At 46.6% G+C, this 72,089-nt stretch overlaps 3 protein-coding genes across 3 annotated transcripts; 2 read left to right on the top strand and 1 right to left on the bottom strand.

Moving 5' to 3' along the window:
* The first annotated feature begins 2,238 nt into the window (after positions 1 to 2,238).
* On the top strand, positions 2,239 to 2,673 carry LOC147964432 (uncharacterized). Its single transcript, XM_087529971.1, has one exon. The coding sequence runs from the start codon at positions 2,239 to 2,241 to the stop codon at positions 2,671 to 2,673; it is 435 nt and encodes a 144-aa protein (XP_087386097.1).
* A 17,207-nt stretch (positions 2,674 to 19,880) lies between these two features.
* Positions 19,881 to 21,212, bottom strand: LOC147964431 (uncharacterized). The gene is made up of 3 exons (XM_087529970.1): positions 20,764 to 21,212; positions 20,121 to 20,643; positions 19,881 to 20,009 (listed from the first exon to the last, which is right to left on the bottom strand). The coding sequence occupies exons 1-3, from the start codon at positions 21,210 to 21,212 to the stop codon at positions 19,881 to 19,883; spliced, it is 1,101 nt and encodes a 366-aa protein (XP_087386096.1).
* Positions 21,213 to 24,659: 3,447 nt separating this feature from the next.
* Positions 24,660 to 25,223, top strand: LOC147964430 (uncharacterized). Its single transcript, XM_087529969.1, has one exon. The coding sequence runs from the start codon at positions 24,660 to 24,662 to the stop codon at positions 25,221 to 25,223; it is 564 nt and encodes a 187-aa protein (XP_087386095.1).
* The last annotated feature ends 46,866 nt before the right edge of the window (positions 25,224 to 72,089 follow it).

Genomic DNA, 72,089 nt, shown 5'->3' with positions numbered 1-72,089 from the left:
ATCGGGGTGCGTCGGGCGGGGGCGTCGCGCGGTGAGGAGGGAGGAGGTGGCGCGCCGGCGGGGAGGGGGCAGTGCACGGCAGGGGAGGAAGGACGCGGCGCACAGCGGGGGAGGGAGGGTGCGGCGCACCGGCGGGGGAGGGAGGGGGCGGCGCACCTGCGGGGAGGGAGGGGGCGGAGCACCGGCGGGGTGGGAGGGGGCGGCGCGCTGGAGGAGGAGTTGGGGATCGGGAAGGAGGTGGTGGGTTCGGTCGCCGTCGCTCCTATATAGGGCCGAAGGGTAACAGAATATTATTTTGTTACTAGTAACAGAATAGCCCTGTCCTATATATATATATATATATATATCCACCTATCTATCTCTCTATTTTGTCAAATTTCCAAAGCATGGAGCTTTTCTATTTCTTTTTTTCTTTCTTTCTTTCTTTGTGTATACTTCTTATATAGTTCTTATAATAAACACTTATTGCTAATATGCATATCATAATTAGATGCTTTTTGGCTGGTAGTATTATTAATGAACTTTTAAAACAAGGGGGTTTATATGCTCAATATAATGGTTTGCAATGGTTTGGTGCTCCGTATAATTGTCTGGTATTAAATAAATAAAATTACTTTACTTTCACCAATTTATCATCCTTTTAAAATATGTATTTATCAGCAATTCTGAAATAGGTCAAATCAGTTCATGAGCGATGACCAAAGTTTACAAAATGATCAATTGATAAACTGCCAATGAGATGTCAATGCAGTAAAATCAAGAACAAGTGTGACTTATGATGGACAAGAATAATGAGCAGCCATAAATTTTAAATAAGGAAAACCAAGATCAAACAGGTTGATGTGTGTGTTTCCGATTTCAGTGTCAAGGGAGGTATTTTAAGGCTAATTGTACAATGCTTTTAGAGCTGTATTTTTCCCATACTATATGATGTTGTAGCTAAAACTCCTAGCAGGCTAGAATCAGATTTTAGAGACCGGTCTTACAACTACAGTACACAGATTACACTACGTGCTCCCTTTTGCTAATCCAATATATTAAGTTCCTCATCATTAAATTCTAGGAAACTTATTTTGTATTTAACATCAATATTCCATGCCCTCATATATTTATCAAATTTCCTACCATTATACTGAAAAAGAGACAGGCACGGCAAACGCGCCATCGATGATCTAGTAATGTCTAAAAATAGACCACATTCTACGGAGGGTGTCCGGGTAGGCCAGAAGACTTCATGTGAGAGCACGTTGTTTCTCGACATCCTCGAAATTCCCCTTTTGTGACCTTGTATGACCAAGGTAAGATGCGAATTTGTTTGTGTTTTTGATAAGCTTTACATTTTCTAAAGTTTTCTTGATGAAAAAAGACCGATAAATGGTCAAACGTGTCGGAACATGTATATGGTTTCGGAAGTTGTTCAAACTTAGCATGGCTGCCTTCCATGGGGCATGCCCACCTGGGAGAGAAATTGGAGTCATTTCAAGGACGTCCACAAAAATATCATGGTCGATGGAAGGTGTATGGGTAGGCGAGAAGGCTTTGTCTGAGAGTTCGTTGTTTTTTGACATCTTTGAAATGGCCCCAATTTTTCCATGAAATTGTATGACCAATTCAAGGCATCATGCCAAGTTATTTGAGTTTTCTAGAAGTTTTGCATTTTTTAGAGTTTTCTCCATAAAAAAGGCCGATAAATGGCGAGACGTGTTGCAACTTGCGTAGGGTGTCAAAAGTTGTCCAAACCAAGCATGAATGCCTACCATGTGCTTGCCCACATGCTTGCAAAAGTTAGGGTCATTTTGTGAATGTATGAAAATAGAGCATGATGAATAGTGGATGTTCGGGGTGCAAGATGGCTCCGTCTGAGAAGATGTTGTTTCTTGACATCCATCAAATGGACCCACAATTTTTTCACCAGATTCTATGACCAATTCAAGGCATTGTGCCAAGTTGTTTGGATTTTTGACCATTTTTGTATTTTTTAGAGTTTTCTTGGTGAAAATGATCGATAAATGGTCGGCCGTGTCGCAACGTGACAATGGTGGCGGATGTTGTTCAAACCTGTCGTGAATGCCTCGTATGTCCAGTCCAGGTTGCTGCAAGAAGTTGTGCTCATTTATCCAAGTAAAAAAAACATCAATTGAGAGCAGCATGACAGACTAGGCCAGACGGGTGCATCCATGAGCATATAGTTTCCCTAATTTGACAATTTTGATTCAAGTAAGTAATTTCGACGAAGGGATGGCGATCCAGCAGACCCTTCTCCTCCTCATCTTCCTCGTCGCGTCTAGGGCATGCCTTGTCAACGGCGGCACCTCCTCCGTGATCAACTCCACGTGCTCTGCGGGGGCCAACGGCTACGCCAGTCTGTACGACTACTGTGTGCACACGCTCTCGGCCGACCCGGCGGCGGCGACCTCCCCTGACGCCACCCAACTCGCCGTTGCCGCCGCCAACCTCACCTCCGCCAACATCACGTTGATGTTGCGCTTCATCCAGGGCCTCATCGGCATCCTCGAGGAATGCGTCACCCTGTATAAGGACGTGAACCGATCAGCGGCCGTCGGCCGACGCCTTCGACGACCTCCGCACCAGGCGAATCGCCGCGACACTCCCCAACTTCCAGTACGCCACGGGCCAGCCCCGTTGGTGTACGCTGGCGTTGATGCAGGATAATCCTCCAGGACCAAGGGACCCGATTGACGACGAGAACACTGCTACTGAAAGTCTGTTAGACTTGGCGTCCCGCGTAACGAAGGTGGTGCTTAGCAGTCATAACCGCACCGCGCACCAAGTCTGAACCACTTCCTGATTTCTTTTGTTTGCTCTGTCGATCAGCAACGAGTAATTAAATCTCTTCTCTCCCTATAACCATTTTTGTTTATAGGGTTTCATTATCTCTATACGTACCTAAAAGAAACAATACTTAGTGGATTGTTCAATGACCAAGCTGCCGTTTGTTTATTTTGATTTTGATTATACTTCTCAAAATCGATGTGCTCGCAGCTCCATTGTAACTCATCAGTGACCAAGTAACTGTTTGGTATAAACTCAAAACTAAACCGATTTTCACAACTTTTCTGTTTTGACCCAACTAGGCGACGAAAAGTTGACCCTGACGGCAAGTTGACCATGGACATGTTTGACTTTTGATCGTTGACTTGCAAAATGGGTTCATCTTTTTGGAAAAGTCACAGATTTGTAAAATGTTGACAAATTGAAAAATACAATGAATTGAGAAATTTTCACGGATTTTGGAAAAAAATCAAGGAATTGGAAAAAGTTTATCGATTTTGAAAAAGTCCATTAGTTTGGGAAAAAAGTTCATCGACTTTGAAAAAATTCATTCATTTTGAAAAAAGCTCATTGATTTTGAAAAAAAAAGTTCATCAAATAAAACAAGTTTACGAAATTAAAAAAAATGAATTTGAAAAAGTTCACCAAGTTTGAGAGAAACATTCATTTTTTGTAAATGAAATTGAAAAAAGTTTGCACATTGCAATTGAAAAAAGTTCACCATGCCTGTACAACTACTATGTTGCCAGGTCCTTGCCTCATCGATGATGCGGCCATGAACCTGCTCGGCGGAGGAGGAGACGTGATTGAAAACTCTCGCGTTCCGCTCCTTCCAGATGCCCCATGACACAAGCAGGCAAGAGGCCTTCCAAATGGCCCGTCTCGGTCGTGGTAGCCCGGCAGTTTGTCGTTTGAATCGCAGCCGCAGCGAGCGGTCTGTGGGCATAGGCAGCGCAGTGAACGGCATGCCTAGCGAGGATGCGGTCCTCTCCCACACGTCCGCAGCGAAGGGGCAGGCCGCAATCATGTGGTGGGCTGTTTCCGGCGCGGCATGACATAGCGAGCAGATCGGGTGATGTTCGATCCTTCGCTTGGCCAAGTTATCCGCCGTCATAATCCTCCCTTGAAACAGTAGCCAGGCGAAGCATTTAGCCCCGGGAGATGCTTTTGCCTTCCAAATTATGGCCTTATCGTTGGTTTGAATGCTGCCCTTAAATTGCATCTTGTATGTAGAAGCCGCCGTGTATTCACCGGATGCTGTCCACTTCCAGGCAATCCGGTCTTCGACGCTGACATTGATGGTGATGCTCGTGGCAGCCTCCCAGAGATCACAGAGCTCGTGTAGAATCATCGGCGTTGGGTTGGGCTTGAGGAGCGTCAGCCAATGGTTGTCATCTTGGGGAACGTAGTAATTTCAAAATTTTCCTACGCACACACAGAATCATGGTGATGCATAGCAACGAGAGGGGAGAGTGTCGTCCACGTACCCGCGTAGACCGTTAAGTGGAAGCGTTATGACAACGCGGTTGATGTAGTCATACATCTTCCCGATCGACCGTTCCTCAATACCGAGCGTACGGCACCTCCGCGTTCAGCACACGTTCAGCTCGGTGATGTCCCATGAACTCACGATCCAGTAGAGCTCGGGGAAGAGTTTCGTCAGCACGACGGCGTGGTGACGATGTTGATGAAGCTACCGCAGCAGGGCTTCGCCTAAACACCGCTACAGTATGACCGAGGTGGATTATGGTGGAGGGGGGCACCGCACACGGCTGGGAGAGATTTTTGTGATCAACTTGTGTGTCTAGAGGTGCCCCCTGCCCCTGTATATAAAGGATCAAGGGGGAGGCCGGCCGGCCCTTGTTGGCGCGCCTAGAGGAGGAATCCTCCTCCTAGTAGGAGTAGGATTCCTCCCTTTCCTACTCCTATTAGGAGGGGGAAAGGTAGGGAGAGAAAGAGAAGGAAAGGGGGGCGCCGCCCCCCTTCTCCTAGTCCATTTTGGAAAGGGGGGAGGGGGCGCGCTGCCTGCCCAAGGCCGTCCCCTCTCTCTTTCCCTTATGGCCCAACAAGGCCCATTAGTCCTCGGGAGGTTCCGGTAACCCCTCCGGTACTCCGGTAAATTCCTGATTTCACCCGGAACTATTCCGATGTCCAAATGTAGGCTTCCAATATGTCAATCTTTATGTCTTGACCATTTCGAGACTCCTCGACATGTCCGTGATCAAATCCGGTACTCCGAACTACCTTCGGTACATCAAAACATATAAACTCATAAAACCGATCGCCACAGAACTTTAAGCGTGCGGACCCTACGGGTTCGAGAACTATGTAGACATGACCGAGACATGTCTCCAGTCAATAACCAATAGCGGAACCTAGATGCTCATATTGGTTCCTACATATTCTACGAAGATCTTTATCGGTCAAACCGCACAACACTATATGTTGTTCTCTTTGTCATCGGTATGTTACTTGCCCGAGATTCGATCATCGGTATCCAATACCCAGTTCAATCTCGTTACTGGCAAGTCTCTTTACTCGTTTCATAATACATCATCCCGTAACTAACTCATTAGTTATCATGCTTGCAAGGCTTATAGTGATGTGTATTACCGAGAGGGCCCAGAGATACCTCTTCGACAATCGGAGTGACAAATCCTAATCTTGATCTATGCCAACTCAACAAGTACCATTGGAGACACCTGTAGAGCACCTTTATAATCACCCAGTTACGTTGTGACGTTTGGTAGCACATAAAGTGTTCCTCCGGTATTCAGGAGTTGCATAATCGCATAGTCATAAGAACATGTATAAGTCATGAAGAAAGCAATAGCATTAAACAAACGATCAAGTGCTAAGCTAACGAAATGGGTCAAGTCAATCACATCATTCTCCTAATGATGCGATCCCATTGATCAAATAACAACTCATGTCTATGGTTAGGAAACATAACCATCTTTGATCACTACTGTGTATCACTACTGTCGAGATTCAACAAGAATAGACCACTCTTTAAGGGTGCATAACCATAAAAGATATTACTCATATAAATAGAACAACCATTATTCTCAGATTTAAATGAATAACCGTCTCACATCAAACAAGATCCAGATATAATGTTCATGCTTAACGCTGGCACCAAATAACAATTATTCAGATATAATGTTGAAGTCCCGATTCTAAGCCGTAAAGCATGGCACACTGAACTATCGAGTAGTCATCAGCTTTGCTCTGCCAGACGTTCATAACATCCGGCGTTGCTCCTGCAGCATGCCTGGCACCCAGCGGTGCATCCAGGACGTAATTCTTCTGTGCAGCAATGAGGATAATCCTCAAGTTACGGACCCAGTCCGTGTAATTGCTACCATCATCTTTCAACTTTGCTTTCTCAAGGAACGCATTAAAATTCAACGGAACAACAGCACGAGCTATCTATCTACAATCAAACATAAACAAGCAAGATACTAATCAGGTACTAAGTTTCATGATAAATTTAAGTTCAATTTAATCAAGTTAATTAAAGAACTCCCACTTAGATAGACATCCCTCTAATCCTCTAAGTGATTACGTGATCCAAATCAACTAAATCATAACCGATCATCACGTGAGATGGAGTAGTTTTCAATGGTGAACATCGTTATGTTGATCATATCTACTATATGATTCACGCTCGACCTTTCGGTCTCCGTGTTCCGAGGCCATATCTGTATATGCTTGGCTCGTCAAGTATAACCTGAGTATTCCGCGTGTGCAACTGTTTTGCACCCGTTGTATTTGAACGTGGAACCTATCACACCCGATCATCACGTGGTGTCTCAGCACGAAGAACTTTCGCAATGGTGCATACTCAGGGAGAACACTTCTTGATAATTTAGTGAGAGATCTTCTTATAATGCTACCGTCAATCAAAGCAAGATAAGATGCATAAAAAGGATAAACATCACATGCAATCAATATAGGTGATATGATATGGCCATCATCATCTTGTGCTTGTGATCTCCATCTCCGAAGCACCGTCGTGGCCACCATCGTCACCGGCGTGACACCTTGATCTCCATCGTAGCATCGTTGTCGTCTCGCCAAGCTTATGCTTCCACGACTATCACTACCGCTTAGTAATAAAGTAAAGCATTACATCGCGATTTGATTGCATACAATAAAATGACAACCATAAGGCTCCTGCCAGTTGCCGATAACTCGGTTACAAAACATGATCATCTCATACAACAAAATTCAGCATCATGTCTTGACCATATCACATCACAACATGCCCTGCAAAAACAAGTTAGACGTCCTCTACTTTGTTGTTGGAAGTTTTACATGGCTGCTACGGGCTTAAGCAAGAACCAATCTCACCTACGCATCAAAACCACAACGATAGTTTGTCAAATAGACTCCGTTTTAACCTTCGCAAGGACCGGGCGTAGCCATACTTGGTTCAACTAAAGTTGGAGAGACAGTCGCCCGCAAGCCACCTATGTGCAAAGCACGTCGGGGGAACCGGTCTCGCGTAAGCGTACGCGTAATGTTGGTCCGGGTCGTCTCGTCCAACAATGCCGCCAAACCAAAGTATGACATGCTGGTAGGCAGTATGACTTATATCGCCCACAACTCACTTGTGTTCTACTCGTGCATATAACATCAACATAAATAACCTAGGCTCGGATGCCACTGTTGGGTTTCGTAGTAATTTCAAAAAATTTCCTACGCACACGCAAGATCATGTGATGCATAGCAACGAGAGGGAAGAGTGTTGTCTACGTACCCAACGCAGACCGACTGCGGAAGCGCTGACACAACGTAGAGGAAGTAGTCGTACGTCTTCACGATCCAACCGATCAAGCACCGAAACTACGGCACCTCCGAGTTCGAGCACACGTTCAGCTCGATGACGATCCCCGGACTCCGATCCAGCAAAGTGTCGGGGAAGAGTTCCATCAGCACGACGGCGTGGTGACGATCTTGATGCACTACAGCAGCAGGGCTTCGCCTAAACTCCGCTACAGTATTATCAAGGACTATGGTGGCAGGGGGGCACCGCACACGGCTAAGGAATAGATCACGAGGATCAACTTGTGTGTCTCTGGGGTGCCTCTGCCTCAGTATATAAAGGACTAGAGGGGGGAGGCTGGCCGGCCATAGGAGGCGCACCAGGAGAGTCCTACTCCCTTTGGGAGTAGGATCCCCTCCCCAATCCTAGTTGGAATAGGACTCCTTGGGGGGGAAAGAGAGAGAGGGGGGCCGGCCACCTCTCCTAGTCCTAATAGGACTAGGGGAAGGGGGGAGGCGCGCGGCCACCTTGGGCTGCCCCTTTCTCCTTTCCACTAAGGCCCATCAAGGCCCATATGGTTCCCGGGGGGTTCCGGTAACCTCCCGGTACTCCGGCAAAATCCTGATTTCACCCGGAACACTTCCGATATCCAAACATAGGCTTCCAATATATCAATCTTTATGTCTCGACCATTTCGAGACTCCTCGTCATGTCCGTGATCACATCCGGGACTCCGAACAACCTTCGGTATATCAAAATGCATAAACTCATAATATAACTGTCATCGAAACCTTAAGCGTGCGGACCCTACGGGTTCGAGAACAATGTAGACATGACCGAGACACGTCTCCGGTCAATAACCAATAGCGGGACCTGGATGCCCATATTGGCTCCTACATATTCTACGAAGATCTTTATCGGTCAGACCACATAACAACATGCGTTGTTCCCTTTGTCATCGGTATGTTACTTGCCCGAGATTCGATCGTCGGTATTCCAATACCTAGTTCAATCTCGTTACCGGCAAGTCTCTTTACTCGTTCTGTAAAACATCATCCCGCAACTAACTCATCTAGTTGCCATGCTTGCAAGGCTTAAGTGATGTGCATTACCGAGAGGGCCCAGAGATACCTCTCCGACAATCGGAGTGGCAAATCCTAATCTCGAAATACGCCAACCCAACATCTACCTTTGGAGACACCTGTAATGCTCCTTTATAATCACCCAGTTACGTTGTGACGTTTGGTAGCACCCAAAGTGTTCCTCCGGAAAACGGGAGTTGCATAATCTCATAGTCATAGGAACATGTATAAGTCATGAAGAAAGCAATAGCAACACACTAAACGATCGGGTGCTAAGCTAATGGAATGGGTCATGTCAATCAGATCATTCAACTAATGATGTGACCTCGTTAATCAAATAACAACTCTTTGTTCATGGTTAGGAAACATAACCATCTTTGATTAACGAGCTAGTCAAGTAGAGGCATACTAGTGACACTCTATTTGTCTATGTATTCACACATGTATTATGTTTCCGGTTAATACAATTCTAGCATGAATAATAAACATTTATCATGATTATAAGGAAATAAATAATAACTTTATTATTGCCTCTAGGGCATATTTCCTTCAGTCTCCCACTTGCACTAGAGTCAATAATCTAGATTACACTGTAATGATTCTAACACCCATGGAGCCTTGGTGCTGATCATGTTTTGCTCGTGGAAGAGGCTTAGTTAATGGGTCTGCAACATTCAGATCCATATGTATCTTGCAAATCTCTATGTCTCCCACCTGGACTAGATCCCGGATGGAATTGAAGCGTCTCTTGATGTGCTTGGTCCTCTTGTGAAATCTGGATTCCTTTGCCAAGGCAATTGCACCAGTATTGTCACAAAAGATTTTCATTGGACCCGATGCACTAGGTATGACACCTAGATCGGATATGAACTCCTTCATCCAGACTCCTTCGTTTGCTGCTTCCGAAGCAGCTATGTACTCCGCTTCACATGTAGATCCTGCTACGACGCTTTGTTTAGAACTGCACCAACTGACAGCTCCACCGTTTAATGTAAACACGTATCTGGTTTGCGATTTAGAATCGTCCGGATCAATGTCAAAGCTTGCATCAACGTAACCTTTTACGATGAGCTCTTTGTCACCTCCATATACGAGAAGCATATCCTTAGTCCTTTTCAGGTATTTCAGGATGTTCTTGACCGTTGTCCAGTGATCCACTCCTGGATTACTTTGGTACCTCCCTGCTAGACTTATAGCAAGGCACACATCAGGTCTGGTACACAGCATTGCATACATGATAGATCCTATTGCTGATGCATAGGGAACAACTTTCATATTCTCTCTATCTTCTGCAGTGGTCGGGCATTGATTCTTACTCAATTTCACACCTTGTAACACAGGCAAGAATCCTTTCTTTGCTTGATCCATTTTGAACTTCTTCAAAATTTTGTCAAGGTATGTTGTTTGTGAAAGTCCAATTAAGCGTCTTGATCTATCTCTATAGATCTTAATGCCTAATATGTAAGCAGCTTCACCGAGGTCTTTCATTGAAAAACTCTTATTCAAGTACCTTTTATGCTATCCAGAAATTCTATATCATTTCCAATCAACAATATGTCATCCACATATAATATCAGAAATGCTATAGAGCTCCCACTCACTTTCTTGTAAATACAGGCTTCTCCAAAAGTCTGTATAAAACCAAATGCTTTGATCACACTATCAAAACGTTTATTCCAACTCCGAGAGGCTTGCACCAGTCCATAAATGGATCGCTGGAGCTTGCACACTTTGTTAGCTCCCTTTGGATCGATAAAACCTTCTGGTTGCATCATATACAACTCTTCTTCCAGAAATCCATTCAGGAATGCAATTTTGACATCCATCTGCCAAATTTCATAATCATAAAATGCGGCAATTGCTAACATGATTTGGACAGACTTAAGCATTGCTACGGGTGAGAAGGTCTCATCGTAGTCAATCCCTTGAACTTGCCGAAAAACTTTCGCGACAAGTCGAGCTTTGTAGACAGTAACATTACCGTCAGCGTCAGTCTTCTTCTTGAAGATCCATTTATTCTCAATTGCTTGCCGATCATCGGGCAAGTCAACCAAAGTCCATACTTTGTTCTCATACATGGATCCCATCTCAGATTTCATGGCTTCAAGCCACTTTGCGGAATCTGGGCTCACGATCGCTTCTTCATTGTTTCAAGGTTCATCATGATCTAGTAGCATGACTTCCAGAACGGGATTACCGTACCACTCTAGTGTGGATCTTACTCTGGTTGATCTACGAGGTTCAGTAGTATCTTGTTCTGAAGTTTCATGATCATCATCATTAGCTTCCTCACTAACTGGTGTAGGTGTCATAGAAACAGTTTTCTGTGATGCACTACTTTCCAATAAGGGAGCAGGTACAGTTACCTCATCAAGTTCTACTTTCCTCCCACTCACTTCTTTCGAGAGAAACTCCTTCTCCAGAAAGTTTCCGAATTTAGCAACAAAAGTCTTGCCTTCGGATCTGTGATAGAAGGTGTATCCAATAGTTTCCTTTGGATATCCTATGAAGACACATTTCTCCGATTTGGGTTCAAGCTTATCAGATTGAAGCTTTTTCACATAAGCATCGCAGCCCCAAACTTTTAGAAACGACAACTTTGGTTTCTTGCCAAACCACAGTTCATAAGGCGTCGTCTCAACGGATTTTGATGGTGCCCTATTTAACGTGAATGCAGCCGTCTCTAGAGCGTATCCCCAAAACGATAGCGGTAAATCAGTAAGAGACATCATAGATCGCACCATATCCAGTAAAGTACGATTATGACGTTCAGACACACCATTACGCTGAGGTGTTCCGGGTGGCGTGAGTTGCGAAACTATTCCACAATTTTTCAAATGTACACCAAACTCGTAACTCAAATATTCTCCTCCACGATCAGATCGTAGAAACTTTATTTTCTTGTTACGATGATTTTCAACTTCACTCTGAAATTCTTTGAACTTTTCAAATGTTTCAGACTTATGTTTCATTAAGTAGATATACCCATATCTGCTTAAATCATCTGTGAAGGTGAGAAAATAACGATATCCGCCACGAGCCTCAATATTCATCGGACCACATACATCTGTATGTATGATTTCCAACAAATCTGTTGCTCTCTCCATAGTACCGGAGAACGGCGTTTTGGTCATCTTGCCTATGAGGCACGGTTCGCAAGTACCAAGTGATTCATAATCAAGAGGTTCCAAAAGTCCATCAGAATGGAGTTTCTTCATGCGCTTTACACTGATATGACCTAAACGGCAGTGCCACAAATAAGTCGCACTATCATTATCAACTCTGCATCTTTTGGTTTCAACATTATGAATATGTGTGTTACTACTATCGAGATCCAACAAGAATATACCACTCTACAAGGGTGCATGACCATAAAAGATATTACTCATATAAATAGAACAACCATTATTCTCTGATTTAAATGAATAACCGTCTCGCATCAAACAAGATCCAGATATAATGTTCATGCTTAACGCTGGCACCAAATAACAATTATTTAGGTCTAATACTACTCCCGAAGGTAGATGTAGAGGTAGCGTGCCGACTGCGATCACATCGACTTTGGAACCGTTTCCCACGCGCATCGTCACCTCGTCCTTAACCAATCTTCGCTTGATCCGTAGTCCCTGTTTCGAGTTGCAAATATTAGCAACAGAGCCAGTATCAAATACCCAGGTGCTACTGCGAGTATTAGTAAGGTACACATCAATAACATGTATATCACATATACCTTTGTTCACCTTGCCATCCTTCTTATCCGCCAAATACTTGGGGCAGTTCCGCTTCCAGTGAACAGTCTGCTTGCAATAGAAGCACTCAGTTTCAGGCTTAGGTCTAGGTTTGGGTTTCTTCTCTTGAGTAGCAACTTGCTTGCTGCTCTTTTTGAAGTTCCCCTTCTTCTTCCCTTTGCCCTTTTTCTTGAAACTAGTGGTCTTGTTGACCATCAACATTTGAAGCTCCTTCTTGATTTCTACCTCCGCAGCTTTCAGCATCGCGAAGAGCTCGGGAATAGTCTTGTTCATCCCTTGCATATTATAGTTCATCATGAAGCTCTTGTAGCTTGGAGGCAGTGATTGAAGAATTCTGTCAATGACGCCATCATCTCGAAGATTAACTCCGAATTGAATCAAGTGATTATTATACCCAGACATTTTGAGTACATGCTCACTGACAGAACTGTTCTCCTCCATCTTGCAGCTATAGAACTTATTGGAGACTTCATATCTCTCAATCCGGGCATTTGCTTGAAATATTAACTTCAACTCCTGAAACATCTCATATGCTCCATGACGCTCAAAACGTCGTTGAAGTCCCGATTCTAAGCCGTAAAGCATGGCACACTGAACTATCGAGTAGTCATCAGCTTTGCTCTGCCAGACGTTCATAACATCCGGCGTTGCTCCTGCAGCAGGCCTGGCACCCAGCGGTGCTTCCAGGACGTAATTCTTCTGTGCAGCAATGAGGATAATCCTCAAGTTACGGACCCAGTCCGTGTAATTGCTACCATTATCTTTCAACTTTGCTTTCTCAAGGAACGCATTAAAATTCAACGGAACAACAGCACGAGCCATCTATCTACAATCAAACATAAACAAGCAAGATACTAATTAGGTACTAAGTTTCATGATAAATTTAAGTTCAATTTAATCAAGTTAATTAAAGAACTCCCACTTAGATAGACATCCCTCTAATCCTCTAAGTGATTACGTGATCCAAATCAACTAAATCATAACCGATCATCACGTGAGATGGAGTAGTTTTCAATGGTGAACATCGTTATGTTGATCATATCTACTATATGATTCACGCTCGACCTTTCGGTCTCCGTGTTCCGAGGCCATATCTGTATATGCTTGGCTCGTCAAGTATAACCTGAGTATTCCGCGTGTGCAACTATTTTGCACCCGTTGTATTTGAACGTGGAACCTATCACACCCGATCATCACGTGGTGTCTCAGCACGAAGAACTTTCGCAATGGTGCATACTCAGGGAGAACACTTCTTGATAATTTAGTGAGAGATCTTCTTATAATGCTACCGTCAATCAAAGCAAGATAAGATGCATAAAAAGGATAAACATCACATGCAATCAATATAAGTGATATGATATGGCCATCATCATCTTGTGCTTGTGATCTCCATCTCCGAAGCACCGTCGTGGCCACCATCGTCACCGGCATGACACCTTGATCTCCATCGTAGCATCGTTGTCGTCTCGCCAAGCTTATGCTTCCACGACTATCACTACCGCTTAGTAATAAAGTAAAGCATTACATCGCGATTTCATTGCATACAATAAAATGACAACCATAAGGCTCCTGCCAGTTGCCGATAACTCGGTTACAAAACATGATCATCTCATACAACAAAATTCAGCATCATGTCTTGACCATATCACATCACAACATGCCCTGCAAAAACAAGTTAGACGTCCTCTACTTTGTTGTTGCAAGTTTTACATGGCTGCTACGGGCTTAAGCAAGAACCAATCTCACCTACGCATCAAAACCACAACGATAGTTTGTCAAATAGACTCCGTTTTAACCTTCGCAAGGACCGGGCGTAGCCATACTTGGTTCAACTAAAGTTGGAGAGACAGTCGCCCGCAAGCCACCTATGTGCAAAGCACGTCGGGGGAACCGGTCTCGCGTAAGCGTACGCGTAATGTTGGTCCGGTTCGTCTCGTCCAACAATGCCGCCAAACCAAAGTATGACATGCTGGTAGGCAGTATGACTTATATCGCCCACAACTCACTTGTGTTCTACTCGTGCATATAACATCAACATAAATAACCTAGGCTCGGATGCCACTGTTGGGTTTCGTAGTAATTTCAAAAAATTTCCTATGCACACGCAAGATCATGTGATGCATAGCAACGAGAGGGGAGAGTGTTGTCTACGTACCCAACGCAGACCGACTGCGGAAGCGCTGACACAACGTAGAGGAAGTAGTCGTACGTCTTCACGATCCAACCGATCAAGCACCGAAACTACGGCACCTCCGAGTTCGAGCACACGTTCAGCTCGATGACGATCCCCGGACTCCGATCCAGCAAAGTGTCGGGGAAGAGTTCCGTCAGCACGACGGCGTGGTGACGATCTTGATGCACTACAACCATAAGGCTGGCCGGCCCCCCTCTCTCTCTTTCCCCCCCAAGGAGTCCTATTCCAACTAGGATTGGGGAGGGGATCCTACTCCCAAAGGGAGTAGGACTCTCCTGGCGCGCCTCCTATGGCCGGCCAGCCTCCCCCCTCTAGTCCTTTATATACTGAGACAGAGGCACCCCAGAGACACACAAGTTGATCCTCCTGATCTATTCCTTAGCCGTGTGCGGTGCCCCCCTGCCACCATAGTCCTCGATAATACTGTAGCGGAGTTTAGGCGAAGCCCTGCTGCCCCTTTCTCCTTTCCACTAAGGCCCATCAAGGCCCATATGGTTCCCGGGGGGTTCCGGTAACCTCCCGGTACTCCGGCAGAATCCCGCCCGGAACACTTCCGATATCCAAACATAGGCTTCCAATATATCAATCTTTATGTCTCAACCATTTCGAGACTCCTCGTCATGTCCGTGATCACATCCGGGACTCCGAACAACCTTCGGTATATCAAAATGCATAAACTCATAATATAACTGTCATCGAAACCTTAAGCATGCGGACCCTACGGGTTCGAGAACAATGTAGACATGACCGAGACACGTCTCCGGTTAATAACCAATAGCGGGACCTGGATGCCCATATTGGCTCCTACATATTCTACGAAGATCTTTATCGGTCAGACCGCATAACAACATACGTTGTTCCCTTTGTCATCGGTATGTTACTTGCCCGAGATTCGATCGTCGGTATTCTAATACCTAGTTCAATCTCGTTACCGGCAAGTCTCTTTACTCGTTCTGTAATACATCATCCCGCAACTAACTCATCTAGTTGCCATGCTTGCAAGGCTTAAGTGATGTGCATTACCGAGAGGGCCCAGAGATACCTCTCCGACAATCGGAGTGGCAAATCCTAATCTCGAAATACGCCAACCCAACATCTACCTTTGGAGACACCTGTAATGCTCCTTTATAATCACCCACTTACGTTGTGACGTTTGGTAGCACCCAAAGTGTTCCTCCGGCAAACGGGAGTTGCATAATCTCATAGTCATAGGAACATGTATAAGTCATGAAGAAAGCAATAGCAACACACTAAACGATCGGGTGCTAAGCTAATGGAATGGGTCATGTCAATCAGATCATTCAACTAATGATGTGACCTCGTTAATCAAATAACAACTCTTTGTTCATGGTTAGGAAACATAACCATCTTTGATTAACGAGCTAGTCAAGTAGAGGCATACTAGTGACACTCTGTTTGTCTATGTATTCACACATGTATTATGTTTCCGGTTAATACAATTCTAGCATAAATAATAAACATTTATCATGATTATAAGGAAATAAATAATAACTTTATTATTGCCTCTAGGGCATATTTCCTTCACAAACAAAGCAGAATAAGATGCATAAAGGATAAACATCACATGCAATCAATATAAGTGATATGATATGGCCATCATCATCTTGTGCTTGTGATCTCCATCTCTGAAGCACCGTCATGATCACCATTGTCACCGGCGCGACACCTTGATCTCCATCGTAGCATTGTTGTCGTCTCGCCAACTATTGCTTCTACGACTATCGCTACCGCTTAGTGATAAAGTAAAGCAATTACAGGGCGATTGCATTGCATACAATAAAGCGACAACCATATGGCTCCTGCCAGTTGTCGATAACTCCTTTACAAAACATGATCATCTCATACAATAAATATAGCATCATGTCTTGACCATATCACATCACAACATGCCCTGCAAAAACAAGTTAGGCGTCCTCTACTTTGTTGTTGCAAGTTTTACGTGGCTGCTACGGGCTGAGCAAGAACCGTTCTTACCTACGCATCAAAACCACAACGATAGTACGTCAAGTTGGTGTTGTTTTTAACCTTCTCAAGGACCGGGCGTAGCCACACTCGGTTCAACTAAAGTTGGAGAAACTGACACCCGCCAGCCACCTGTGTGCAAAGCACGTCAGTAGAACCAGTCTCGCATAAGCGTACGCGTAATGTCGGTCCGGGCCGCTGCATCCAACAAAACCGCCGAACCAAAGTATGACATGCTGGTAAGCAGTATGACTTGTATTGCCCACAACTCACTTGTGTTCTACTCGTGCATATAACATCTACGCATAAAACCAGGCTCGGATGCCACTGTTGGGGAACGTAGTAATTTCAAAATTTTCCTACGCACACACAGGATCATGGTGATGCATAGCAATGAAAGGGAGAGTGTCGTCCACGTACCCTCATAGACTGTTAAGTGGAAGCGTTATGACAACGCGGTTGATGTAGTCGTACGTCTTCACGATCGACCGATCCTCAGTACAGAACGTACGGCACCTCCGCGTTCAGCACACGTTCAGCTCGGTGACGTCCCGCGAACTCACAATCCAGTAGAGCTCGAGGAAGAGTTTCGTCAGCACGACGGCGTGGTGACGATGTTGATGAAGCTACCGCAGCAGGGCTTTGCCTAAACACAGCTACAATATGATCGAGGTGGATTATGGTGGAGGGGGCACCGCACACTGCTGGGAGAGATCTTTGTGATCAACTTGTGTGTCTAGAGGTGCCCCCTGCCCCTGTATATAAAGGAGCAAGGGGGAGGCCGGCCGACCCTTGTTGGCGCGCCTAAAGGAGGAATCCTCCTCCTAGTAGTAGTAGGATTCCTCCCATTCCTACTCCTACTAGGAGGGGGAAGGACAGGGAGAGAAAGAGAAGGAAAGGGGGGCGCCGCCCCCCCTTCTCCTAGTCCAATTCGGACAGGGAGAAGGGGGCGTGCTGCCTGCCCTAGGCTGGCCCCTCTCTCTTTCCCTTATGGCCCAACAAGGCCCATTAGTCCCCGGGAGGTTCCGGTAACCCCTCTGGTACTCCGGTAAATTCTCGATTTCACCCGGAACTATTCCGATGTCCAAATGTAGGCTTCCAATATATCAATCTTTATGTCTCGACCATTTCGAGACTCCTCGACATGTCCGTGATCAAATCCGGTACCCCGAACTACCTTCGGTACATCAAAACATATAAACTCATAAAATCGATTGCCACAGAACTTTAAGCGTGCGGACCCTACGGGTTCGAGAACTATGTAGACATGACCGAGACATGTCTCCGGTCAATAACCAATAGCGGAACCTGGATGCTCATATTGGTTCCTACATATTCTACGAAGATCTTTATCGGTCAAACCGCACAACACTATACGTTGTTCTCTTTGTCATCGGTATGTTACTTGCCCGAGATTCGATCGTCGGTATCCAATACCTAGTTCAATCTCGTTACTGGCAAGTCTCTTTACTCGTTCCGTAATACATCATTCCGTAACTAACTCATTAGTTATCATGCTTGCAAGGCATATAGTGATGTGTATTACCGAGAGGGCCCAGAGATACCTCTTCAACAATCGGAGTGACAAATCCTAATCTTGATCTATGCCAACTCAACAAGTACCATTGGAGACACCTGTAGAGCACCTTTATAATCACCCAGTTACGTTGTGATGTTTGGTAGCACACAAAGTGTTCCTCCGTTATTCGGGAGTTGCATAATCTCATAATCATAAGAACATGTATAAGTTATGAAGAAAGCAATAGCAGTAAACAAACGATCAAGTGCTAAGCTAACGGAATGGGTCAAGTCAATCACATCATTCTCCTAATGATGTGATCCCATTGATCAAATAACAACTTATGTCTATGGTTAGAAAACATAACCATCTTTGATCAATGAGCTAGTCAAGTAGAGGCATACTAGTGACACTATGTTTCTCTATGTATTCACACATGTATTATGTTTCCGGTTAATACAATTCTAGCATGAATAATAAACATTTATCATGAAATAAGGAAATAAATAATAACTTTATTATTGCCTATAGGGCATATTTCCTTCATGTCAAGCATCGCCGCTCTGAAGGATAACCGTTTCCCGTTGCAGTGCTTGTACAGGTTGGGCCAGCGATCGGCTGGTATGTTTCCCGCAGCCCAATGCGAGCGCCAGAACGACATCGTTCGCCCATCGCCAATGCAGATTGTTGACGAGGCACGGAATACAACCTCCACGTCGGGGTCACTCGGCAGGATCAGATTACCCCAAGGCCGGTCTCTATCAGTCCAGGTGAGCCAACAACCAGCGGGCCCGTAAGGCGCTTCCCTGTCTCTGCAGGTCATGGATGCCCAGCCCTCCGAGCTCTCGAGGCCGACAGACATTGCTCCATCTTACTAAGCATTTACCAATCGGGGAAACCTCGTCTGCCGCCCAAAGGAAGCCCCTACGCAGCATATCGACCATCTTGATGAACCACTTTGGCGGCGCAATCGCCATTATCCGATAAATTGCCATTGCGGAGAGGGTGGTTCCAACCAGTTCAATTCTTCCCGGCAGTGCAATCAGCTTGGCTTTCCACCCTCTCAATCTCTTGGACAGACTGTCAAGGGCCGACTGCAGGTCCTCCCGTCGCAGGCGCCCATCAGTCAGAGGCAAGCCAAGGTAGGTCACCGGGAACTTCCTAATTTCACAGTCAGATTCCTTGACCACACACTCGGCCTCTCCATGACTGCATTTGATGGGCGTGGCAGCGCTCTTGGACCAATTTACTCGAATGTCGGAGACCCGTTGGAAGCAGGAGAGCAGCTCGATAGCAGCATGGAGCTCGGTTTTGGATGGGTTGAGAAAGGCCACGACATCATCAGCGTATATGGATAGGCGGTAGGGCATTGTCGTTCTTCCAATGGGAGCCAACACCCCTCTTTGGCAGGCGGTATCGAACATGGCAGCGAGGGCGTCGATGGCTATGACATAGAGCAGCGGCGACACCGGATCGCCCTGCCGTAGCCCCTTGCGGTGAATGATTGTCTCGGTCAGGTCCCCATTGATGTTCAAGCGCGTGGAGGCAGTCGCCAACAGCCCGGATATCCAATTCGTCCACCGCAGCCCAAAGCCTCTAGCGCGCATCAGGTCCAGCAGAAATTCCCATGAAACACTATCGAAAGCTTTTGCAATGTCCACTTTCAACAGGATGGCAGGCGTTTTTCGAGCTTTCAGAGTCTTGATCATGGCCTGAACATACATGAAGTTGTCGAGTATTGACCGGTTCTTGATGAATGCGCTCTGACAGGGGGAGATGAGATTGTGCATCAGCGCCTGGCAAGGATTTTAGCAATCAGCTTTGCAAAGCTATGAATTAGGCAGATTGGTCTAAATTCTATCAGTTTTGTCGCTCCTTCCAACTTGGGGAGGAGGATCATGATGGCGGTGTTAAGAGCCTGCAGATTTGAAGCATTCAAGCTGCCAAACTTGTTGATCGCTGCCATGACATCTCGTCTGATGGTCTACCAGCAATGTTGATAGAACAGCCCCGTAAACCCATCTGGTACGGGCGCCTTGTCCGGACTGGTGTCATTAATTGCTTCTAGAACTTTCTCTTCAGAGAAATCTTCTTCGAGCTGGCTCATGGCATGTGTACTGAAAGTGTAGCCAATCTGGGAGAACAGTAGCTGATTGGAACGCTCGGCCGGGGAGCCAACCAGTCCATGGAAAAACTCCCAGGCCAGTCTCAACTTATCCTCTTGCCCGGCATATAGCTGCCCCTCGTGCTGAATTGTCTGGATGTAATTCTTGCCTCGTCTTGCCGAGGCCTTCAGATGAAAAATTTTGGTGCATGCGTCTCCTTCCTTGATACCGCGAACCCTAGACTTCTGGCGCCAAATTGATCTCTGTAGCGCACTGATCCCTAATAGCCGCACCTTGAGGTTGTTTCTGAACCGGTGATCCTCTGGTGTGAGGGCCCGGTTGTCTCTGGCTTTCTCAAGTCTGTATATTAGCTCATTGATCACATCCATTGTTTGGCCAAGGGAGGAAGTAACATTTCGAAACCATCTTCTAAGCTCCTTTGCCAATCTGCTCAATTTTGTGTGCAGAAACACGAAAGCATCAGGTGATTGAACCGGCTGGTTCCAAGTCGAGGCGACCACCTGCTGAAACCCCTCGAGCTGCACCTAGTAGTTCTCGAAGCAAAACTGCCTGCTGTGTCTGAACTCTGCGTCACAGGTGAGGAGGAGGGGACGGTGGTCACTGACGGCCGAGGACATTGCTTGCAGCAAGCAGACCGGGAACATATGATGCCAGGCTTCGTTGTAGAGCACCCAGTCGACCTTGACCATGGTAGGGGTCTGTTGCTCGTTGGACCATGTGTAGGTCCGGCCATGTAAGTATAGATCCTTGAGCTCCATGTCAGAGATGAACTTACAGAAAGCATTTAGCATTCGCCAGTTTATTCTGCTGTTTGATTTGTCGGACGCAGCGCAAATCAGGTTAAAGTCTCCTACGCAGATCAGTGATCCGGGGTTTGTGGTGATCACCTGGCGGAGGCCTGTCAGGAAGGCCAGCTTTTCATCGTCCTCCTGTGGCCCATACACACCAATCATGTTCCACGACTTGGCAGACTTGCGGTGCGTGCATGTGATCATGACGTAATTAGCAGTACAGATAGAGTAGGACACTTCAATGTGATCATCCTTCCAGGCAAACACAATTCCTACTCTAGTACCATCGGCCGGCTAGAAGCAGGATTTGGTGAACGCCAGGCCACAGCACTCAATAACATCCGCGCTAGCAACAAAGGAAAGCTTCGATTCTTGGAAACAAACTAGGGATACATTGGATTGATGCACCAGTCTTCTGACTACACCTCTTCTCGCAGACGAGTTGAGCCCACGAACATTCCAAACAAGCATAGGGCAACTATCCATAGGAAACTATGGCATCGGTGGCCGGCTGCGTCCACCTTAGGACACCACCCTCTCTCCAGTCGCAGTAGCGGTGCTCCTTGCTCCTCTCAGCGCCGTGGCCTTGACCCCTGGAGCCGCCGCAAGCGCTGTTAGCGCCTCGATCTGCAGCTGCGTGAGAGGCCGCTTGAAGGAGAGCTCGTAGCACTGCATGGCGTCGTCTTCATCGGCACCAATGCCAAGGCGTTGCATGATGAGCCGCTGGGCGTTGACCACCGCGTTGAGCGAGGATACCGTCCTGGAGGCCAGCCTTCCACTCCTGCGAGGGTTGGAGATGGGGGAGCGACGCCTACGTGGTGCCCTGGGCCTTGCCTCCGCTGGCCGCTGCAGGATCGGCGGGCTGATGGCGCTCGTGATCTCGGCAACGAGCTGGTCCACCGCGGATAGTGAACCCACGCCACCAAGAGCGGTGCTGGCCGCCTCTTCATTGCCCGTGGTAGGTGTCAGCTGGTGCGTGGTTGGGTCTCCTCCCATGTCAGGGGCAGCGCGCGTCCCGCCAACGGCCTCCTGTGACGCAGCACGCTGGCCAGACGAGCGGTCAGGCATGCCCGACACCGGCGCCTGGTCAACCTCGGCTGCCTCGTCTGCCTTGTCCCCATCGATCCCGTGGCCTGTCGCGACAGACGAATCACCGAAGCGGGTTCCATCTCTCTGCAGCTCCAGGAGAGGCATCTGCGGCATGCCCAAAGGGGCCTCAGCGGGCCCCGCCGCTGCGGGTGCAGGGGCCCCATCTGCGCTCGTGGCAGCCCCGGACGGGCCCCATGGCCCCAGGCCATGCACGTCGTCCGTGACGCTAGGGCTCTGCGCCTGCTCTTCCTCCACCGCTGGCGGGCTGGATGCCGGCGCGTGCAGTGGGAAGTTGTAGCCGATGACCTCGTTGTCTACGACGATGGCGACGTGGCGGCCGCCATAGTCACCGCCTGGCCTCGCCATGCGCGTGAAGACGGAGGGCCTCCCCGCCGCCGCCGCGGCGGAGCGCGAGCCATCGATGCATCCCCGCGCCCATGGACTTGGACGCAGCAGGAGCCTATCACCGTCCCGTCCCGCAGCTGGCCCTTGGCCCCCCGACGCCAACGGGAACTCCCCGAGCTCGTCGAGGTGGACCAGAACCAACCCCGCTAGCACTCTAGGGCAGAGTGGCAGCGGGCTGGCACTATCCACCGACTGGAAGAAGCCCACCGGCAGCCGTAGGTGGTCAACGGAGTCGACGTCCCGCCGTGGCTCGTGGGTGCCGAGGTCGATGAAGCGAGGCAGCTTGTCTGGCGTCTCTACCCATGCGTAAAGCACAAAGTAGGAAGTGTCATTCTCGTGGAGCGACTCCACCTCCACCGCGTCGATCCTCACCATTGGCAGCAGCTTTGCCACGTAGCTGAGAGACCATGACTGCAGGCGAACGCCCTCAAGGAAGAGGTGTACCCGGAAGCGCAGCGTCTTGAGCTGCGAGAGGGAGCGGCGCGACTAGTCCTTCACCAGGAAAGGCGCTCCCTGGTTGTCGTGGAAGACGCCGCGCTCGAAAACGATGTCCCTCCAGCGTCCGTCGGTGAACCTGGCGACGAACGAGTCGAAGTAGTGGGAGACGTAGAGCGCCGCTGGTGGTATCTCCGGGAACTCCGCCATGATGCCCGCCTTCACCTTGGCGGGGTACATGCCTTCCGCCGCCACCGAGACGACGAGCGCAGTTTCCCGCAGGCTCAGCTCTCGATCAGCCATCTCTTGGGAGAAGTCTAGCAGGATGGTGGATCCCAACGGGCGCCTCGCGGCCGCGCCGAGGGGGAGCCCCGTAGCAGCAGCCTCCATGTCAGGGATGGGTAGCACGAAAGGGTTCACAAGCGGTGGTGGGTAAGCTAGGCGATCGCGGAGCGGCTGCCGATTTGGCAGCGGCGGCGGAGGGGTGGTGCGATGGCGTGGATGTGCGGCAGTGGAGCAAGGAGGTGGCGGAGGGTTGCGGCGGCTGGTGGTGGCGTGCTGATTTGCGGGTCGGCGCGGCGGCAGCGACTGACGAGGGAGGTGCTTTAGCCCGTGGTCCTTGCGGAGGTGACCAAACTGGACGCAGTGGATGAAACGGATGGGGTTGCGGCAAGAACCTACCCTGTGGGACGCCTCAAGACAGCGAAAGCAACGGCCATCAACATATAAAATTTGGATGGGTAGGCTAGAAAAAACAAAAGATAGATGAGCAGGCTCAGCACACAGGTATACGATAGGCGAGGAGATTCATACAATATGACCATCATGCCCTTTTTTATGAAGAGCTATGGATTAATCTGAGTCGTTCTTATATTTAGACGAAGTGTACCGAAGCAGAAGTGAAAAGATAAATGCAAATGCATACTAGAAAGAATGCAGACCAAAGAATACATTGATAACTGGCACATGCAGCAATAGACATGGTACAATCTGGAGGATACAGAACTAAAATGCAACCCAGCATGCTGCAACTGCAACCAAGTACTAACGAACAAATGAAGGGAGCAGTACATCCTGATACATGAATCGAACGGCCTAGGATAAGTACCGACATCATGAAGTGAAGGTACAGGACCACAGAGACAGTCCTCACAACTGAAAACTTCTTAGGAAGCAAAGCAAAATTTGGGAAGCAACGATCCTGGTTCGTATCAAGCAAAATGTTTTCTTGGGAAGCAATGATGTTGATTAGGAAGCATTGGTCCTCACGATTGGAAAAAAATAAAATAGCTTAATTAATCGTCCCTGGATTTGGGAAGAAGTTGTAGGAAAAAATAGGAAATAAATTAATTGTAGTTATTAATTCCAAATCCTGCAGTTAATTGCAGTTAATTCCAGATCGCATGTGCAAGCATAAATGGAGGCGGCTGGTGCGATTCAAGTACTCCCTCCATTTTTATTTACTCCATATATTAGTTTTGGTCAAAATCAAACTTTATAAACTTTGACAAAGTTTTTAGACAAAAATATTAATATGTACAATAACAAATCAATCACATTATATTCATTGTTGAATACACTTTCACATCGTATAGATTTGCTATTGTAAATGTTCATACTTTTTTTTATAGAGTTGGTTAAAGTTTATGAAGTTTGACTTCAGTCAAACTTAATATGCAGAGTAAATAAAAACGAATGGAGTAACTAATTAGCGACGAAGGGATGGCGATCCAACAGAGCATGTCAACCCTTCTCCTCCTCCTCCTCGTCGTCGTCGCATCCGGGGCTTGCCTTGTCGACGGCAGCACCTCCTCCATGATTAACTCCACGTGCTCCGCGGGGGCCAACGGCTACGCCAGTCTGTACGACTACTGTGTGCGCACGCTCTCGGCCGACCCGGCGGCGGCGAGCTCCCCCGACGCCACCCGGCTCACCGTTGCCGCCGCCAACCTCACCTCCGCCAACGTCACGTTGACGTTGCACTTCATCCAGGGCCTCATCGGCACCCTCGGGGAATGCGTCACCCTGTATAAGGACGTGAACCGATCCGCGGCCGACGCCTTCGACGACCTCCGCGCCGGGCGAATCGCCGTGGCGCTCCCCAAGCTCCAGTACGCCGCGGGGCAGCCCTGCTGGTGTACGCTGGCGTTGATGCAGGATAATCCTCTAGGATCAAGGGACCCGATTGACGATGAGAACACTGCTGCCGAAAGTCTGTTAGACTTGGCGTCCCGCGTAACCAAGGTGGTGCTGAGCAGTCATAACCGCACCGCGCACCAAGTCTGAACCACTTCCTGATTTCTTTTGATTTCTTTTGTTTATAGGATTTCATTATCTCTACACGTACCTAAAAGAAACAATACTCGGTGGATTGTTCAATGACCAAGCTGCGGTTTGTTTATTTTGATTTTGATTATACTTCTCAACAAGATATATAGTCCCTCTGATCCAAATTAATTGATGCAGTTTTATGCATCAATTAATTTCGATCGGAGGAAGTGGTAATAATAATTACCGAAAATATTATGGTGTATTTTCTACGGAGGTCAAGCAGAGCTCCTGGATGTCTTGGAATTCAGTAGCTAATGAAGGGTACGTATGTGATAGTGAAGGAACCACGTGGAAGGATACCTCCACCTATTCTTCATTTCTACCTACGGATGTATCCATTACCTTACAAAAATAAAGGCAAATCCGGAGCATTTGTGGTTAAATTAGATATGGCTAAAGCCTATAACCTGGTAGAGTGGAGCTACCTTCGAGCTATCATGTTCAAGCTGAGATTAGTTGAAGGGTGGATCAATACCATTATGCGATATGTTCAGACTGTTTCTTTCTTTGTCTGGGGGAATGGTGTTTATTCTCAGTACGCATTCGACAAAGGTGGTCCCTTGTTCTTTGATTTGCGCAAATGGTCTCTTTTGTATGTTGAAAAGTCAGGCAGCTTATTGCGAAGGTTCTCACTCTAAGCCTTGGCCCTCACATGAGGGGCCTTGCTTGCCGGCTCCACAAGATCAGAATACCTGCGCTCCTCTTCAAGCTAGACATCCGCAAGGCTTTCGACTCGGTTAGATGGGAATACATTATCGACTTTCTTCAGCGGATGGGGTTTCCGCCGCGGTTTCGGGAATGGATCACCGCCTTGCTCCGCTCATCTTCTTCGAGGATCCTCCTCAACGGGGTGCCTGGACCTCTCATTAATCATAGCCGTGGTTTCTGGCAAGGAGACCCAATCTCTCTGTTGCTTTTCGTCATCGCCATTGACCCTTTGCAACAAATTCTTGATATTGCTACCCATCGTGGGCTGTTGCACAAGATCAGAGGGCGAAGGGCCATCTTTTGCACGTCTCTGTTTGCCGATGATGCGGCTGTTTTCATGGCTCCCATTAAACAAGATATTGACAACTTCGCTCAGATCCTGGAATACTTTGGCAAGGTGATAGGACTTTGTATGAATTTTCAAAAGAGCTCGGTCGTCCCAATTAGATGCGAGAACATCAACTTGGACGCAACCCTTGCTGCGATGCCGGCGGCCCGTGCCTCCTTTCCCGTCAAGTATTTGGGTCTTCCGCTATCAGTGTGGCGCTTGAGGGCGGTGGATCTCCAATTTCTTGTGGATAAGGTGGCAGCTAGGCTTGTTCCGTGGGATGGCCATAACATCACCGCCATCGGGCGAGGACGCTTGTCAAGTCTGTGCTCACCTCTCAGGTGCTCTACCACATCATTGCCCTGAACCCTCCCGCAAACACACTCCTTAGTATTAACAAGATTGAGAGGGCTTTTCTGTGGGCGGGTGATAACCCACAAGTATAGGGGTCGCAATAGTTTTAGAGGGTAGAGTATTCAACCCAAATTTATTGATTCAACACTAGAGGAACCAAAGAATATTCTCAAGTATTAGCAGCTGAGTAGTCAATTCAACCACACCTAAAAGGCTTAATATATGCAACAAAGTTGTATGGAAGTAACGGTAATGGTGGCAAAAGTAACAGTAGCAGTTTTGTAGTGATTGTAACAGTGACAATGACAAAGTAACTTAGCAAAGATCAATATGTGAAAAGCTCGTAGGAAATGGATCAATGATGGATACTTATGTTGGATGGAGTTCGTCATGCAACAGTTATAACCTAGGGTGACACAGAACTAGCTCCAATTCATCAATATAATATAGACATGTATTCCGTATATAGTCATACGTGCTTATGGAAAAGAACTTGCATGACATCTTTTGTCCTACCCACCCATGGCAGCGGGGTCCTAATGGAAACTAAGGGATATTAAGGTCTCCTTTTAATAGAGAACCGGAACAAAGCATTAGCACTTCATGAATACATGAACTCCTCAAACTACGGTAATCACTGGAAAGAATCCCAATTATTGTCACCTTGGGGTATGCGAATCATAACTCGTAATAAGTGTCTACAACTTGCAAGATCGGATCAAGAACACAAATACATTCATGAAAATATAATAGGTTCATATCTGAAATCATGGCGCTCGGGTCCTAGTGACAAGCATTAAACATAGCAAAGTCATAGCAACATCAATCTCGGAACATAGTGGATATTAGGGATCAAACCCTAACAAAACTAACTCGATTACATGATAAATCTCATCCAACCCATCACCGTCCGGCAAGCCTACGAGTAGATTGGTGATGGAGGAAGGTTGGTGATGATGATGGCGATGAATCCCCCTCCCCGGAGCCCAAAACACACTCTAGATCTACCCTTCCGACGAAGAACAGGAGGCGGCGGCGGCTCTGTATCATAAAATATGATGAATCCTTCTCTCTGGGGTTTTTCTCCCTGAATAGGGTTATATAGAGTTGGAGTTGAGGTCGGAGGAGATCCAGGGGGGCCACAACCCCTCTAGGCGTGCCGGGGGGCGGGGGGGCGCCCCAGGCTTGTGGCCTCTGGGTCACTACTAGGGAAAAGCCTAGCAGTAGTGCGGGTTAAATGCTTATCAGTAGCGCGGGTAGGCGCGCTACTAATACGACGCTACAAATAATGCTTATCAGTAGCGCGGTTTGACCCGCGCTACTGCTACCTAGGGATAGCAACAACGTTGGTCTACAACACGCGCTGTTGCTAATAGCTGCAACGCCCTTGAACAAAGAGCGCTACTGCTAAGAACACGCTGCTGCTAAAGCCATACCCTGTGCTACTGTTATTAGTTTTTGTTTTTTTTCTACTCCATATTTTGTGCTGCTGAATTTTGTTTAGGGCTTTATACAATAATCTCTAGCATATCATACACATACAAATGTAATCATAGCATATACATACAAATAGTATCATCAAATCATGTCATCATCATAATCACCATCCAACACAAAGTGGTCTCTCGTCATCATCTCGAAAATAGTGATACAAGTCTCGAATACTTGCAACTACATCATCATCCATCTAAACAATGATATACGTGAGAAGAGCTATCACTATGAGTGAGAGCGGAACTATGCAGTACATGAGGCGGCGGTTATGAGTCCTCTTTCACGCTAGCGTGAACCTCAAGTAACTAGCTTCAGCTTCTTGTCTACTTTTGAAGCCTTTATGGCTGGCGCCCGAGACCCCATCTACTTGCGCCTGACACTCAGGCCACTCGTCGTACACTCCCAGAACCTTGCCTTGTACATGACATAGCACTGCTTCTTCGCCATCAAGAATCTAGGTACCTATTAGAGATGCATCTTAATCAAGAGAATGTACAATCATATGCAACAAAATATACTAGAGCAACACGAAAAAAGAAAGGGTTAGCAACTAGATGCAACATATAGTACGAAAACTAATTAACTAGAGTTACACAGGTCATCGTACCCAAAATAACAAAGTAGCATTACGCAAGTTCGGCAAGGACCATGGACATCACAAAGTTTCATCACTACAGAAACTATACAAGTTCAACCGACGCATATCATCATCATCGGCATTGTAAATCACTAGGAATTCCATCCTTCCATATCATCGAGGATGGACCCTAGCTTCTTCAATGACGTGAGGTCATGACGTTGCATGCCTATGCGAGTTCGAACGTCAGCTCGCGATATAGGGCCATGGTGGAACATCCCCTTCTCATCGACGACTTCTTTCATGATGATCGTCGCAATGTCCCTCTGGATGCGAAAGAAGTCATCTCTAAGTTTATAATCTGCTTCTCCATGAGATTCTACCCACTTGCGGATATGATCATCGTCTCTGCTTGTCATGCAAAGCTTTTGGTGATTTGTGTTGAACTCAATCATGAGATGGAGGAGGTAGAATCCATCTTTCTTGTTTGGTTTTGGGACATGGATGCAGCAGAAGTTAGTTTTATGCGAGAAACTCGTCTTCTTGTTCCTTTGTTTCCTGATCCGCAGATGGCCACCCCTAATGCTGAAGCCTTGGAGAGCATCATCTAGAATATTCATTATGTGGGTGTAGTCCTTCTTCTCGTAGTTTCTGGTAGGGTCGAAATACACGGTGTGGGAGACTCGCGGGTAAAGAACGATAAGGACGGCGCGCCCGTTGCTGCGGGGAAAAAAGACACCTCAAATTATTCTCCATATGAGCGAGAAGGAATGATTGAAATGTACGAAAGGGTTGTCCAGAACTGACTTACTTTAGATGATAAGGCAGGAGGACAATTTCCTGGTCCTTATGCTGTACCATGAAGTTTTGGAGGTACTCCCTAGCAGTTTCACGCTCAAAGTCGCCGAGACTCAAGAAGGACTCGTGCATGTAGTACGGATCCACCACACAGATTTGCGAGACTTTTTCTCTCTTCATGACCGAGCTCATATGTAGTGCCAAAAGGCGGACGATTGTAAAATCGAGCCGCCTTGTCAGGAACATCTTGAAGATATGGTCAAACCGCAGGAAGAACACCTCCGCGGGTCGTGTGTCGACGTAGCTATTGGGATCTACGGTAGGGTGCGTCGACTGCAAATTAAAATTTCCTATGCGCAGAACAACCAAGAACATGCTACGGGAGATGGATCATAGTTCGTTACCACTAGACGCGTAGTGCCGTGCACCGGAAGAAGAGTTGGGGCAGCGTGTCCGCGTGGATCGTCTCCTCCTCGTCTGATCTCCCTCGTACAACCGGTGGTCGGTTCCCACGTACAGGTTCGCCGAGCGGCGCAAGTGCACTGCCTCTAACGGTATCCGCGCATGCAGGAGGAACGTCGTGCGGCGGACTGCTAGGTCCGATCACACAACCGGCGGCGAGTGGAGGTGTCTATTCGCAACACATGCAAACCCTAGTGATAGCGCCGAAGCGATCAACCACGTGAGTGTGCGGCACCTCCACTATATATATAGGCGTCCGTCGCGGGCTCAACACTTGGGCCTCGCACGGACCCTAAAGCCCATAAGTCTACTCGGCCACAATCCGAATACAGTTCGGATCACATCCGACTAGTGTCCTCGGATCCGACCTTGTAGTTTCCTTCCCTTATGCGCGCGACCCCTTAGGTTCAAGTCGGCTTGGTCGCAGTTCGGATCACCTCCGAACTGCACAGTTGGTAGCGGCCTCTAGCAAGGCATGCCGAACACCAAGCAGACTATGAAGCTGGTTAGCGAACCTGTACATCACACTTCCATTCCTTTTGCCACACGATATATGTTCTCGAGCTCAAGGCGAGTCTGTCATCCTTGTGCTAGCCCGACCTCTTTCTCGTTCCAGTGATGCCGACCACAAACCGGATTATCTCATAATCCTTGTCGCATGTCCATGCTTATCCTGGTCGGATCACACGATGGGCCCAGAGTATATCTCTCCTGATCGGAGGGGCAAATCCCATCTTGCTCGACCACGTCTTGCAGCATGGTTCTGGACAAACCCGAAACCTACCTTTATAACTATGCAGTTACGGAGTAGCATTTGGTCGGCCCAAAGCAAGTCTGTCAACATCCCGAGTACATGCGTCAGCTCAGGTCTTAGGACATAGAACATATGTTGTACTAGAGACTCATAGATGACATATCGCTGCATCTCATAGTTGGGTCTGTCCGACTTGGACCTTATCTCGACTCGGATCCGCCTACTTTGAATCCAACCAGATCCTTCCAAGTCCATATTATCCGGTTAGCATCCAATGCTCCATGGCTAGTGAGACCAAGCCATCGACCGTGTCATATGCTAGTCTAGTTGGCCGCGCGTCCACACAACCCTTTCGACTAGGGACCTTTTAGGACAGTCATCATACAATGCATAGTCCCACAAACAAGTCACGTACTTGCTGATACACATCATTGATAATGTCCAAGGACTATCTTTATTCATAAACACATAGGAAATATCATCATACATGATTGCCTCTAGGGCATATCTCCAACAGTAGCACTTCCCCTTAGGCACACGAGCCGCGTATGTCGGATATCCTGGATCCTTCAAGGCTAGTAGGCTTTTCTCAATCGACATCACATGGTCGTGCGGTCTCCTGAGATCCCCTGATAGTGCCTCCAACGGTTTTGCCGGTAGCATCGGCTCGCCCGTGACATGGAACATGGCCGCACCTTTGACGGGGACATGATACGTATCCAACGTATCTATAATTTTTGATTGTTCCATGTTGTTTTATTATCAATCTTGGATGTTTTATAATCATTTTATAGTCATTTTATATCATTTTTTGTACTAACCTATTGACATAGTGCCCAGTGCCAGTTCATGTTTTTCCATGTTTTTTACATCACAGGAAATCAATATCAAACGGAGTCCAAATGGCATGAAACCTTATGATGATTTTTTATGGGCCAAAAGGAAGCAGATGTGCCCTGGTTGCACCTGGGGGTGCCCCGAGGGGGGCACAACCCGCCAAGGTGCGCCAGGAGGCCCTGGCGCGCCCCGGTGGGTTGTGCCCACCTTGGGTGCACCCGGACCGCCTCTTTGCTCTATAAATACCCAAATATTCCCAAAACCCTAGGGGGTCGACGTAATATTCATCCAGCTGCCGCAGAGTCCAGAAACACCAGATCCAATCTAAACACCATCACGGAGGGGTTCACCACTTCCATTGGTGCCTCTCCGATGATGCGTGAGCAGTTCTTTGTAGACCTTCGGGTCCGTACTTAGTAGCTAGATGGCTTCATCTCTCTCTCTTGATTCTCAATACAATGGTCTCTTGGAGATCCATATGATGTAACTCTTTTGCGGTGTGTTTGTTGGGATCAATGAACTTCGAGTTTATGATCAGATCTATGTTTTTATATCTATGAAAGTATTTGAATTTCTTTGATCTCTTTTATGCATGATCTCTTATAGCCTCGTATTTATTCTCCGATATTTGGGTTTTGTCTGGCCAACTTGATCTATTTATCTTGCAATGGGAAGAGGTGCCCGGTAGTGGGTTCGATCTTATGGTGCTTGATCCCAGTGACAGAAAGGGAACTGACACGTATGTATCGTTGATACTAAGGATAAAAAGACGAGATCTATATCTACCGCCATATAGATAAACGGATCTTGTCTACATCATGTCATCGTTCTTATTGCATTACTCTGTTTTCCATGAACTTAATACACTAGATGCATGCTGGATAGCGGTCGATGTGTGGAGTAATAGTAGTAGATGCAGGCAGGAGTCAGTCTACTAATCTTGGACGTGATGCCTATGTAATGATCATTACCTGGATATCGTCATAATTATTTGAAGTTCTATCAATTTCCCAACAGTAATTTGTTTACCCACCGTTTGCTATTTTTCTTGAGAGAAGCCACTAGTGAAACCTATGGCCCCCGGGTCTTATTTCTCATATATTTGCCTTTGCGATCTACTTTTTCCTTGCTTTATTTTCAGATCTATTAAACCAAAAATACAAAAATACTTTTATGCACTTTATTTATTTGCGATCTATTTATCCAATCTATTACAACCTTTTTACCGTCACGCACCAATTTCTGGCGCCGTTACCCTTAAGGGATTGACAACCCCTTTAACACATCGGGTTGCGAGGTGTTGTTATTTGTGTGCAGGGGCTATTTATGTTGTGTTGCTTGGTTCTCCTACTAGTTCGATAACCTTTGTTTCATAACTGAGGGAAATACCTACTACCACTGTGCTGCATCATCCCTCCCTCTCCGAGGAAATACCGACGTAGTTCCAGCTGCCATCAGTACACGCTCTTCAAAATCCACTGTTTGGCTGCTATGTGCTTTGACTTGTTTGTAGGCAGCTGAGCCTATCTTCCCATTTCTCTTCCTCTCCTTTTCTTGGGCACACCTTCCAGACCCTTCCTTAACCCGTGCCCCAGTGTTGCCGGGCTAAGCACTGTACGACCCTCGGCTAGTTGTGCATGTCTTGAGGCGGCATCTTCAGGCGTGTCCTATGAGGATTTCATGAAGAGAGACTTCTTGCAATCCCTGCTAGGACGTTCCTGCCCGGGCAGATCATGCATATCCTCATCAGCATGCTGATAGCCTGATTCGTCATATGGCTGACTCATCATCATATCTAAGTCACCGTCATAGGCGCCTGTATTGAGGAAACCCATTGGGTCCTTCGTCTCCTCCATCTCATCATCCATTCTTTGTTCTACGGGGCCAATTACATCAGCTACTATTGGACCCCCTCCATCATGTCGTCCGCTGCTCTCACCCGGCACTACAGGAGCTGGTAATTGCGTATGCGGGGTGGTGGTCTCCATACATGCTTGTTGATGTGTGGTTATTGGTGTGCTCTCGGCCGGCTCCAGACGAAGAAGATTCTTCGGCCATAGCAGCACCTAACCCTTGCAACTTCCAATCCACAGCGGGGTCTCGTCGTCCTCCCCCCTAGCCGTACTGGAGGAGTCAAATCCTCGTGCCCCAATTTCACACTCGACAAGGTAACCTGAAGTGCCCACCAGGGATCAACTGGCTGTGGAACGTGAGTTCCAAGGGCTTCATTATCACCTCCTTTCCCACGTCCACCTTCTGGCCTTTGATCAAGTAGAGTACGGTGCACGGGGTTTCGTCAGCCTGCAAACACATGTCTGCGGCGTAAAACATCCGAAAGGAAACGAAAATGGAATATTCTAGATATATATGTTGGTGCAACATGTAATTACCGTGAGGGCGTTGAGCTCAGCCAAAGACGAAGGCCCGCCTAGCGCGCCAGAGACTGAGGACGGGCTGCTATGAGCGGGTGCCGGTGCAAGTGGGAGAGCAGGCCCGATTGCGTGAGCAGGTGATGGTGCGGTGGTGTTGTTCATGGAGTTGCTCGCGACGAAACTGAGCATGGGGAAATCATGTGTCGTCTTGTCTGGATTTTCCTTCATCCAGTTGATGATAGCCGGGACCAAGTTAGTAGCGAAATCATTTTTGCAGGCAGTTACAGCTGCATTGACTGCCTGCTGTAGCAACTCATTTTTCTCCTTGGCTGTTTTTTCGCGTCCTCGGCTGCTTTTTTCTTGAACGCAAGCTTCACCTTCTCGTCGATGTCCGCCTGACTAAACTTCTTTTTCTTGTCCCACTTGCTCCTCATCAGAGAAGTAGGGCTTTCGGCTGCAAGCTGGTGTTGCTTCTCCTACAGAAGGAACATGAATCGTTTACGAATGTGTAGTCGACTTGATCTGAAGCTAAATGTAAGGTGGTAAAAGAATAATTAACAGTATTCGAATCAATCTCCTCGTGATCTGGTCTGTGTAAAAAACCTTCTTTTCCTTGTCCCACTTGTAGCGGGCCCTGATGAAGTCACGCTCCAAGGGGTTGGTGAACTTCGCGAAGGGGTCTGGGAGACCTGCGGCTTCACGTTCCGCGTCCTCCTTATGCCATATGGGCCTTTTAACGAGGTAGCCACAGCTTTCGAGGCGATGCTTCCCCGTGTTCCTTTGCTGAAGGCTCTTGAATTTCGTAGCCTTGGCCATGGCTGCCTCGGTAGCGCAAGTGTCCTTGAACTTTCCGAACTCCTCTTCTGTAAGTGTCGGATTTTCCTCCAGAATCTTGGACAGGGGTTCCTCAACCTCAATAGCTCGTTTCACCCTCCCTTTCTAGGAGGCCAAATCATTGTTGAACATGCCCATGGCGTGATTGTTAATCTTTTGCATCTTTGGATCATCCCACGGTTGTTCTATGATATCATCCCGGTCGGGGAACTTGAACCTCTTGTGCAATTTCGTCAGGAGCAACTGCCTCAAATGTTCTTTACTCCTTAAGTCATCGTCGTAGATGCTCATGCATTCCCGTACGATGCATCCTACTTGGTTCCCATAGCACTTGCGAAGTTTTTTTGGCTCTAATGGCTCAAACTTGCTAGGTTCCATCTTTGTGATCACCAGTCATCCAATACCGAGGTTGTTAGGTTTTCGTATCCTCCGCTTCTTCTGCTTCTTCTTTTCGGTAGCGGCATCGGCGTCGGTATCTTCCCCGCTGGTCTCGGCGCCGCCATCGGTGCCGGCGCCGTTGGTGTCGATGACGGCGTCAGTACCATCATCGAGGCCGACCTGCAAACCTTGACGTTGGTTAGCAGACAAAAAGTAGAGGTACTCTTGTTCACCCTCATAATCCATATCATCTCCATCTTGGTCAGAAGGCCCGGTTTCTTCGCTGTTCGACATGTTTCCTATTTTTAAGTCTCCTCATTTAATTCTAAAACTATATAAAAAAAGAAATGGCATAAAAAATATCTATGTTTGCCGGAATGTCGTTTCCCAGCAACTCCTGGCACTCGATATGCCTACTTTCTAGCAAAAGTCATGCCAAAATTCACGGAAAATTTTGGCATGACCTTTGCTAAAAAGTGGACATATCGAGCGCCTGAAATTTACCACAACAGAAAATGAATCAACGTTCCGGCGAAACATAGGTCACCTGGATCATTTACCCTACACATAATCATCATTTTCCAAATATGCCATGTCCAAAACATCACATGTCGAAATGACATGTCCAAATCACATGTCCACATATCACATGTCCACTTCAAATTTGCATATAAAAGGAACAAAATGTAGAACTTGAAGAAAAATATATCACATGTCCACATATCCAATGAAACTAAATTCAACCTACCTAAATTTGAAACTAAAAATAGCAACAATTGCTTAAACTAACTAGCACTATAATCAATTCCGTTTTTTCTTTTAACTACACCTAAAACACCTAACCCTAAATTTCTATCCTACCTAAAACCTAAATAGATAACCTAATTAACCTACTACCCTAACTAAAACCTAACTAAATATAACCAAAGAACCCTAGCTAGCAGAGAGAGGAGGAGCGGTGGGGGGCTTACAGAGGGTGCATGGGCGAGGAGGCAAGCTCGATGACGACCGAGGTTGGGAGGTCGGGGGGTCGGGGGCGAGCGCCGGGGTCGGGGGCGGGGGCGAAGGCGAGGTCGCTGGGGTCGGGGTCGCGGGCGAGGGCCGGGGTCGGGGCGAGCATTGGGGCCGGTGTTGGAGGCGAGCTCGCCGGGGTCGGGGGCGAGTGCAGGGGCGCGGCGAGGACAGGGCTCTGGCGGCGACGAGGGGGGAAGAGAGAGTGGGAATTTTGTGGAAGAAGGAGAGGCGGGAAGAAGCAGAGAGTGGGGATTGGGGGGGGGTTAAGTGAACATAGTAGCAGCGCGTTTCAGAAAAAACGCGCTATAGCTAAGTTAGCTATAGCGCGTTTAGCCAAGAAGCGTTGCTACTATCACAGGTAGCTATAGCGTCTTTATCCAAAATGCGCCACTACTAGTTTGACTAGCAATAGCTCTTTTTCAGAAAAGCGCTACTGCTAAAACCAGTTGAGGGAGTCCTGGATTAGGGGGTGTTCGGATAGCCAGACTATACCTTCAGCCGGACTCCTGGACTATGAAGATACAAGATTGAAGACTCCGTCCCGTGTCCGGAAGGGACTTTCCTTGGGACACGCCTAGACGCACAGTTCGGGACCCCCTACCCGAGATCCGCCGGTTTTGACACCGACATTGGTGCTTTCATTGAGAGTTCCTCTGTGTCGTCGCCGTCAGGCTCGATGGCTCCTACGATCATGGATAGCGATGCAGTCTAGGGTGAGACCTTCCTCCCCGGAAAGATCTTCATCTTCGGCGGCTTCGCACTGCGAGCCAATTCGCTTGGCCGTCTGGAGCAGATCGAAAGCTACGCCCCTGGCCGTCAGGTCAGATTTGGAAGTTTAAACTACATGGCTGACATCCGCAGGGACTTGATCTTCGACGGATTCGAGCCACTGCCGAGCGCGCCGCACTGTCACGACGAGCATGATCTAGCTCTGCCGCCGAACAGTGCCCTGAAGGCCGCACCCGCATCGGCTCCGACCCTTAATTCGGAGCCAACTGCGCCGATCGAGGATGGGCGGTTGGACGCCACCTCGGGGGCTGTGACCCCAACGGCGATTGAGCCGAACACCAGCCCCGTACTCTGTGAGACTCGTGACTCCAAGGGGCCGGATTCCTCTCCGGACTCCGAACCCTCCGCGCCCCTGCCAATCGAATCCAATTGGGCGCCGATCATGGAGTTCACTGCCGCAGACATCTTTCAGCACTCGCCTCTCGGCGATATCCTGAAGTCACTGAAGTCTCTCTCTTTATCAGGAAAGCCCTGGCCGGACTACGGTCAGCAAGGTTGGGGTACGGACGATGAAGAAATTCAAAGCCCACCCACCACCCACTTCGTAGCCATTGTCGATGACTCAACCGACATGCTCGACCTCGACTCCAAAGACATCGACGGTATGGACGCCGATGAAGGAGACGATGAAGAACCAGCGCCTATTGGGCCCTGGAACGCCACCTCGTCACATGACGTATACATGGTGGGTGCACCAAAAGATGACGACGAGGAGCGGAAGGACGCACAGAAGGCTTGTTCCCTCGAAAAGCAGTCAAAGTGGCGACACAAGCGCCGCCCCAAATCCCGCCCCGACAGAAATAGCGATCACACAGACCCAGCGCTGGAGCAGGGCGAAACGCTGTCGGACAAAGGCAATCTGGATAATCAAACCGAACAAACAAATCCTATCAAGGATCATGGTCCGGACGACATAACGCCGGACAGGCACCCGGAGCAGCAGACTGCCCGTAAAAGGCTTGTTGCCACCGCGAGGAGTCTGAAAAAGCAGAAGCAAAGGCTCAAGGCCGCGCAAGACACACTCCAAATCAGATGGAGTAAAATACTCAACACAGCAGCAAGGTACGGCGACAATCGCCCCTACAAGAGCTACCCAAAGCGGAAGCTGCTACCCGAATTCGATGAGGAGGCCTCAGACCCCCCACAACCAAACATTAAAGCAACCACCTGGTCGGATGGACGACCCCTCTACCAACAGAGAGCGGCATACAATGCCGCTCACCATACAACACACAACCAATGCGAGGACTCGCACCCAAAGAACGGTGCAACAAGATCCATCTATGGACCACGCAAGCGCGCCCAGCATACAATGCAACACAACAAACATCCGAACAACACGGTACACCCAGCTACAGGGGTGCCGCACACCCCCTATGTTTCATCGATGAGGTGCTGGACCACAAATTTCCAGAGGGATTCAAGCCCGTAAACATAGAGGCATACGACGGAACAACATACCCTGGGGTCTGGATTGAGGACTACATCCTTCATATCCATATGGCTCGAGGAGATGATCTCCACGCCATCAAGTACCTACCCCTCAAGCTCAAAGGGCCAGCTCATCACTGGCTCAAAGGCCTCCCCGAAAGCTCCATTGGAAGTTGGGAAGAGCTCGAAGACGCCTTTCGGGCAAATTTTGAAGGGACTTATGTCCGACCTCCGGATGCAGACAATTTGAGTCATATAACTCAACAGCCCGGAGAGTCAGCCCGAAAGCTTTGGAATAGGTTTCTTACTAAAAAGAACCAGATTGTCGACTGTCCGGACGCCGAAGCCTTAGCGGCTTTCAAGCATAGCGTCCGTGACGAATGGCTCGCCAGACACCTCGGCCAAAATAAGCCGAGAACGATGGCCGCATTAACAAACCTCATGACCTGCTTTTGCGCGGGAGAGGACAGCTGGCTAGCCAAATGCAGCACCAGCGACCCCAGTACATCTGAAGTTAGAGATGGAAACGGTAAATCACGGCGCAACAGCAATAACAAACACCGGAATAAAGAAGACAGCACGAAGGGCACGGCAGTAAATGCCGGATTCAAAAGCTCTCGGCTAGGACAAAAGCCGCCCCCTAAAGGCACCAGGGATGAATTGTCCAGCCTCAACAAAATTCTGGACCAAGTATGTCAGATTCATAGTACCCCTGGTAAACCTGCTAATCATACCCACAGAGAATGTTGGGTCTTCAAGCAGTCCGGCAAGCTCAACGCCGTACATAAGGGGGAGGATACACCAAGTGAAGACGAGGACGAGCCCCCCAAGCAAGACACGGGGGAACAAAAGCAATTTTCACTAGAGGTCAAAACAGTAAACGTGTTACACGTAATCAAGGGCAAAAACAAGGCGGCACTCCCAGGAAAGTATACCCAAGTGCCTGTCACCACAAAGTCCTGCCACTGGTCATCTCAACCGATCACTTTCGACCATCGCGATTACTCAGCAAGTATCTGACATGCAGGATGGGCTGCCCTGGTATTAGACCCAGTAATTGGCGGATATCACTTCACAAGGGTCTTGATGGACGGCGGCAGTATCCTAAACCTAATATATCAGGATACAATCCGTGGGATGGGGTTAGACCCAACACAAATTCGCCATAGCAATACTACCTTTAAAGGAGTAATGCTAGGCCCAGGGGCTCGTTGTACGGGCTCCCTCCTACTACAAGTTACATTCGGTTCCTCCGATAACTTTCGTCGCAAGCATTTAACTTTCCACATCGCTCCGTTTCAAAGCGGCTATCAAGCACTGCTCGGACGCGAAGCTTTCGCTCGCTTTAACGCAATACCACACTACGCCTCCCTCACACTCAAGATGCCCGGTCCACGTGGCATCATCACAGTGCACAGAAATATCAAGTGATCTCTACGCGCCGAAGAGAGTGAGGCTGCCTTGGCCGCCGCACACTAAAGGCGCCCGAACAAGCGAAAGCATCCAATAGGTCGTCAGGACCTCAGATACAACTAATCAAGTCCGGCGCCGCTATTTATACGGAAATAAGTGGTCACACCCCTATTTGTCAATACAAGGGGCTCAACGCGCACAGGCAAGTGGCAATTTCTTATCATCTTGAATTATACATGGTTTCTTTGAAAACTATCCTTTTGCACGACAACTTTTTTACTTAACTTCCTCTCTTTTACAGACGATCATCGTGCTACACCCGTCCAAGATATGGCACAACGAAGACACAGGCGCAGACGTGCAACAGGGACCCGCTCCAAGGATTCTTTTTAGATTAAGACCCTGCGTAAACCTTTTTTACTGTCTCTTGTTGATACATATCCACCATTGAGAAGGATGCTGACGTCTTGGCATGTGGCCACGCCAGAACAATGCACGTACCTGGACACACGGGGCTTCTTACAAAGGCCACTATTAAGGCCCGGTTTATACCACAAAGACCGAATACCTTAGGGAGTGTTCGGCGTCGCGAGTTTGGCCCTATATGCATCAGCTCTGAATCATTGTCTTTGGTCAAATGTTGGGTTTGCCCGGCTCCTATGTTTTGGTGCCTTACGTTCCGCCTTGCCGGCTAAGGTAGCACCAGGAGAACTGCTACGATTGTGCCCTGGTTCATCCGGACGAGCACCTCAGTAGAGAAAGCCGAAAACTGACTGTCATGATATAGCGTGAGACTGGTCAACCACTCGATGACCTGTGGGAATGCTAGAATTCCTCCGCCTTAACAAAGGGCCGTTTCCCGGCCAGGCATGTACACACCCCGAGATCGGGAGAGTGCGTAGCCACCAGGGGCTATCTAGTAGCCCCACTGTCAAACTCCTATGGCTAAGTGAAAGTGTTAAAGCATTATAGTCCGGTTGCCTCGCTCGCTCCGCTATCACCTCCTTAATAGGACCAAGACGTTGGGTTAAGTGTGAATGCGTGTTTTTGCGAGCACCTCCGCATCATATGCGTGAGGGTTGAAGCCGACGACTGCAATCTTTCAGGTTATACACATGTATACATAAACGGCCGCCCAGGAGGCATCATATTACTTTCAAGCAAAAGTATAAAAATAGCCTTATAAAAATTTTCGCTTACAATGAGATTACATATCACTCAAACATAATATTTTTTGAGCACTGGGTCTCTATCAAACGGGCACCCTCAAGAACTTCTTCAAAGTACTGCTCGGCAGCCTTTCGACCTATAGCCGAATCCCGCGCTGCAACATTGGTAGCATCCATCTCTGCCCAATATGCCTTAACACAAGCAAAGGCCATCCGTGCACCCTCTATGCACGCCGACCTCCTCATCGCATCAATGCGCGGCACCACGTCAAGGACCTGCTGCACCAAGCTGAAATAGCTGTTCGGTTTTGGCCTTCCCGGCCATAGCTGATCCACCATAGACCTCATAGAGAGTCCGGACAACCTATTTAGTTCGGCCCATTCGGCTAATTGGTCAGTCAATGAAAGTGGACGCTCGGGAGAATGGAATTGTCTCCAAAACAGCTGGTCTACTCCACGGTTCGCCTGACCCTGGAAGTACTTGGCCGCATCGGCAGCGCTCGCCGCCAAATCCATATACACATCCTCCGAACTCCACAGCCGATCCAGAGGGGCATACCGTGGATCTCCGAATTTCCTTCGCAACATAAAGGATTTCCTAGCTACAATATCCCCGGCTTCCCGCAGCTCCTCCTTCTTTGCCCTCATAGCAGAGCGGAGATCCTTTTTTGTCGCAGCAGCCTTCTCAAGGTCCGATGCCTTCGCTTGGTTTTCCTTTTCAAGAACCCGGCAACGGTCGGCGGTGGCTTTTAATTCTATCGCCATCTTGGCCATCTTGTCTCGGGTCTCGCCATGCGTGGCCTTCTCGGCTTGCAACTCTTCGGCCGCCTTCACAGCAGCCGCATTACCTAACCTCGCTTGTTCCTTGGCTCGGGCAAGTTCTGCCCGCAAGGCTTCAACAGTGGCAGCTCCATCTGCAGTCACAACATATTTAAGATACTGGCATCATGCTACTCTTCCTATGTGGCGTTTCCCAGATATTGACACTTACCCTGTGCCTCGTCAAGCCTTTTGTTAACAAGCTCGATGTCGGCGTCTGCCGCATCCAACTGCCGTTCTAAATGGGCAAACTCGCTAGTCCGGCTAGACACCGGAACTTCCATCACCTGCACATAAAGGCAGTGTGGTTATTTCCTAGAAATATGATCCTCTATTGGTCGTCGTTTCCAACGACAACCAGAGTCTCAGGGGCTACTACCTACATAGGGCACACCTAGCATGTGCAGGATTATCATACATTCTTTTACGTACCTCAAAGCCTGTCAGTAGACTCATAAAAGCTTCATGCAATCCGCTTTCGGCGGACGATATTCTCTCCATCACCGTATTCATCATCACACGGTGTTCATATGAGATGGCCGCTCACCCCACCAACTCCCTCAGAACATCCGACCGCACACTAGATGGGGCCGGACTCTTTTGTCTGCTCCCTTCGGGAGCCGGACACTGGGAGCTTCAGGGGTCAATGGGATTATCTTCTGGCCTCACCGGACTCGGAGAGGCCCTCCGCGACGACACTTCAGGGTCGCCCGCTTCTGGAACGGAGGAGTCCGGAGGAGGCGTTTTTCTCTCCATCATCTCTGGGAGGAGATCCCCCGAAGATGAGCTCATTTGAGAGGGGCTAAGGCCCGAACTGCAAAATATATGCGGTGGTTATTTTCTCAGAAGAAAAAAATGGCATATCTATACTATTAAAGGTATTTCAGGTCACTTACGACTCGTGGGAGAATTGATCCCCCCGCGGACTTTGTAAGGCAACAGCGCCCCCCAAGGTGGGACCCTCTGTGGGAGACTTCCTCTCCCGTTTGGAAGCTTCGGCTTCCGAATCCCCGGGCGCAGTCCTTTTCCTCTTCTGGTCGCCTTCCTTCATGGAGACGCTCGCTCCCTCGGCTAGAATGGGCAGCGTTGGGGGCCCGCGTCCGCCCGCATTATCCTCCACAGTATCTTCCTTCAAGGGCTCCAGGAAAGGTGCGGTCTGGAGCATCTTTTCCAATACCGGATTTTCCAAACCCTCGGGGAGGGGGGCCGAACACCGAATCAACTTCGCCTTTGTTAGCCAGTTGTAACACCCTCGATGCGACTATAGCTCCCACGTGTCGAGGCACGACTTAGAGACATAATCGCATTGAAGGGATATGTCGCAAGTTAGGCAATCTTCACAACATCCCATGTAATATATATAATAAAGGGGAGATAGCAATAGTTGGCTTACACTCGCCATTTCAATCAAGTACATAAATAACATTACATCATCCAAACACTCATGGCCTGACTACGGCGCCAAAATAAAAGAGAACCCAACATGCGACAATGGTCCCGTTCACCCCCAACTGGGCACCACTACTGATCATCGGGAAAGGAAACATAGTAACGTTGAGAGTCTTTGTCGAACTCCCACTTGAGCTCATATGCGTCTCCTGGAGCGGAATCATCAGGCCCTGCATCTGGTGTAATAGTAATCTGTGAGCCACAGGGACTCAGCAATCTCGCACCCTCGCGATCAAGACTATTTAAGCTTATAGGTAAGGCAAGGTAAATATGTGGAGCTGCAGCAAGCGACTAGCAAATATGGTGGCTAACTTATTCGCAAAAGAGAGCGAGAAGAGGAGGCAAAGTGCGAGCGTGAAACTAGAGAGCAACCTGCGCAAACATTACTCCAACACCGTGTCCACTTCCCGGACTCCGCCGAGAAGAGGCCATCACGGTAACACACTCAGTTGATTCATTTTAATTAAGTTAAGGTTCAAGTTATCTACAACCGGACATTAACAAATTCCCATCTGCCCATAACCGCGGGCACGACTTTCAAAAGTTCTAATCCCTGCAGGGGAGTCCCAACTTAGCCCATGACAAGCTCTCACGGTCAACGAAGAAATAGACCTCCTCCCAAGACATTTCGATCAGACTCGGTATCTCGGTAATTCAAGACACTTCGACAGGTTAAAACAAGACCAGCAACACCGCCCGAATGTGCCGACAAATCCCGATAGGAGCTGCACATATCTCTTTCTCAGGGCACACTCAGATGAACACTACGTACAACTAAAACCAACCCTCAAGTTGCCCCGAGGTGGCGCTGCAAGTGGCTGTATTTGGACCAACACTCAGAGGAGCACTGGCCCGGGGGGGTTTAAAATAAGATGACCCTCGGGCTCCGAAAACCCAAGGCAAAAAGAGGCTAGGTGGAAAATGGTAAGACCAATGTTGGGCATTGCTGGAAAAGCTTTAATCAAGGCGAAATATCAAGGGGTTCCCATTATGACCCAACCGCGTAAGGAACGCAAAATCCGGGAACATAACACCGATATGACGGAAACTAGGGCGGCAAGAGTGGAACAAAACACTAGCAGAGAGGCCGAGCCTTCCACCCTTTACCAAGTGTATAGATGCATTAAGATAACAAGACAATATAATGATATCCCAACAAGTAAAATAAATGTTCCAACAAGGAACGGCCTTCAATCTTCACCTGCAACTAGCAACGCTATAAGAGGGGCTGCGCAAAAGCGGTAACATAGCCAATCAACGGTTTGCTAGGACATGGTGGGTTAGAGGTTTGACATGGCAATTTGGGAGGCTTGCAAGCAAGTGGTAGGCATCGTAGCAATGGCATAGCAAAAGAGCGAGCAAACTAGCATATCAAAGATAGTAGTGATTTCGAGGGTATGATCATCTTGCCTGCACAGTTGTCAGAGTTGACTGGATCCTCGAAAGCAAACTCAACAGGCTCCTCATTAGCAAACTCGTCTCCTGGCTCTACCCAAACAAGACAAACAAGCAACAAGGATACAATCAACCACGTGCAAACTCAAACAACACGATGCAAAGATGATATGCTATGTGGGATGCGATGCGGGATGCAAAATGCAAGATATGACAGGAAATGCATGAACCTGGCCTCAACTTGGAAATCCAAGTGTGCCACTGGAAAGATGAGATGAAATCGCTTGAAAACGATATAAAGAACGCCGGAATCGGAGTTATGATTTGGAAATGGCAAGCGATTCAAATATGACACCGGTCTGCGATTTACAGCAAGTAGGCATCTAAATGCAATGGAATGAACATGGTACAACACCCAAACATGACAAAAAAAAATACATGGAAGGGATGCACACAAGATGCTTAACAAAAGTCTAGCACTGAGCTACGGCCAATTCATCCATTAACAGGTTCCAACAAGCATGGCAAAAATGCATATGGCAAATAGATCTCAGACTTAGTGAAATCAACACTTGTCTGGAATTTCAGATCAGGTAGCTCTCTTCGGAGCAACAAAACTACATGCTACAGGATCTGAACATGGCAAAGTAAAGCATGGCATGGAGCTACTCAAAGATCTTAACAAAAATCCCTTAGTGACCTTGAGCCAAAAGGGATCAGAAAATACAATTGCAAGCATGTGAACATAGAAAAAACATAATCAGTTTTCATACTTAGTGAAAACTGGAGCAAGCTGAAATATAACTCAAGTAGGCATGTTTACGAGCTCGATGCACTCACTACGGTGCAAGTCATGGCAAGACAAGCATACACCCATCAATAAGGCACAAAATGCAATCTAGACATGGCAAGAACAATAGCATAGCATGCATGGATCAACTACAACATCACCGGCAAAATTGCAAACAAGTTGACAATCTGCCCAGATTCACAAAGTAGCAAAACTCCCTTACTGATCATCCTCAAAAGAGGCACGGATCACTAGGAAACAACATGAACATATGACATCATGAGATAAACAGCTCCAGGACTCAGTGAAATCACCAAGTCCCTGAAAACAGAATTAGCAAGTGCACTACTTTGCAAGCTTGCACAAGTCACCACACACATCACAAAAATACATGGGTTGCACCTCTGGAAAGATGACAAAACCCTTAACAAAACACATGTAGAGCATCAGGGCATATCATGCACACATTAATCATGGCAAAAATGACAAAAGTGCTAAACGGAGTAACAGATCTGACAAATATCTCAAGTAGCCCTCTTCTAACAGCATTTCTGGCATCAAGATGAACTCAAATGAAAATGATTCAATGGAATGAAATGATGTACTCTCTGAGATGAACATTTTTATATGCTATACGCATGAATCGGAGCTACGGATGCAAAGTTACGGAGCCGTGAACATGAGCACTTGAACTGAAAATTTCGGGACTTAGAGAGAAAAAAAACGACCTAGGGTTTCACTGTTCACAGATCTGGGATCCAGGCACGGATATCGAGGAACGACGGCCGGAGTGGTCGCCGGGGCGGCGGCCGGAGCGCGGAGGCGCGGCACGGTGGCGGCGGCGGCGCGCGGCGGCGGCGGCGGCGCGCGGAGGCGTCGGCGGCGGCTCGCGGAGGCGGCGGCGGCGGCTCGCGCCGGCGGCTGCGGCCGGGGAGCGGCGCGGGCAGGCGGGAGGCGGAGCCGGGCGGCGGCGGCGACTTCGGGCCGCGGGGGCCCTCCCGGGCCGCGCGGTGGGAGGCGGAGGCGAGGCCACGTGGCAGCGCGCGACTGGTGCGGGGGCGGCGGCACGGAGTGTCCGGCGCGGGCGGACAATGTCCGGCGCGTCGGAGGGGATTTTAGGGTTTCGGAGGTAGAAGGAGATTCGAAAATCGGGGGGGTTTAAATAGGCATAGAGGGAGCTAGGAGAGTCCAAATGAGGTGCGGTTTTCGGCCACGCGATCGTGATCGAACGCTCTAGATGATGGAGCAGAGTTAGGTGGGTTTTAGGCCAAATTGGAGGGGTGTTGGGCTGCAACACACACGAGGCCTTTTCGGTCCCTCGGTTAAACGTTGGAGTATCAAACGAAGTCCAAATGATACGAAACTTGACAGGCGGTCTATCGGTAGTAAACCAAGGCCGCTTGGCAAGTCTCGGTCCAATCCGGAAATGTTTAATCCCCACACACGAAAGAAAGCTAGAAATGACCACCGGAGGAGAACGAAGCGCCGGAATGCAAAACGAACAACGGGGAAAATGCTCAAATGCATGAGACGAACACGTATGCAAATGCAATGCACATGATGACATGATATGAGATGCATGACAACGACAACAACACACGGAGACAAAGACCCGAACCCGAGATAATAAAATAACTTAACGCCGGAAACGGCAAGAGTTGGAGTACAAATTGGGAAAGTTACATCCGGGGTGTTACACCAGTCCTGGTCAAAAAGCAAACTCTCAGAGATAACTTTGTAACAAAGTAGAGAAAGTATGTTCGGCCGGAAGATTCCTTACCTGTTCGGCGGTGCGGTTGCTACTCAGGCCCACGTCCTCGGTGATTTCCGGACACTCTGTATGAGGTCCGAAGAATGACTTGTACATCTCCTCGTGCGTCAGGCCGAGAAAATTTTGAATGGCACGCGGTCCCTCGGGATTGAACTCCCACAGGCGAAGAGGCCGGCGTTTGCAAGGCTGGACTTGACGAACCAGCATAACCTGTATCACCGCAACCAAACTGAAATCTCCATTGAAGAGATCTCGAATGCGGCCTTGCAGTATAGGCACGTCCTTGACTGGACCCCAGCTCAGACCTCTGCTGATCCATGACATCGGCTGTGGTGGGGGGCCCGAGCGGAAAACAGGGGGGCCGCCCACTTGGCACTTCTAGGAGCCGTGATGTAGAACCACTCCTGTTGCCACAATTCAGACACCTTTGGGATGGAACCTTTGGGCCACAAAGCTCCCGTCATCTTGCGTATTGAGGCACCTCCACACGCTGCATGTTGCCCCTCGGCCAGCTTCGACTTCACTTCAAAGGTCTTGAGCCATAGGCCAAAGTGAGGGGTAACCCGGAGGAAGGCCTCGCACACGATAATAAATGTCGTGATATGAAGAAAGGAGTCCGGAGCTAGATCATGAAAATCTAGCCCGTAGTAAAACATCAAACCCCTGATGAAAGGATCCAGGGCAAGGCCTAGGCCTCGGAGGAAGTGGGAAACAAACACGACGTTCTCGTTGGGTTCGGGGGTGGGGACGGCCTGCCCTCGGGGAGGCAGCCGATGCGAAATCTCGGCGGTCAGATATCTGGCCTCCCTCAACTTTTTGATGTCTTCTTCCGTGACAGAGGAAGGCACCCATCGGCCTTGAAGGCTAGATCCGGACATGACTGAAGGTTCGGAGCACCTGACCTGAACTTCGGGCGTTTGAGCTTGAGGTGGGGGGAGGATTCGATTGAGCACGGGAGGGAAAAATAAAAGCCTTGTCCCCTTTATAAAGAGGGTGAATATCAAGCGTCCTCTCCATGTCCGTTTGGACTTGCCTATAATCTAGGAGTCCTAGAAGTGGTTGGGTTACCCACGCCCGTATTGATGAGAATCCCGGGATAAGGGGACACGGTCTCTGCTTTAACAAGACGTGCCAAGGAAACCGCCTCGCATGATGCGCTGAGGTGGGATAATGAAATGACTCGGATAAAGGCTTGGCCGTGGTGTGACACGCTACGGAATACGTCAGCATATTAGATTGGTGTAAATATTATTCTCTCTATGTCAATATGTGGAAACTTATTTTGCAAAGCCGGACACTATCTTTGTGTTCACAATCTTCTATGAAGTACTTGGAGGAGGAACCCGCCTTGCAATACCGAAGACAATCTGCGTGCCGAACTCATCGTCATTGAAGCCTGGTTCAGGGGCTACTGAGGGAGTCCTGGATTAGGGGGTGTTCGGATAGCCGGACTATACCTTCAGCTGGACTCCTGGACTATGAAGATACAAGATTGAAGACTCCGTACGTGTCCAGAAGGGACTTTCCTTGGCGTGGAAGGCAAGCTTGGAGATACGGATATGAAGATCTCCTACTATTGTAACCGACTTTGTGTAACCCTAACCCTCTCCGGTGTCTATATAAACCGGAGGGTTTTAGTCCGTAGGACAACGTACACATCAACAATCATACCATAGGCTAGCTTCTCGGGTTTAGCCTCCTCGATCTCGTGGTAGATCTACTCTTGTACTACCCATATCATCAATATTAATCAAGCAGGACATAGGGTTTTACCTCCATCGAGAGGGCCCGAACTTGGGTAAAACTTTGTGTCCCTTGTCTCCTGTTACCATCCGGCCTAGACGCACAGTTCGGGACCCCCTACCCGAGATCCGTCGGTTTTGACACCGACACCAGTACCTATAACAGTTTTCCCTGTTTGTTTCTTCTATTTTCTTTTCCTTTATTTTCTATCCCTTTTCTTTTCTTTTCTTTTCTTTTCCTTTTTTCCGAGAGCAGGAACGAAGGGAAGGTGATACAATGTATATAACTAAGGCGATATATATTGCATCATTTGACGGTTAAGTATGTGTATACAAAATAGGAACATATATATTACATCATTTGACCCATGCATAACGGTTAAGTGTGTACACAAAATAGGAACATATATATTACATCATTTGACCGATAACGGTTCCTGAGCGCCGACATTTGTGTTTTTGAGTGAGCTTCTTTCCCTTCTTGTTCATTGAAGAATAATTGAGCCCCTCATTGTGACTTTTCCTTTTCCATGGAGTACGATCTTTCTTAGGTAATGTAGTATTGATTCTTTTTTGACATATACTTCATCGTCATCGTCATCTTCCCTCATTGGGTTTCCATACTGGTCGTAGTCTTCCTCGTTGGTGACTCCATCCATTCCAATGATGTTCCTATTGCCTCCCCTCACGACAACACGGCTGGGATTGCACGGGTCCGTTAAGAAGAAGCATTGTGCCACGTGCTTAGCATATACCTGATACGTCTCCAACGTATCTATAATTTATGAAGTATTCATGCTGTTATTTTATCATTCTTGGATATTTTACAATCATTTTATAGCAACTTTATATCATTTTTGGGACTAACCTATTGACCTAGTGCCAAGTGCCTGTTGCTGTTTTTTGCTTGTTTTTTACATCACAGAAAATCAATATCAAACGGAGTCCAAACACCGCGAAACTTTTTGAAGAATTTTTATGGACCAAAAGACACCCGATGGGCTGGAGCTGCACTTGGGGGGCGAGGGGGGCACAGCCCACCAGGGCGCGCCTGGGACCCCAGGCATGCCCTGGTGGGTTGTGCTCACCTCGATGGCCTCCCGTACCCCTTCTTTGCAATATAAATTCCCAAATATTTCGAAACCCCTCGGGGTGAACCTAGATCAGAAGTTCCGCCGTCGCAAGGCTCTGTAGCCACCGAAAACCAATCTAGACCCTTTATGGCACCCTGCCGGAGGGGGGAATCATCACCGGTGGCCATCTTCATCATCCCGGCTGCCACCATGATGAGAAGGGAGTAGTCCACCCTCGGGGCTGAGGGTTTGTACCAGTAGCTATGTGTTTAATCTCTCTCTCTCTCTCTCTCTCTCTCGTGTTCTTGAGATGTCACAATCTTGATATATCGCGGGCTTTGTTAATATAGTCGGATCATATGGTGTTTTACTCTCTCTATCTTGTTGTGATGAATTGAGTTTTTCCCTTTGAGATTTCGTTGTTATCGGATTGAATACTTTTATGGATTTGAGAATACTTCATATATGTCTTGCAATTGAGTACTCATGGTGACAATGGGGTATCATATTGATTCACTTGATATATGTTTTGGGACTCAACTCGCGGATTCCCGAGGTGACATTGGGGTAATCTATGCATAGGGGTTGATGCACGTTCTTTTCTTTGTTTTTCCGGTAGAAATATTGGGGCACGCTTTGAAGTTCTTTGTGTTGGATTGAGTATTATGAATATGAATTTGCTTTGGTGTTATTTTTATGAACTCTAGGATAGAACGAACGGAAAGAATATCTTTGTGTTATTTTAGTATGAACTCTTGAATAGATCAAACGGAAAGAATAGCTTTGAGGTGGTTTCGGACCCTACAAACAATTTATTCTTATGTTCTCCGCTAGATAGGAACTTTGGAGTGATTCTTCATCGCACTTTGAGGGAAGGTTATATGATCCAATTATATTAGCACTGTTGAGAGATTAAACTAGCGAAAGTACGGACCCTAGGCCTCATTTTCAAGCATTGCAATACCGTTTTTGTGCCCGTTTACTATTTGCTACCTTGCTGTTTTTATTTATTCAGATTATAAAATATATTTCTACCATCCATATTACACTTTTATCACTATCTCTTCGCCGAACTAGTGCACCAATACAGTTTGCCATTGTATTGGCTGTGGTGGGGACACAAGAGATTTCTTGTATTTGGTTGCAGGGTCATTCGAGAGAGACCATCTTCATCCTACACCTCTCATGGATTGATAAACCTTAGGTCATCCACTTGAGGGAAAATTGCTATTGTCCTACAAAACTCTGCGCTTGGAGGCCCAATACGTGTCTACAAGAATAAAGTTGTGTAGTAGACATCAAGCTCTTTTCTAGCACCGTTGCCGGGGAGGTGAGTGCTTGAAGGTATATCTTTAGATCTTGCAATCGAATCTTTTAGTTTCTTGTTTTATCACTAGTTTGGCTTATAAAAGAAAACTACAAAAAATGGAATTGAGGTTGCATCATATTATTCATCTTTATAATGTATTTTGTGAAAATGATGGGAAGTAAAATTGTGCTCAGTTGATAGAAGAAGAATTCAATAGAATGTTCGGTATAAATGATGAGCATGATTGCAATGTTGTTAGTATGAATTCTTTGAATATCCATGATGCTAATGATATGCAAAGCCATAAGCTTGGGGATGCTATGTTTGATGAAGATGATATTTTTAGTCCCCCAAGTTTTGATGTGGAAATTTGTTATAATGATTGCGTGCCTCCTATTTATGATGATTATAATAATGAAAGTGGATTTGGAGAGGTCATGACTTTATTTAGTGATGAATCCGCCATTTTGGATGAGGCTTCAATTAACTATGATAACAAAGTTTCTATCTATGATGATTATGGTGATGACATGTATGTTATAAAGAATAATGATAATCATGAAACATGTCATCATGATTTTAGTTTTCACTCTCATGATAGTTATTTTGTTGACTTTGCTCCCACTACTATTGATGAGAAGAAATTTTCTTATGTGGATAGTAACAAGTCTTCTATGCTTTTGTGTCATGAAAATAATGCTTTATGTAATGGTTATATTGTTGAATTTCTTCATGATGCTACTGAAAATTATTATGAGGGAGGAACTTATGCTTGTAGGAGTTGCAATAAATATCAAGTTTCCTCTCTATGTGTTGACAATCTTGAAGTTGTGCTTGTTTTGCCTTCCTATGCTAGTTGATTCTTGTTCCCATAAATTGTTTGATCACAAAATCCCTATTCATAGGAAGTGGGTTAGACTTAAATGCACTTGCCATGTGCTTCATGATGCTCTCTTTGTGTTTTAATTATTATCTTTTATGTGAGCATCATTGAAATCATCATGCCTAGCTAAAAGGCACTAAAGAAAAGCGCTTGTTGGGAGACAACCCAACACTTTTACCTAATGTTTTTGTGTGTTCACATGATTATGATACTGTAGTAATCATGTTTTATTGATTTAGTTTCAATAAAGTGCCAAGTAAGACCTTTGGGATGGCTTACGGTGATAGTTGATTTGATCTTGCTGAAAAACAAAAACTTTTGCACTCAGGAAAACAATTCTCATTTTTAACAGAAGCGTGATAAAATGCTGATTCTTTTTGCAGAAGATCAACAGACAAATTTCTCAGGTTTTCCTAATTTTTCATAATTTTTAGTAGCATAAGTATGGTTTGAGTACAGATTACTACAGACTGTTCTGTTTTTGACAGATTCTGTTTTCAATGCATAGTTTGCTTGTTTTGTAGTTTCCATGGCTTATATTTCTCAATATAAATTGTGGAAATGATATTCTACAGTAGTTATGGTGTGAGAACAATTATGAATCTTGTCTTTGACAGTACCAAAAGTGAAATGGTTTGCTCTTTATCATACTAACCTATCTCACAGAGTTCTGTTAAGTTTAGTGTGATTGAAGTTTTCAAGTTTTGGATGAGATGTCGATATGAGGAGAATAAGGAGTGACAAGACCCTAATCTTGGGGATTCCCAAGGCACCCCAAGGTAATATTCAGGGAAGATCCAAGCAACTAAGCTTGGGGATGCCCCGGAAGGCATCCCCTCTTTCATCTTCAACATTATTGGTAACCTCACTTGGAGCTATGTTTTCATTCGTCACATGATATGATTTTTACTTGGAGCATCATTTTATTTTGTTAGGATTTGCTTGCTGTTATTTAGGATAATGTTTTGCATCTTTTATTTCAATAAAAATGTCAAGTGTAGCCTTTACTATGCTTATTTTACAAGTCTACATGTTGCTGTTTGAAAACAGAAAGTTTACCGCTGTTGCAAAAATTCCCTAGAAAGGTCAGAATGTGATAAAATGTTGAAACTTTTTGCAAAATGAGCTCTAATAAATTTTCTACAGTGTGGAAAATTTTCATAACTTTTGGAGTTTGGGAAGTATTGATACTCTTGCATCCTTTACAGACTGTACTGTTTTGCCAGATTACTATTATGTTTGCATTGTTTGCATATGTTTGCTTGTTTAATGATTCTATTTGAGGATAGGAGTATTAAATATTCATAGTAATTTAGTGTGCAATGTTGAATAATAATTTTAGCGATTTGCTACAGTAGAGAATGATAAGGTTTTTGCATTGATTTATACTAACTTACCACACGTGTTCTTGTTGAGTTTTGTGTGGATGAAGCATTTGAGATTTAGGAAAACCGTGATATGAGAAGAATTAAGGAGACACAAAAGCTCAAGATTGGGGATGCCCAAGGCATCCCAAGATAATATTTCAAGAAGTCTCAAGCATCTAAGCTTGGGGATGCCCCGATAGGCATCCCACCTTTCTTCTTCAACAATTATCAGTTAGTATCGGTTGGGCCTAAGTTTTTGCTTCTTCACATGATGTGTGCTATTATTGGAATGTCATTTTATTTGTTTTGCTTTCTGTGTTAATAAAATACTTAGATCTAAAAGTTTTAAAATAAAATAGAGCCCTCAAATAGTTGCCAGGGAGGCTAAGTAAGCGGCATTCACATCCCGTCAACGAAGCTCTTTTCTTTGGAATTGCTCTAGTACTTCACTTATATCTTTCTGATCATGGTGTGATTCAATATTTTTGAAGAAATTATCTCTGGATTTACTTAAATTAATTTGAGAGAAAGAAATATTATGCTCATGATCTTCATTTATTTCTTTTTGGAGTAGCTTGTCATTTACTCTTGTGCTTCACTTATATCCTATGATTAAATTGTTGAATAAATTGAATGTCAGGAAGTTGAAATTATATCGTGCCTAGTGGTAGCTTCACATTGGGTTTATAAAGTGAAATCTTTTGAGGCTTGACAATCACAATATTGGTCATACAAGCAATTCATGAATAATTAGTATAAGGAAGAGAACTTTCACGTGCAAATACACTATCATGGAAATCTTTTGTGATTGTGAGCCCCCATCAAAATATTATATGCCAAAATTGTTGATGTTGGACAAGGAAGATAACGTAATGGTTTATGTTTGTTCATATTCACATAGAAGTTATATTGTCATAGATCCTTCAACATGTGGTGCTTGCCCCCCCCCCATCTTTGCTAGCCAAAAATTACGCACCAAGTATAGATACTACTTGTGCATCCAAAAACTCTTAAACCCAAATCTTATTTTCAGGAGTCCACCATACCTACCTAAGGATTGAGCAAGATCCTTCAAGTAAGTTGACATCAGTGCAATAAGACAATAAAAATTGCTTCTAAAAGTCTTAGATCATTTAGTGTAAGAGAAAATTGAGCGTTGTATGAACTTGTCATGGCAAATAATAAAAGCGACGGACTGCATAATAAAGGTTGTTATCATAAGGGACAACACAACGTGACATTCTTTTGCACTAAGGGGTTGAGCATACAAACAAATAAGCACATGACAACCTCTACTTCCCTCTGCGAAGGGCCTATCTTTTACTTTTCAATATTTAGTTTTATGCGAAGAGTCAAAGTTTTTCTCTCTATTCCTTTTTATTTTTCTCTTTTGGCAAGCATCATGTGGTGAGGAAAGATCTAGGCACATAAATCCAGTTGGATATATGTAACATGAGTTATTATTGTTGACATCACCCTTGAGGTGAATACGTTGGGAGGCAAAATTATAAGCCCCTATCTCTCTGTGTGTCCGGTTGAAACGTTTTGCTCATGTGTACAAGGTGAGTGTTAGCAATCATAGAAGACTATATGATGGTTGAGTATGTGGAGCTCTTACTTAAACTCTGTTGAATAAGTTGAATTGCAATTGCTTGGTGACTGAGAACATATGTTGTTGGGTTTCAAGAGAATTCATTGTTTGAACCTTAACATGTGAATGGGTTGCCACTATAACATGAAAAGTTTTATAAGAAAGAATTGTTGTTATGATGCTAGGAAAAGTGGTTGAAATTATCATTGAATAAACTTGTGCACTTTGCTAGCATTCATACTTCATAAATTATTTCTTTCATCATTTACCTACTCGAAGGTGATATATATTGTTGTTGGGGAACGTGGTAATTTCAAAAAAATTCCTATGCACACGCAAGATCATGGTGATGCATAGCAACGAGAGGGGAGAGTGTGTCCACGTACCCTCGTAGACCGAAAGCGGAAGCGTTAGCACAACACGGTTGATGTAGTCGTACGTCTTTACGATCCAACCAATCAAGTACCGAACGCAGGGCACCTCCGAGTTATGCACACGTTCAACTCGATGACGTCCTTCAAACTCTGATCCAACCGAGCTTTGAGGGAGAGTTCCGTCAGCACGACGGAGTGGTGACGATGTTGAAGTTCTACCGTCGCAGGGCTTCGCCTAAGCACCGCTACGATATTATCGAGGTGGACTATGGTGGAGAGGGGCACCGCACACGCCTAAAATATCCAAGAGATCAATTGTTGTGTCTATGGGGTGCCCCTCTCCTCCGTATATAAAGGGGGGAGGAGAGGGCCGGCCAAGGGGAGGACGCGCGCCGAAGGGGGAGTCCTACTCCCACCGGGAGTAGGACTCCTTTTCCTATTTGGAGAGGGAGAGGGAAGGAAGAGGAAGGATGAAGGAAGGAAAGGGGGGCGGCCCCCCTCCCAATTCAGATTGGGCTTGGCGGGGCGCCCCCTCCCTTGCTCCTTTCCCCTCCTTTCCACTAAAGCCCATTAAGGCCCATATACCTCCCGGGGGGTTTCGATAACCTCCGGTGCTCCGGTATTATCCCGATCTCACTCGGAACCATTCCGGTATCCAAATATAGTCGTCCAATATATCGATCTTTACGTCTCGACCATTTCGAGACTCCTCGTCATGTCCGTGATCACATCCTGGACTCCGAACTACCTTCGGTACATCAAAACACATAAACTCGTAATATAATCGTCATCAAACTTTAAGCGTGCGGACCCTACGGGTTTGAGAACTATGTAGACATGACCGAGACACATCTCCGGTCAATAACCAATAGCGGAATCTGGATGCTGATATTGGCTCCTACATATTCTACGAAGATCTTTATCGGTCAAACCGCATAACAACATACGTTGTTCCCTTTGTCATCGGTATGTTACTTGCCCGAGATTCGATCGTCGGTATCTCAATACCTAGTTCAATCTCGTTACCGGCAAGTCTCTTTACTCGTTCTGTAATACATCATCCTGCAACTAACTCATTAGTTGCAATGCTTGCAAGGCTTAAGTGATGTGTATTACCGAGTGGGCCCAGAGATACCTCTCCGACAATCGGAGTGACAAATCCTAATCTCGAAATACGCCAACCCAACAAGTACCTTCGGAGACACCTATAGAGCACCTTTATAATCATCCAGTTATGTTGTGACATTTGGTACCACACAAAGTGTTCCTCCGGTAAACGGGAGTTGCATAATCTCATAGTCATAGGAACATGTATAAGTCATGAAGAAAACAATAGCAACATACTAAACGATCAAGTGCTAAGCTAACAGAATGGGTCAAGTCAACCACACCATTCTCCTAATGATGTGATCCCGTTAATCAAATGACAACTCTTTGTCTATGGCTAGGAAACATAACCATCTTTGATCAATGAGCTAGTCAAGTAGAGGCATACTAGTGACACTATGTCTATCTATGTATTCACACATGTATTATGTTTCCAGTTAATACAATTCTAGCATGAATAATAAACATTTATCATGAAATATGGAAATAAATAATAACTTTATTATTGCCTCTAGGGCATATTTCCTTCAGTCTCCCACTTGCACTAGAGTCAATAATCTAGATTACATAGTAATGATTTTAACACCCATGGAGCCTTGGTGTTGATCATGTTTTGCTCGTGGAAGAGGCTTAGTCAACGGGTCTAGAACATTCAGATCCGTATGTATCTTGCAAATCTCTATGTCTCCCTCCTGGACTTCATCCCGAAGGGAGGTGAAGCGTCTCTTGATGTGCTTGGTTCTCTTGTGAAATCTGCATTCCTTTGCCAAAGCAATTGCACCAGTATTGTCACAAAAGAATTTCATTGGACCCGATGCACTAGGTATGACACCTAGATCGGATATGAACTCCTTCATTTGCTACTTCCAAAGCAGCTATGTACTCCGCTTCACATGTAGATCCCGCTACGACGCTTTGTTTAGAACTGTATCAACTGACAGCTCCTCCGTTCAATAAAAACACGTATCCGGTTTGCAATTTAGAGTCGTCCAGATCAGTGTCAAAGCTTGCGTCGACATAACCATTTACGACGGGCTCTTCGTCACCTCCATAAATGAGAAACATATCCTTCGTCCTTTTCAGGTATTTCAGGATGTTCTTGACTTGTCGTGGAATTGTCACGGCAGATGTCCTTAATGTGAGGACTTAGTCGCGATGCCAACGCATCTATGTGGTAGCTTGTGAGGGGTTGGGCGGAATCGAGAGACACAACATAAGACAAGGATTTAGACAGCTTCGGGTCCCGAGAAACATCATCCGGTAATAACCCTACATGCTGTTTGTAGCTAGGTCTCATTATGATCATGAGGGATTCGCCGCATAAGCCGGCTCCCCTTTAGTTGTGTCTAGCCTTAGAGATTGTTTCTTCTTCCTTCCCCTCTTTGGGGAGCCCTGCCCCTTCTTATATAAGTTGAAGAGGCGGCTTACATGTAGAGTCCTAGTAGGATTAGAACTAACTTATTCTCTATTACAAGTCGGATACAAGTACGGGTCTTGCTTCCTCGTAAAGGAAATATTCCTCATGCCTTCCGTCTTAAGCCGGCCCACCATAACATGAGCCGGCCTTCTAGACCTTGGGCCTAGTCTTCTATCTGACCCGCCGTCGGGGTCATCCGTGAGTCGTCAGGCTCGTGAGTCGTCTGATCAGTGAGCCGCCAGACCTGTGAGTCGCCAGTCCTCCAGTGGGTCATCAGTGAAGCGCCAAGTCCGGCCGGGTCATACTTCCGGTCGGGTCATACCGCGGGGTATATCCCCGACATTAGCCCCCAGTTTAATTTGGATTTATCCATGTTAAATTGATCCTGTAAAATAAACACAAGAACAAACTTAATAGATTGTGCTCCGGGTTAAATATTTTCCTGAACTGGCACCTGATCATCTTTAAGTCCTTGTCATTTCCTTGTTGATATGTACATGTCTATGATCTCATAGTAAATCTTCTTTAGCATATATGTTTCAACTTTGGCAATGCAAAAAATCCAGATACTTCTTTTGAAAAGTCCGGGTCAATAGGCCAGCTTCAGGTTCAATTTGCTGACATTAGTCTCTTGTAGAGAAATATTGTGAAGAATAATCCACTTGAGTCGGCTACCAAAACGCCGGCTTAAGAAATATTGGTCTTGAAATACTCATCTATTATTCAGCCGGCTTAAAGATGTAGATCTTGCCGATTTATGATTGCCAAAATTGTCGGGTTATAAACAAATGATGTCGGGTCATGTAATTGTTGCTGATGCCGGGTTAATCTTATGATGACGCTGGGTCATAAACTTTGCAGATTTCTCCGATAATAATATAATACCTGATTTGCTCAAAACTGAGAATTTGAAGTTATTCCTCCCTTATATGCACATCACCTGTAGCCCCCAAGTGTCGGGTTTTCATGCTTGCAGCAACATGGGACTTGTAATTGCCTTATGCTCATAAAGATTTCAACCAGTGTAGCCCCCAAGGGCCGGGTCATTATGCAATAATGAGTAGGGATTTTGTAAATATGATCATGTAAACTTGAGCAACAACATGTAGCCCCCAAGGGCCGGCTCAATAAGATATTACTGAGCTGGTACTTTGTATATGATTCATTGATAATACCATCAAATGATGTAATCTCCATCATGGGGCTTGAACCCACGTCCACAAGGTTAAGAGCTTTGTACTCTACCAACTGAATAATGGATCTTTCAATATAATGGATTAAGGCTTGTGTACCTTGAATTTCCGACAGGAGCAATTGGTAGCCCCCAAGGGCCGGATTATTTAAAATGTGATGAGTCGGGTCTTCAATAAGTTGAGCAAAAAAATGACTTTGCATTAGCCCCCAAGTGCCATGGTGCATGCTGGCAGTGACATGGGACTTGTATATTCGATGTAATCTCGATTTGAACAATGTAGCCCCCAAGTACCGGGTCGTAAGCCTGCAGTGACTCGGGACTATTTCCTCCATTGTAAAATAAATCATGCCCATTGATAAAAATAATAGCCGTTGCGCTAAAGCGACTTTGAAAACCTCAATCATAACATTGGTTATTGATAATCACAATAGAAATCCAGCCATGTTGGCTATTCAAGATTTGAATAATATAATCCCGTATGAAAACCTCAATCATTCAATATCATCATGAAAATCCAGCCAGTTTTGGCTATTAAAGATTTGAATACCTCATCGATTGACAAGTAAATCTGGAGTTTAAATACCTGGCGGATCTTAGCCGATGATGACTTAATGCGCATTCATTGTAAGCCGGAATTTTTGTAACCCGGTGGCCTATAGCCCTTGAGAAAATCCAGAACGGATAATCATTTCGAAGCATCAATTTTAATGATGAGTTTGGACTTAAGCATTTATATAAGTCATAGTTCTGCAAATCCTGCACAGAGTTTAAACAACATATGCCCTGGTGACTTAACGTGAAAATCCAGGGCGGGTAACCACCCAAATGTAGTCTTATCCTGCACACAAGTAGATCACAAGATCCCTATGATCCTTTGAATGACACCGCCGGTTTATGTGACCCGGACAGTGAGGGTGAGAACCCAATTCTGTAAAAGCCGGCACATATGATGTTTGTTATGTGCTGACAACTTTATTGATCAAGGTTAAGCTGGTGGAATCAGAGCCACTCCCTAGATGCTTTCAAATATGATCAAAAAAGTCTCAGGACAAAGTCAAATAACTGCGATTGCAAAAAACTGTACAAGAAACAGACAAAATTTTGAGGCTTCTGATTCGAATACGATCAGTAAACCGTTCCAAAGGGGTTAAGCTAAGATTCGAATACGATCATATAGCCCCCAGTGGCTTTGGCATTGCCGATCAAGAGGGTACCGACATCTATGTTCTCTTTGATTCGAATACGACCTATGTTTGAACAGGAAGCCCCGAATGACCTTGAGAGTTGTTTAACGACGTTGATTCGAATACGATCCACGTCGGACCCAAAGGGGTTGAGCTATGATTCAGATACGATCAAGAAGCCCCCAAGTGGGTTTGGCAGTGTGCCAATCAAAAGGGTACCGACAGCTATGTTCTCTTTGGTTCGAATACGACCTATGTTTGAACAGGAAGCCCCCAAATGACCATAGAGGCAGGGTACCTATATGTGAGTTGTGCTTTGCCACAGACTCTCTTTGGTCCCTTTAATTTTATCTGAGAACTCGAATTTTGCGAGAGATAAATTTTTGAAACGGAAATTCTTAAACCGGATATTGAGAGTTTCAAAGCTTTGTGAGAAACAAATTTACCTTGAACCGGATTTTAATCCGGAATTCTTCTTTTTAAGTCGGATATTTTTTCGATGGTCTTTAAATTTTCATCGATACAGCAGTAATCTCCGGGGCCAGGTTATTTTCCCTCCAATGACCCGGAGTTTTTGAATGCATTGAAACCGGCCCATTCTGCCAAGTCATACCATTGTAGCCCCCGAGTGTCAAGACGACTCGAGGTGTTGGCTTGAGATTCTCCATATTTGACCATAGCAGAAGGTGTATATCATTGGCGTTGATAGCGCGATGTGAATCCACATAAGGTTGAGGTGACTGTGGCGGGTTTATAAATGATCCCGTATGAGCCGTGTCAGCAACTCGGCCAATGGTTCCTTCCAACTGGCTGTTTGAAGTTTAATCAAATTGTAGTGACGGCGACTTGTGCGCTGCCCATTGAGCCATCCAGTGCAGACGGCGGCTGATAATACATGATAATTTGCCTCCAATTTGTTGGAAGAAAACCGGGCTTCCCAAGCAGTGACTTGCTCATACTCAATAAATAGCTCATGCAGACAGGTGCGGCCTGATGTGTTGATGTAGACCAGGCCACGAGAGACGGACGGTAAAGACGACCGCAACATCTGAGGCGGCACAGACAGAAGAACCGGCCATGGCGTTGTAAGCCGGTGCGGACGGGCAAGTTGTCCTCCTTGTTGTAAGCCCGTGTAGTCGCGAGAGACGGCCATGGCGTTGTAAGCCGACGCGGTCGCGAGAAACGGCCACGGCATTGTAAGCCGATGCGGGAGTCCGTTGAGTAACGACGACCACCTATGCCCAAAGATGTTGACATGCCTTCATCTCCAAGATATAATATGTCATAAATAATTGCCCTGCATAAACAATATTGCAGACCAAGGCAAAGACAGACTTGTTCTTTGACAAAAACAATATGTGCTAATAAAACAAACTCGGATGTATATCACCTGATTTGTTTGGACGATGGATGACCCGTTTATCGCAGCAGAGGTAGCTCAGACAGACCAGCGACTCAATATAGTTCCGGCGGCTCAGGCAGACCGGCGACTTAATATAAACCCGGTGGCTCAAAGCGACAAGGGCGACTCAACACGGCTCCAGCGGGTTGATGTAGATTAAGTTGCACGGATGGCGACTTACGCACACCTGTTCCATCAGTAAGAGGACGCAGACGTCGGTCCGTGATGGTGCTGACGTACACTTCAGAGGCACAACACGGAACCACTTTTGCTGCCCATAAAATTAGACTTAGAAGGATGTCACCGGATGTTTTGTCGGGCGGACGTATCAGTATGGTTCCTCTCGCTTCCTCTGTTTTATCTAGGGAACCATGCTATGCATCGTTGGATAATATCAAGTTGTACATTGATCCATGTGCGAGGTACCTGTCCGTCCTTTCCTCCTTTGACTCGATATTTGACGAGTCCAGAGCGGCGACTCAGGCAGACGGCGGCTCAGCAGGCCAGCGGCCTGTCACCAGCCGCAGGGGCGGAGTCCAGCAGAGGCGCACCATACTGGCGACGAGCTGCTCACGGGTAGCAATGGTGGCGAGTCAATAAAGCACTTGAGCGAGGTCGAAGGCAGCCGGCTCTCGGGGTAAAACAGGCGCGACGGCGGCCGGCCCCGGCCACAGCAGCGACTCGGAGCAGAGGTGCGCCGGCGACGGCGACTTGTGGAGGAGTGCGGCTGAAGTGGCTCAAGGCCGAGATGGCGGCAAGCGACACGAGATCGGGTCGGAGGCCGCGGCGGCTTGCGGCAGGGGAAGAGGACAAGGCCGGGCGGCTCAGCAGCACGGCGGCTCGAAGCCGACTCGGAGCAGAAGTGGTGATGGTGACTCAGAGCGAATCCAAGAGGAGGCGAGGCCAGCGAAGCGGCCACAACGACGAGGCAGCAGGGGCTTCGAGGCGTACTCCGGCGAGGCTGGTCACAGCAGCCCGCGGCGGAAACGGTATTCGGAGCGATGGCTCTGGACAGAGGCGGCGCTCGAAAACGGCTCCGGACGGAGGCGGCGACTTGGATCAGAGCAGCAGGCCATGGCGATGACGGGTCGCAGTGGCTTCGGCAAGTTGAGGGCAGGGCAAAGGTAAGCTCGTAACGGTGAGGTGCAGCTCGTGGTACAAACGGAGCGAGGCAGAAGCCGACTCAACGGAGGCCACTTCGTTGGTGGTGGAGACAACTTGGCGGTGAAGCTCCAGCCGACGGCTCGGGGCAGGGCCCCTGTGAGGCGGAGCGGCGAGCCGGCAGAGGGCGGAGAGGCACTGCGAGCCGGCGGCAGGTGGAGAAACGGCGTGGCCAGGGCAAGGCGGCCTGTGCGGCTGTAGCAGAACCGGCGTCCGTCTCCGCTTTCGAGTCGTGGCTGATTTGATCAATCCATGTCCGTGTTCCCTTCTAGGTAGTGGCTCTTTTCTTGAACTTTGACTTTTCTTCCGTCCGGTTACTGCAGTGCATGTACCGTGACAGCAAAATCCTGTCGCTCTTGTCGATTTGCAGTGGCGACTCATGGTTACGTAACTGATGATCCTTTGGCCTCACATCCTTGTGAGATTTTGGGACCTGTGCTAATTCATTTGATGAATAGTATATGTATTAGTAGTACCTTTTTTTATATTCTCCCTTTCTTTTCGGCCTTTGACTTCCGCAGATTGCTGCTGCATGTGTGTGCATCAGGCTGGCAATAGTGGGGTAACATAACTAGTATTATATATTTGGAACTCGTAAACATGCTTACGTGGCAGGAAATTAAAGAAGAGAGAGAGCGTCATAGTAACATAGGTAGATACCGTAACATAATAAATGTTATGCTACTATGTGTCAAGCATGGCAATAAATGAGACCATCTATGATACTACTTTATAATACTATGCACTATAGATGTATTATCATACATTAGTATCATATGCATGATACTAGTATATGTTACTCCCCACTATGACCAGCCTTATCAAACAGGGCTAGCGGGCACATGCCTCGAGCACATCATTGTCCGTGGCCTTGGGCGTCTGCTATTGTACTCCCTCCGCTCCTTTTTAGTTCGCATATAAGATTTGACTGAAGTCAAGCCCCGTAAAGCTTGACCAGTTTTGTAGAAAAAAGTGTCAACATTCATAATCTGAAATCAATACCACTAGATGTGTCATGACTTCAAGTTTCATATTATATAACTTTAACATGACAGATGTTAATATTTTTTAATATAAAAACGGTCAAATTTTATGAAGTTTGACTTCAGAGAATTCTAATATGTAGAGTAAAAAGGACCGAGGAGAGTACCTTGTTTTTTTGTCATAGGCGACAACAATAACAGCAGATCCGCTGCCACCGCCCATTACTGTTTTGTTGTTGCTGTCCACCTGCGGCCGCTGGTCATCGCCGATATGATTGCTATTATCCAGAAGATCAAACAAATCAATCGGTTTAGACCGACCGCTTGCAATAAACCGACCGCCTTTTGATCAATCCTGTATGCATTGTCCGGTCTGAGTATGCAACACGGGCGTGGGACCGAATCCAACTCCAGTACGGCTCGGTGTTATTGCTTCTGTTTATGCTCCCGACTCGCCGAATCCCTATTGTCCTCTGCTAGATCCGATCGGCGTGCGCGAGGGTGACGTTGATGTAAACCCAACTGCAGATGTTGATGTTGATGTCCTATTGTCCTTTGCAGCCACTGACGTTCATTGAAGAAAATTTGACTAGTCGAAATCTGAATCACGTGCAGATCTTTCAAAACCGGCTCTTCTTATCCGAAAAATCACGAACTTTTCGATCCCTGGGAGAGATCCCTTCAAGAACTCAACATCACCGTGCGCGTGCCCCACGGTGGGCGCCAACTGTCGTGTAATTGTGACGGCAGATGTCTTTAATGTGAGGACTTAGTCGCCAGGCCAACACATCTATGTGGTAGCTTGAGAGGGGTTGGGCGGAATCGAGAGACGCGACATAAGACAAGGATTTAGACAGCTTCGGGCCCCAGGAATCATCCGGTAATAACCCTACATGCTGTTTGTGGCTAGATCTCATTATGATCATGAGGGAGTCGCCGCATAAGTCGGCTCCCCTTTAGTTGTGTCTAGCCTTAGAGATTGTTTCTTCTTCCTTCCCCTCTTTGGGGAGCTCTGCCCCTCCTTATATAAGTTGAAGAGGCGGCTTACATGTAGAGTCCTAGTAGGATTAGAACTAACTTATTCTCTATTACAAGTCGGATACAAGTACGGGTCTTGCTTCCTCGTAAAGGAAATATTCCTCATGCCTTCCATCTTAAGCCGACCCACCATAACATGAGCCGGCCTTCTGGGCCTTGGGCCTAGTCTTCTATCTGACCCGCCATCGGGGTCATCCGTGAGCCGTCAGACTCGTGAGTCGTCTGACCAGTGAGCCGCCATACCCGTGAGTTTCCAGTCCTCCGGCGGGTCATCGGTGAAGCGCCAAGTCCGGCCGGGTCATACTTCCGGCCGGGTCATACCGCGGGGTATATCCCCGACATGACCGCTGTCCAGTGATCCACTCCTGGATTACTTTGGTACCTCCCTGCTAAACTAATAGCAAGGCACACATCAGGTCTGGTACACAACATTGCATACATGATAGAGCCTATGGCTGAAGCATAGAGAACATCTTTTATTTTCTCTCTATCTTCTGTAGTGGTCGGGCATTGAGTCTTACTCAACTTCACACCTTGTAACACAGGCAAGAACCCTTTCTTTGCTTGATCCATTTTGAACTTCTTCAAAACTTTGTCAAGGTATGTGCTTTGTGAAAGTCCAATTAAGCGTCTCGATCTATCTCTATAGATCTTGATGCCCAATATATAAGCAGCTTCACCGAGGTCCTTCATTGAAAAACTCTTATTCAAATATCCTTTTATGCTATCCAGAAATTCTATATCATTTCCAATCAACAATATGTCATCCACATATAATATCAGAAATGCTACAGAGCTCCCACTCACTTTCTTATAAATACATGCTTCTCCAAAAGTCCGTATAAAACCATATGCTTTGATCACACTATCAAAACGTTTATTCCAACTTCGAGAGGCTTGCACCAGTCCATAAATGGATCGCTAGAGCTTGCACACTTTGTTAGCTCCCTCTGGATCGACAAAACCTTACGGTTGCATCATATACAACCCTTCTTCGAGAAATCCATTCAGAAATGCAGTTTTTGACATCCATTTGCCAAATTTCATAATTATAAAATGCGGCAATTGCTAACATGATTCGTACAGACTTAAGCATCGCTACGGGCGAGAAGGTCTCATCGTAGTCAATCCCTTAAACTTGTCAAAAACCTTTTGCAACAAGTCAAGCTTTATAGACAGTAACATTACCGTCAGCGTCAGTCTTCTTCTTGAAAATCCATTTATTCTCGATGGCTTGCCGATCAACGGGCAAGTCAACCAAAGTCCACACTTTGTTCTCATACATGGATCCCATCTCAGATTTCATGGCCTCAAGTCATTTTGCGGAATCTGGGCTCATCATCGCTTCTTCATAGTTCGTAGGTTCGTCATGGCCTAGTAACATAACCTCCAGAACAGGATTACCGTACCACTCTGGTGCGGATCTTACTCTGGTTGACCTACGAGGTTCAGTAACAACTTGATCTGAAGTTTCATGATCATCATCATTAACTTACTCACTAATTGGTGTAGACGTCACAGGAACCGGTTTCTGTGATGAACTACTTTCTAATAAGGGAGCAGGTATTGTTACCTCATCAAGTTCTACTTTCCTCCCACTCACTTTTTTCGAGAGAAACTCCTTCTCTAGAAAGGATCCATTCTTAGCAACGAATGTCTTGCCTTCGGATCTGTGATAGAAGGTGTACCCAACAGTTTCCTTTGGGTATCCTATGAAGACACATTTCTCCGATTTGAGTTCGAACTTGTCAGGTTGAAGCTTTTTCACATAAGCATCGCAGGCCTAAACTTTAAGAAACGATAACTTTGGTTTCTTGCCAAACCACAGTTCATAAGGTGTCGTCTCAACAGATTTTGATGTTGCCCTATTTAACGTGAATGCAGCCGTCTCTAAAGCATAACCCCAAAACGATAGAGGTAAATCAGTAAGAGACATCATAGATCGCACCATATCTAGTAAAGTACGATTACGACGTTCGGACACACCATTATGCTGTGGTGTTCCGGGTGGCGTGAGTTGCGAAACTATTCCGCATTGTTTCAAATGTAGACCAAACTCGTAACTCAAATATTCTCCTCCATGATCAGATCGTAGAAACTTTATTTTCTTGTTACGATGATTTTCAACTTCACTCTGAAATTCTTTGAACTTTTCAAATGTTTCAGACTTATGTTTCATTAAGTAGATATACCCATATCTGCTTAAATCATCTGTGAAGGTGAAAAAATAACGATACCCACCGCGAGCCTCAACATTCATTGGACCACATACATAAGTATGTATGATCTCCAACAAATCAGTTGCTCGCTCCATAGTTCCGGAGAACGGCGTTTTAGTCATCTTGCCCATGAGGCATGGTTCGCAAGTATCAAGTGATTCATAATCAAGTGATTCCAAAAGTCCATCAGTATGGAGTTTCTTCATGCGCTTTACACCAATATGACCTAAACGGCAGTGCCACAAATAAGTTGCACTATCATTATCAACTTTGCATCTTTTGGCTTCAACATTATGAATATGTGTATCACTACTATCGAGATTCATCAAAAATGGACCACTCTTCAAGGTTGCATGACCATAAAACATATTACTCATATAAATAGAACAACCATTATTCTCAGATTTAAATGAATAACCGTCTCGCATCAAACAAGATCCAGATATAATGTTCATGCTCAATGAAAGTGCTAGTGATCGACTAGAGGGGGGGGGGGTGAATAGGCGATTTTTATGAAAGTCCTCAAAACATGGAAGTTTCGAAGAAAAACGATAGAAATAAACCTATTACCATGCAGCGGAAGGTAGACTACACTAAGCAAGCCATAGTCAAGTATTCAATGAAATGAAAGCACAAAGACTAATAGCAGCTAGGCAGTATAGATCGGGATGGAAGATAGTATGAAGCCAATCAGAACAAGCAGTCACACAGTGAAGACAAATAAATATTGCAAACAGGCAATGACTTCACAAGGACCAATCTGCAAATCAAGAGATGTGAAGGATAGAACCAGTGGCTCGTTGAAGACAATGATTTGTTGGACCAGTTCCAGTTGCTGTGACAACTGTACGTCTGGTTAGGGAGGCTGAGATTCAACTCAGAAGACCGCGTCTTCACCTTATTCCCCTTGACCTAAGGACACCCAGTCCTCGCCCAATCACTCTGGTAAGTCTTCAAGGTAGACTTCCAAACCTTCACATACTTCGTTCACCGGTGATCCACAATGACTCTTGGATGCTCAGAACGCGATGCCTAACCGGCTGGAGGATCCACAGTCCTCAAGTGTAATAAGTCTTCAGATCACACAGACAGGAAGACTTCAGTGATGCCTAACACTCTTTGGCTCTGGGTGTTTAGGGCTTTGTCCTCGCAAGGAATTCTCTCTCAAAGGCTTTGAGGTGGGTTGCTCTCAAACGACAAAAGCCGTATACTCACTCTGAGCAGCCAACCATTTATGGTTGTAGGGGGTGGGCTATTTAGAGCCACTAGGAAACCCGACCTGATTTTTCCGAAATGACCCTGGGTCACTAAGGAACTGACACGTGTTCCAACAGTCAAATTTCAAACACACATGACAACTTTACTTGGGCTACAAGCAAAGCTGACTTATCCAACTCTGGATAAGATTTGCTCTCATTGTCTTCGCTCGAAGACATAGGATTTTGGTTAAGCATCACTTCAGTCATTCTGACTGGTTCACTTGGACCCCACTTAACAGTACAGTGGTTCCTATGACTCAACAAAGAAGAAAACGAAACAACGAAACAACTAAGTCTTCGCGCTTCATAGTCTTCACGCGATGTCTTCTCTTGTCATAGTCTTCAATGTGAATGTCTTCACATACCACCTTTGACTTCAATGTCTTCATACATTTTTAGGGGTCATCTCTGGTAGGAAAACTGAATCAATGAGGGACTTCTACCTGTGTTATCCTGCAATTCTCACAAACACATTAGTCCCTCAACCAGGTTTGTCGTCAATACTCCAAAACCAACTAGGGGTGGCACTAGATGCACTTACAATCTCCCCCTTTTTGGTGATTGATGACAAACTGGTTGAAGTTTTCAACGGGGAATAAAATATGTGAAATTTTAAAGGATAGGGTATTGTCTTCATAAGTGGCAAAGGCTCCCCCTGAAGATGTGCATATAAGTAATTTACTTTTGGAATGCAAATGCACATGGCAGGTTGTACTTGTGGAGATCCTCTTCAACTTATGATGACAATTCATCATGCATGATTTGATATAACAAAGATAATGACATGCATAATGAAAAATGGACGTCTGCAAAATGACCTAAGTGCGGAAGTTATCATTGCACATGCGGAATTTATCATCGCATCACAGAATAGCAAATAAGTAGCAGACGACCATCGAGTTTAAGTGTTACAACTCAAAGAACCAAATGTATCAAAAAGCGAGAGTTGTAAGCACTTGGCAAAAAGTAGCAAAAAGTAAAGCAACCACCCATATGGACCTGTTTGAAGACTATCAACTCATATGCTTCTCCCCCTTTTGTCAGTAAGGACCAAAAAAGGTTTGAAGACATAGAGCACCTACTCGTTCCCATGAGGTGCAGGCAAAACAGCAGGGTCGTCGTTGAGGTCCGGTTGTGCAGAAGAACTTGGTGCAGTGTCGACGCGCGCTGAAGTTGGAGGAGGTGAAGTGGCATCATCTTGGTCATCGATGACTCTAGCATTCACTGTCGCAGCTGAGGACGAATAGTCAGAGTCTTCAAGTGAGGGAGTCAGACGCAAGTGAGCATTCCTTGGAGGAGTTGAGTCAAACTTGAATCTTTCTATGAAGCCATCGTCTTGCAGATCAGCTTCAGCACTAAGTAATGTCAAATTCTTCCAAGACCTCCGACAGGTTTCATGTGTAACAAAGGCATTCTTTGTGGCAAGATTGTGAATGTGATTGACGTCCACCAAGAGACTTTGCATCTGACGCTTAAGCCAGTCATGATGCTTATCCTGTTTCTGATGTAGCGCGACGAGAAGCTCTCGGTCATTGAGAACACAAGATCGCTTCCGAGGCTTTTGGGCAATGGTGCTTTCAGTGGCGTCAGTTTGAGCGCGAGGGGCACATGTATTGCCAGCTAAGGGATAAACACGAGAGACTGCCTGAACTCCTTCAATGGGCTGGGTGAAGCTTTGACGATCAGCATTGTGAAGATAAATTGGATCCTTAGGAGGCTCTGGGTAAATAGCTTCAACAGACAGATCAACCTCTGGCAAGAATACAAGATGATTGCGCTCAGACGGCTGATAGTTGAAGGAAAAGTGAAGCTTAATAAGACGCATTACCCATGGAGCATAGAACTTCAGACCAAAAATGTCGGAGCCAGATGCAGCCAACTGCCTGATGAAGAAGTCTTGAGCATTGAAGCTGATGCCATTGAAGATATAGAAAACCAAAGTCTTCATTGCTCCTTCAAGCTTCGCTGCAGACGAATGTCCTTTGACAGGCCATAGAGTTTTTCTGATGATATGATAAATGGTGTGAGGCAGATACTCTAGGTCTTCAACAAAGAATTCAGATGGGTATTCAGCGTCGTGAGGCAAAGGCTTCATCATGCTCAGCATTTGGCTCATGTTGGGCTCTGGCTTCTGAAAGATGCTCTCCAAAGTGTTCTGGTGTTGTTGACAACCTGGTTCATAGTATTCACCGGGAGTGGGCAGGCCTGTGAGCTCAATGATATCAAGAGTTTTGGCTTCATGATGGACATTGCATGTCATCCACTCAAGGACCCAAGTCTTTGGATCCCTGTTGTAGCCTCGAATGTGAAGAGTTGCATAGAACTGTAACAGAAGCTCTTCATTCCAGTGTTCCTTGTCTGTGACAAATTGCAGGAGTCCAGTGTCTCTGAAGCAATCCAACGCTTCTTCTAGACAGGGCAGGCCAGCTATAGCTTCAGTGTCGAGACGCATATGTGGAAATATGCGCCCTTGATTGTATAATACGCATGAATAGTAGTTGCGCTGCTGATAGCTCCAGAACCGATCCGATGAAATGCGAGGTTTGGAGTAAGGGTTCTTGGCGCTGTTGAAGAAGGTGTTATGTGCCATGAAGCCATTCACATTGAAGACCCCAGGTGAGGTTGCAGTGCCTGGGAATCTTGGAAGTCTTGGATTGGGCTTCTGAACTTGAGGCCTCTGCTCGACATGATAGTCAAATTGTGGACCCGCAGCAGGTGGAGTAACTAGAATGGGCCAACGGACCATAACAGGATGACCACGATCAAATGCCAGCTCAACAGTATGATGTCTTGGAGGGGGTACAGGAGCATTGGCATTGTCGTTGACATGGGTTGCAAGTGACATAATAGCTTCAGGAGGAATGATTACATCTGGTGCGGCATTGGCTTCAGGGGCCACATTGGCTTCAGGTGCTTGCACTTCTGGCACCACATTAGCTTCAGGCGCCACATTAGCTTCAGCCATGACAACATCGTTGGCTTCAGTGTTGATGTTGGTGGCTGCCTCAGTATGGGTAACCTCCACTTCAGGAGCTGGAGGGTCGGACACATTCTCCTCGAGAACAACTTCAGGAATTGTTGGTGGTGTAGCAACTCTGTCTTCATCACGTGGTTCTTCTTCATCGACTGATGTAGCCGGAATATCTTCAGCCGTTTTGGCTTCAGACTCAGAAACGTTCACAGTTGGAGTGACTTGGGGCCTTGATCCTTTGCGAAGCCTGCATAACGCTGGCGACGCCTATGGAGATGGAGTTGGCTGGGCCTCAAAGTCATCGTCATCTTGTACTTGTGGTTGGGGAGAACTTGGGATGTCTTGTTGTTGTGGGTGATCAGCCCACGATGCATCCTGAGCAGTTGGCGTCAGAGGACGACCAATGCTGATGAGCTCGCTGTGCGTGAGCACAGGCGATGATACCAAAATTTGCTTGATCTGAGGAAGGACTTCATTATCTTCAACATTGTCGTGAGGACCAATGTCTTCAGCTGCGGTGGGGTCAACAGCTGGATTGTCTTTAGCTTCAGGAGCCTCTGTGGAAGCAGGCTCATGAACTATCAACTGGCTCTCTCGATGTTCAAACACA

Source organism: Triticum urartu, chromosome 6A (genome assembly GCF_056163025.1).
Source record: "Triticum urartu cultivar PI428250 chromosome 6A, HENAU_Tu73, whole genome shotgun sequence".
NCBI classification, from domain to species: Eukaryota; Viridiplantae; Streptophyta; class Magnoliopsida; order Poales; family Poaceae; genus Triticum; species Triticum urartu.
This window is presented reverse-complemented; position numbering and strand designations above follow the sequence as displayed.

What these genes read in the sequence shown, in the direction of transcription:
- LOC147964431 (XM_087529970.1), bottom strand. Translation starts at nt 21,212, where the DNA reads ATGATCACATGCACGCACCGCAAGTCTGCCAAGTCGTGGAACATGATT. An exon ending in GAGTTCAGACACAGCAGGCA is followed by an intron (nt 20,644 to 20,763) that starts GTTTTGCTTCGA and finishes AAAATTGAGCAG; the next exon opens with ATTGGCAAAGGAGCTTAGAA. An exon ending in CCAGTCCGGACAAGGCGCCC is followed by an intron (nt 20,010 to 20,120) that starts GTACCAGATGGG and finishes TCAAATCTGCAG; the next exon opens with GCTCTTAACACCGCCATCAT.
- LOC147964430 (XM_087529969.1), top strand. Translation starts at nt 24,660, where the DNA reads ATGGCGATCCAACAGAGCATGTCAACCCTTCTCCTCCTCCTCCTCGTC.
- LOC147964432 (XM_087529971.1), top strand. Translation starts at nt 2,239, where the DNA reads ATGGCGATCCAGCAGACCCTTCTCCTCCTCATCTTCCTCGTCGCGTCT.